Source organism: Erpetoichthys calabaricus, chromosome 9 (assembly GCF_900747795.2).
Source record: "Erpetoichthys calabaricus chromosome 9, fErpCal1.3, whole genome shotgun sequence".
Classification (NCBI taxonomy): domain Eukaryota; kingdom Metazoa; phylum Chordata; class Cladistia; order Polypteriformes; family Polypteridae; genus Erpetoichthys; species Erpetoichthys calabaricus.
Window position 1 is genome coordinate 15,739,356 of NC_041402.2, and position 72,089 is coordinate 15,811,444.

The 72,089-nt window shown below is 41.0% G+C and overlaps 2 protein-coding genes across 2 annotated transcripts; both read left to right on the forward strand.

Moving 5' to 3' along the window:
- Nucleotides 1-15,227: 15,227 nt before the first annotated feature.
- LOC114657168 (P2Y purinoceptor 3-like) lies at nt 15,228-32,889 on the forward strand. The gene is made up of 2 exons (XM_051931946.1): nt 15,228-15,374; nt 30,506-32,889. Exon 2 carries the CDS (start codon nt 30,506-30,508, stop codon nt 31,568-31,570), a length of 1,065 nt encoding a protein of 354 aa, XP_051787906.1. The 5' UTR covers nt 15,228-15,374; the 3' UTR covers nt 31,571-32,889.
- A 2,158-nt stretch (nt 32,890-35,047) lies between these two features.
- LOC114657379 (lysophosphatidic acid receptor 6-like) lies at nt 35,048-47,556 on the forward strand. Its single transcript, XM_028809165.2, has 4 exons — nt 35,048-35,493; nt 37,114-37,322; nt 42,979-43,037; nt 45,470-47,556. The coding sequence occupies exon 4, from the start codon at nt 45,470-45,472 to the stop codon at nt 46,532-46,534; it is 1,065 nt and encodes a 354-aa protein (XP_028664998.1). The 5' UTR covers nt 35,048-35,493; nt 37,114-37,322; nt 42,979-43,037; the 3' UTR covers nt 46,535-47,556.
- Nucleotides 47,557-72,089: the final 24,533 nt, after the last annotated feature.

Below are 72,089 nucleotides of genomic sequence, written 5' to 3' on the forward strand. Positions count from 1 at the left end.
TTGGAACAACCTACCAGCCGAGTTCCTTCAAAAACTGTGTGCAAGTGTACCTAGAAGAATTACTACTGTTTTGAAGGCAAAGGGTGGTCACACCAAATATTGATTTGATTTAGATTTCTCTTTTGTTCATTCACTGCATTTTGTTGATTGCTGAAAATAAATGATTAACACTTCCATTTTGGAAAGCATTCTTTGATTACAGCATTTTTTCACACCTGCCTAAAACTTTTGCACAGTACAGCCGGGACGCCCAGGAGGACTGGAGAAGGGCTTGAGCCTCCTCCAGACTACGAGGGGGTGACTGCCCTGGTGGCTTTGGGGAAAATGGGAACAAAGCTTAGAAGCTCAACCCTATAGGGGCCCGTGGTCACTGCCAGGGGGCACCCCAATGCCTGAGGAGCCCTGGCCCTCAACACTTCCGCCACACCTGGAAGTGCTGGGGGGAAGAAGACCAGGGACACCCGGAGTGCGCGGCCGGTACTTCCGCCACACTGGGGAGCGCTGGCGTAAGATTATCGGGAGGCACCTGGAGCACGTCCGGGTAGGGATTAAGGGGCTGCCTTCCTCCATTCGGAGGCTGGAGTCAGGAGTGCAGAGGACAAAGTCTTGGTGGAGAGGAGTGGAGGCGGCCTGAAGCAAGAAGAGGCATTGTATGAGGGCCTGGACTTTTGGGGAAGAATAAAACCTCTGTGTTCGCGGGATGTAGAGGAGGTTTACTGTCTCCCGTTTGTTAGAATGTGAACTGCATTGCCAACATCGTGATATTCCTCTTCTTAGATAGCAGATGCAGTTTGTTAATATGTTACCCACATTTTTAAGGGGGGGGGGAATGAATATGCAGCATATTGTAAGTCTGTTGAACTATTGAGAGTTCCGCAGTAATAAGGAATTATGGGTATTTGGGAGCCAATAGGAAGCTGATAGTATTACACTTACGGTGTAATGTGTACTCAGCAACAAGAACCTGTTAGTTTATTACTTTAAACCTCCTCCATCTTTCTCCTTTGGTCAGTGCAATATTATTACCTTCAGATATAACATCCCACCTATTAATGGAAGTGGGCACCCCTCCCCGATGAAAAGCATTTACAATAGGACTCTGATTTAACATTGATATTTTGAATTTCCATACATTTAAAATTTTCTCAAGCTGATGTTGTCATAAGTTTCTTGAAGAAACACAAGTTAAGGTTATGTTCACACTGCAGCAAAAAAGTAACTAACCTGTGTGAATAAAGGCGCTATATAAGCGTCCGACCCGGCACAGACTCGCACTGAGACACGTATAAATTAAACAACTCTTTATTTTCTCTTCAGCCGTGGGGCACGTCTTCCTCGTGAACCCCACAGGTATAACACAGTCCCAAAGTACCTCTTTAATAGTGTCAGCAATCCTTCCTTTGGCAACACCACTCCTCTCAGGCACCTCGTCCTCTTCCTCCCGATTCTGGCCCTGAGTGGTGGTTGCTGGCCTTTTTTATGGCCCTTCTGGGAGTGCTCTTGGTGCTTGTTCACCTTTACCCAATTGCATTCCCATATGGGGCCCATGATTAGACCAGCTGGGCTTAACCATCTCTGTCTCGCCCCCTGGTGGCCATCCCAGGTCCCCACAGGGTTGGGAAGAACTCAATCTCCCATGAAACCCTGTGGGAAACTGAGGCATCAACCAGGGAGGCTTCCACCAAGCGTCCCGGGGGAAGGTATTGAGGAGTCCATGGCTGCTCCCCGGAATACAAGTATAAGGGATGTCCGGGCCAGGCATGAACCCTGTCCATGCTCCACACCTGATTTCCTTTCTCCTGTCTTGTATTTTATTTTATTGATTTATTTTGACTCCTCAGATAAAGTTAGTGAATGATCCAAATCTGTATATTCTGAATGTGCCCCACATGCACAAAATGATTAAAGAATTCTGTCAGACGAAAAGATGCTGGTTGCTGCTCGACTTCACATCATTTCAGTGTAGGACGTGAATGAATTTGTCAGCTCAAGATGGCAACGAAGTGGACCAAGAAACAAAGAGCAGAGCTGTGGGTTTGAGTGAATAAAAGATGTGGCCAAAGAACGCTGAGAGTGATGGACGGTTTGGATGCAAAACAGTCGTTAAGAGAATAGAGGAAATACTTCTGAAAAGTTTTTAATTCCATTACACTTTTTGCTAATTATACTTCTCTAGAAATCAGATTGTTGTCACATAAGAGTGAAAAAATGGGAATGGAGCTGCAGTGTGAATGGGGTGTTTTTGGTATCAAACGTAAGGTTGTACACGGTGGTTTAACAATGGTGCAGTTGTCCTTAACAACACAGAGGCATTCATGAAAATAAATCAGAAAAAAAAAATAACAATAATAATTAATCACAAGTTAGGACACTTCAAGCAGAATTATTAATGTAAAAAATAACTGTATTGAACTGAACACAGCAAACCCAGACCTGTACTGACAGGTCCTAAGAAATTCTTGGCAATTTATGACTCACTGAAAAATAATAAATTTCAATAAGAAATAAGCTACTTACTGTAGTTTGAACAAAGCATGTCACTCATCCCTGCTTTTTAATGTGTGTGCTCAGAAGCAATGAATGGCAGAAAATGGACCAGTGAGGGTAAAGAGACAGACGCTGAGCCACTGTGGCCACCACTCTGTGTGCGTCTGTAATCTGAAGAAAGGCCCACATGCCAGTATTGTAATCGTGTCTGTTAGCATCTGTTAGTAAGGAGCACCGGGTGGTAAAGTGGCCCCTTGACTGATGAAGACTCGCCAGACTGCATTCCTGTTTATTTATATTGCTTTAATAACAAGACCGCACTTGCTGCTTTAGACTTTGCTGTAATGTAGAAGAGCAGCCAGAGACATTAGACACACCGAGTCCTGCTGCAGTCTCAGGTTTGGCCTCACAACTGACAACGCCTGCTGAAGTCGAGGGGCCGCAGCGGCATATTGAATAAAGTCACATCGTCAGTTCACGGACATCAGGACATAAACAGGTAAGGAGAATAAAACTAATAAACTGCTCAGAGTAACTTGTGATATTCTGGTCAAGCAGGACACTGGAGAGGCTGCAGGTGACTTTCAGAATCTCGTACTTGATTGTTGGTAACAAAGACGTTAAATTATACTGAGCTGGCAGAGCAGGACGGAGTTGCCTGGCCTGGAGGTCTTAAACAACATCGACATTCATTTCTTTCTGTAGCGCAGTGTCACATCTATTTGTGTGCTTTACAAACAGCAAAAAGAAAAATGAAAGTTATTACACATGTAAAATGTAAAAACCCTTGCTCTGTTTGTTTAGTTGTGTTTAGTGTAAGTGCATGTCGCATGTATACCCATCCATCCATCCATTTTCCAACCCGCTGAATCCGAACACAGGGTCACGGGGGTCTGCTGGAGCCAATCCCAGCCAACACTGGGCACAAGGCAGGGAACCAATCCCGGGCAGGGTGCCAACCCACCGCAGGACACACACAAACACACCCACACACCAAGCACACACTAGGGCCAATTTAGAATCACCAATCCACCTAACCTGCATGTCTTTGGACTGTGGGAGGAAACCCACGCAGACACGGGGAGAACATGCAAACTCCACACAGGGAGGACCCGGGAAGCGAACCCGGGTCTCCTAACTGCGAGGCAGCAGCGCTACCACTGCGCCACCGTGCCGCCCGCACGTACACAGCAGAGTGAAATTCTCATTTTCATGTTTCGTCGCTGCTCTCGGCTGCCATGCTCGCTGTTTCTTTATTTTACTGTTTCTTGTCAGTCCTGATAGCAGTGCATTAACTCTAAAAGCCAATGTGTGATAGAAAATTGAATTCTAAATCTCAACAACTCCAGCGTGTTCTTGACATCTGCATCAAGTCAGACTGAGTTTTATCTCAGGATTTTCACTTTGTTTACTGCTGCCATAAACTTAGATTTTATTTTTTCTTGTTTCATTTAAGGAAATTTCTGCTCTTGTATTCTGTGCTGCTGGTTGTTAGGATTTGATTTTATTTTGATTTTCTCCGACCCATTTTTGTCTTTTTCAGGCCTTTTTTTTGTTTTTTGGTGTGTTGGTCTGTGTATCGCTGAATAACTTCTAACCCTTTTAACTTTTTTTTTAAACATATTTAAAGATGTGCCTTTGAAAAGTGTTCACCTCTTGGCAGTTTCACATTTTCTTGTTATACAACATTGGATCATAGAGGATTTAATTGGGCTTTTTTAGCAAACATTACCATTTTATGTGATTTTCGTAATTGTGACAGCCATATTGGTTACGGTTATGATGTTATTGCTACCATGTGACATCATTTAATGGCCTTCTTTAAGATGGCGGCCCAGTGTGCCCTCTCTCCTAGGTTAGGATACATTGCTAGGTGCTTCTTGTTTGATTTGGCAAAGATTCTGTTAGGGCTTGTTTGATCAGCTGTGTTTTGACACGTGTTTCAGATTTTGACTGAGAATCTTTAATTTTGCTTTGAAATCTGCAAGCAGATCATTGGCCTTCCAGGGGATTGGTGCAGAGGTCACTTGTAGTTTGTCCTCTTGTTGCTGTTCATGTTGGTGATTCACTGGACAGATTGGCCTTTATTGTGTCAAAGTCAGCAGAGAATCTCAAATTGTAACAAATCTACATAAGTAAAAGTGTGGTATTTTATTTTTATTTCTCTGCACCACTTGCTGAATAACTTGTACCCTGATAAATTCTATTGCCTACGTTGCAAGATCCATCTTGCCATGTCAGGGCCACCAGAGAACATCCTGTGATTGAATGGCATGTTTAAAAATAAATATTGTTTTAGTCAAAAAAGGGAAAATGAGAGGCAAGGCTTACAACACAACTGGCATCTTGAATTAATCCTGAGGCAGATTGTCAGATACCATAGGCAGTGGGCTAACTGGAGCAGTTATACAGGTGGGCCTTAGGGACTGTGTATCTGTGGGAAAGATCTAACTTACCTGCATTGACATTGTGTATTTAATTCATTTGGGTTCAATTTGTTTTGCATATTTTTGTTTGTTTTGCATATTTTGATCTTCTGTATTTTCAGGGACTGGATTTCTGATGCAATAAAGAGGAAGGTTGAGGTTCTTGGTATGTGTTACGTGTTCCTGTGGCTTTATGTGTTGTGATTCGTGTGTATGGGGTTTTATAAAGTATGTGCTGTGTATTGTGATACATGATTTTTTAAAACTTCTCTATGGTATTCCATGATTTAGCTGAGTAAACTCTGCTTGAATAAAAGTGTTTTACAATTAATTGTGAGTCAGCTACACGAACACCACGTGTTTCACGGTAACTCAAGGTGGGCCTCAGCAATCTACGATTAGATAGATAGATAGATAGATAGATAGATAGATAGATAGATAGATAGATAGATAGATAGATAGATAGATATTTTTTTTATTTTTAAAAAGACCTTTATTGATCAAATAGCAATAAATCAAATATATAACAGGTAACATATAACCAAATTTTACAGGCTGCTGCATCAAATGAGAATCAATTCCCTTGCAGTCCGTATTTGATATACTATTTCTTATATTAATTTGAAATGACCCAAAAAAACTTTTCCATTCTTCTAATTTACAATTTAAACCCCCTGAGCCCGTATCAAATAAGCACGTAAAAGTCCCAAATCAAAACTTCAACAGAAATATTATGATGTTACACCGTTTGATTAGCTCATCTATTTTACATCATTATAAGAAAACACAAAAAGGAGAACTTCAATAATGTCTTATACATTCATTTTTAGTTCTCCATCAGCAATTGAGCAAAGCACCCCTTTAATCCCCCACACATTTTTAAACAAATCTAATGTATTCATCAATTTATAATACGTATATTCCATTATTATTCTGGAGCGTACATTTATCTTGAAAATCATCACAGCATCAGTAGCCCCTGTCCCAGATTGTTTATTATTTCTACTCTTTAAAATTGCTAATTTTGCTTCACCCAATAAATAGTTTAATAGCTGAACTTTTTGACGATTTTCCTTATTATATTTTGTTCCATAAATGAACATGATATTGTTAAATTTCCCCATTAACCTTCTACATATTTCACTAAAAAAAATGAAAAAAAAACTAAGTCTCATACATTGCAAAAATAAGTGGAATATAGTTTCTTTTTGTCCACAAAATACACAAGTATCATCCTCTTTCTGCTCAAATATTTTTAAAAAGGAATTGGTAGCAACAATCCCATGCAGGACTCTCCATTGTAAGTCTGCTGTTCTTTTCTTATTCGGGGGCTTATATAGCTCCCTCCAAGCAGGTGCACTCCCACCTTCCACCCCCAGATATTCTCTCCATGGTGTGTCACATGCTGTTTTTAGTGCTGCAAAGTGTACAGTTTTTACACAATATTTATAAAGGTCCCCTTTCGACAGAGACTTAAAACTCACGACTTCTCCTTTATGGAATGACACGATCGTATTATCGGTGAGTGAGGACAGATCAACAGCAGGGCAGACCTCCATCTCCGTGTTCACTGCTCTGATCGAGTTGTTCAGCCGATGATAATCTTTGGCCATGAATGATAAAAAACTCTGAAGCATTCTGACTGACTTGACCCCCAGTATTGAAGATAGCACTGCTGGGTCAATAAAGGACTTCTTGCTGTCATCATAAATTTGGGACAGTGTAAGTATTTGATGTGTGATGAGTGTTTTAACAAAACTATCACTTAACAACAGAGGACATGAAAAAACAGAGTTGAAAACTAAAGGCTCATCAGCCAACCAACCAGATGTAGCAAAGTTTCTTTTAAAGACAAAGTGCCACGTTAATAAGACTCCCTTGTAAAAATGGGGTAGGCTGGACAGGTCCATTTTGTGAATGTTCATCACCAGAAGTTGTTTATCAAAACCGAAGCCTCCCACTCGGCGGAAGAAACCCATCGCCATCTCTCTCCAACTCAGAGGGTGAGAAACAAAAAAAACCTTCTGCAGAACCTGAAGTCGAAATTGTGCAACTTTAGAGACAACATCAATGAGCCCATGACCACCCTCTTCCAAAGGTAAAAACAGTACACTTTGTTTAATCCAGTGTAGGCCCACCCAAAAAAAATCAACCAGAAGTTTCTGGATTCTGTGTAAAAGCCCAGGAGGAGGGTCCCCACTCACAAGTTTGTGCCAGAGCAGTGAGGCTATCAAATTGTTAACTATAATCACACGTCCCCTGTAAGACAGCTTAGACACAATCCACTTCCATTTGTTCAGTCTCATAGTTACTTTATCTAAAAATCCTTCCCAATTACTGTTGTCCACCCCCTCAGCACCCATCACCACCCCGAGATATCGAAAACACCTTCTGTCCCACCTCATTTCTAAGGGCAGATCTGGTGGTGAACATGCTGTCCAGGAGCCAATCAAAAAAGCGGTACTTTTGGCCCAGTTGATTCTTGCTGACGATATTTTCTCAAATACTTGTTGACATGAAATTAACATTTTAATGTCATCGTTTGATGTGACAAAGATGACAACATCATCAGCATAGGCCAAATATTTTAAATTAACAGTTGGGCACATAGGAAAAACCACACCCTGCAGTCTGCGACTTATCTGACGTAAAAATGGTTCAATTGACAAAGCATATAGCATTCCAGATAAAGCACAGCCCTGTCGAATTCCTCTCTTTACTGAGAACGGGGCACTCAGCGAACCGTTGACTTTTAAAACTCCAAAAATATTAGTATATAATAGCCTTATCATATTTATAAAACTGTCCCCAAAACCAAAACTTTTCAATGTATTAAACAAATATCGGTGATCTATTTGATCGAAAGCCTTTTCCTGGTCTAGGGACAGAATCCCCAAATCAACCCCACACAGATTACATGCTGAGATAACATCCCGCAATACAAAAATATTATCATGAATTGACCGGTCTGGCACACAGTATGATTGACACGGGTGAATTATAGAGTCCATTACATTCCTCAGGCGGTTGGCCAAGGCCCTTGAAAAGATCTTGTAGTCTGTACACAATAGGCTCACAGGACGCCAGTTTTTGATTTGACACAAGTCCCCTGTTTTTGGTAGCAGAACGATGACAGCTCTTCTGCAGCTCAGTGGTAATTCACCAACCTTAATACTCTCCAGAAACACTGTAATCATGTCTGGTCCCAACAGATGCCAAAACTGCTTATAAAATTCTGTTGGAATCCCGTCAATCCCCGGAGTCTTTCCAACATTTAAATTAGACAGCGAGTCGGAGAGTTCCTGCAGAGTAATCTCGGTGTCCAGATGTAATTTTAACTTTTCCGAAATTGTTGGCACACCATCCAAAAACTCAGACATTGCAGCCTCATCGATGCTTTCCTCCTTGAATAAATTCTTGTAAAATGATACAGCAAAGTTTCTTATCTCCCCTGTAGTACACAGTTCTTGACCGTTGGTGTCACGGAGCATATGGATTGTCTTGCTCTGTGCTTCCTTCTTTTCAAGACTAAAAAAAAACCTTGTGGGTGCATCCAGGTGATTCAGATTCTGGAAGCGAGACCTCACTAAGCTCCCTGAGCCTGCAACTCCAGAAGCTGAGACAGTGAATGTTTTTTTGCTGTTAAAATTTCAAAGGTATCCTTATCAAAAGTTTTTTGAAGAGTAGCCTGTAGTTCAGTGATGTCCTCCTCCAGGCTTTTCATATGGTCCACGTTCCTCTTCGTCACTTGCTTGGTGTATTGTTGGCAAAAAGCTTTGATCTGTACTTTTGAGACATCCCACCATTGTTTGAGGGAAGTGAATTTGGATTTAGTGAGGGTCCATTGCTGCCAGAAAAATTCAAAGCACTGAAGGAAGTTCGAATCATCCAACAGGGAAACATTGAATTGCCAGAAACACTTGAATAAAAGTTTTTTAGAAAAGGTGAGCTTTAATGCTACTAGCGAGTGATCAGAAAGACCGAAAGGACAGATATAAGTAGTGGTGATTGTATTCAGAAGATGCCGTGAACAGTAAAACCTGTCTAACCGTGCCATTGAAATGCGGCCACCCCCCCCTTTTACCCAGGTGTATTGTCTATCTGTAGGAAAATTATTCCGCCATACGTCCACCAGATCTGACTGCTGTAATAAAGTATGTAATACTCTGACAGAAGCTGGATGAGGCTCAGTACCATTTCGATCCAGTTGAGCATTTTCTGTACAATTAAAATCCCCTCCTAGTAGAAGAATTTCCCCATTAATAAACGATTCCACCACCTTTCTCAATGAATCAAAGAAACAGATCTTCTCTCGACCATTTGTTGGTGCATAGGAATTAATGAACACGAGGTCCTGATCACCAACTTTAATCTGCACCACCAGCAGGCGCCCAGCCACCACCTCTCTAATATTAGTAATCTGTAAATTTACAGTTTTGGAAATCAGCACAGCAACCCCAGCACTGATATGGGATCCGTGACTAAGCACAGCCTGACCCCCCCATTCACGTAGCCAGTCCGACTGATTCCTAATATCGGTGTGTGTTTCCTGAAGTAGTGCTATGTGAAGGCCTTTTTGCCCTAAATAATCAAAACAGCAGCCCTTTTTGCGTCTCCCCTACACCCATTTACATTTAGACTCCCAATATGTAAAGAGTCCATTAATACAAAGCACAAGGGAGTGACCAATAAATTACACAACACAAACGAATAAAAGCAACGTAGAACTACCTCCATCATGATTAAAGCAGTGATTTCCTAACCCTACTGATCAGATTCTTTAATCTCACGGACTCTTTCTGGTCCATGCCAAGCTGTACGGCATTGCGCATCACCCTCTGTGCTGACACCAGGAAGAGCTGAACATCTGGGAAGTGCTCCTCCACTTTAACTCCTCTCTTGCCCTCAATAAATTCCAAGAAATACCGAATACTTGCGGTGCTGTATCCGCCTCCGAGTGTATACCTTGATGAGGACTCGCTTCTCACGGAGGCGTCAGTGTCACTGCCCTCATCCTCCCTGTCACCCACATCACAGTCACTGTAACTTTTAAACAAGTGGCTGCGTTCACTGGATGGCTCGCTGGACACGAGGCTTTTCTTTGCAGACTTCGTATTCTCCGATTTATTCTTTCGCTTATGACGGGGCACTTTGAAACTCTCATCCCTCTCGCTCACACTTGCACTCCCACTCTCCACGGCACACACCCCGTCCATCGGCCTCTCACTCAGCTGCCTTTCCACGACTTGCGCCGAGCTCTGCTTCGTCAGCAGTGCGTTCTCAGCGGCCTGGACTTGTGCAGTTTCATCGGTTACCTGAGACTCGTTCACAGCAGTGGCGACTGGCGCAACTCCTTCGGAAAGAGCGTTCAATGTCGTCCCCTCACTGCTACTGGTCTCAGGCTCTGTGCTTACTTTACACTCTGCACTTACTTTACACTCTGCACTGTCGGCTTCAGCCGGCTTTTCATTGGCAACAAGAAGCGCGCTCTTCTCTGGAGCGTCTTCAGACAGAAAACTTGCAGGCCGATCACACACAACACCCGCACCCTCCAACCGATCATTACACACAGACCCATCATCCTCCATATTGTCCACCTCACTTTCATACTCAGACTCGCAGTTTTCATCGTTAACCCCGTCATTGTTCTCCTTAATCGGAGCGGAGCCGCCCGGCAGCACCCCAGGTTCATGTTTGCACTGTGCCGCCTTGTGTCCAGCTCTGCCACAGTTAAAGCATTTCATTGTATCTGAAGTGACAAATACTACATAATCATCGCCCTCTACCTTAAACCTGAGCGCCACGTTTATTTCCTCATTCATGTTATTTAAAATCATATAAACTTGTCTCCGAAAGGAGACCACATGTTTTAATTCCTGCATCTTGCAGCCAAGTGGGATCAATACTATATCAGACATTATCTGCCCATAACGTTTCAATTCCCTTAGTAAAATATCATTTTTTAAGAAAGGTGGAACATTAGAAACAATAACTTTCTTCGCAGGCGCTGATAACGGCAGGACAGGAACTAATGCGCCATTGATAACAACCCCTTCTTCAACGAGTGTATTTACAAGAGACTCGTCGTTTAAAAAAACAACCACAGCCTTGTTCATTCTGGAGGCGGATAGGACATTTTTATAGCCGACAACCTTTCCTACTCCCACCACACATGCTTCGGCAGAAACCTGGGGGTCCACCAGGACCTTTGCGCCATGACGGCGTGAAAGATTTTCAAATGCCTTTGGTAACAATCCAGGAGCCCTGCCTTTGGACACGGCCATGGCGATAACCGCCAAAGCCGCGTCTTAAACAGTAAAAGCTATAAAAAAAAAACAATTCTAAGACAAAACACTAAGAAAAAAACAACTAAGAGAAAGAAAAAAGGAGAAAAAGTAAAAGACTTACACAGAGAGCTCGACGCCCATCGGCTTCCCACGACTCGAACACGCCCACCCCAGACAGCACTAATCGAGCAACACACAGACAGCAAGAGAGATAGATAGATAGATAGATAGATAGATAGATAGATAGATAGATAGATAGATAGATAGATAGATAGATAGATAGATAGATATGAAAGGCACTATATAATAGATAGATAGATAGATATGAAAGGCACTATATAATAGATAGATAGATAGATAGATAGATAGATAGATAGATAGATAGATAGATAGATAGATAGATAGATATGAAAGGCACTATATAATAGATAGACAGATAGATAGATAGATATGAAAGGCACTATATAATAGATAGATAGATAGATAGATAGATAGATAGATAGATAGATAGATAGATAGATAGATAGATAGATAGATAGATAGATATGAAAGGCACTATATAATAGATAGATAGATAGATAGATAGATAGATAGATAGATAGATAGATATGAAAGGCACTATATAATAGATAGATAGATAGATAGATAGATAGATAGATAGATAGATAGATAGATATGAAAGGCACTATATAATAGATAGATAGATAGATAGATAGATAGATAGATAGATAGATAGATAGATAGATATGAAAGGCACTATATAATAGATAGATAGATAGATAGATAGATAGATAGATAGATAGATATGAAAGGCACTATATAATAGATAGATAGATAGATAGATAGATAGATAGATAGATAGATAGATAGATAGATAGATAGATAGATAGATAGGAAAGGCACTATATAATTAATAGATAGATAGATAGATAGATAGATAGATAGATAGATAGATAGATAGATAGATAGATAGATAGATAGATAGATAGAAAAGGGACTATACAATAGATAGATAGATAGATAGATAGATAGATAGATAGATAGATAGATAGATAGATAGATAGATAGATAGATAGATAGATAGATAGATAGATAGATATGAAAGGCACTATATAATAGATAGATAGATAGATAGATAGATAGATAGATAGATAGATAGATAGATAGATAGATAGATAGATAGATAGATAGATAGATAGAAAGGCACTATATAATTAATAGATAGATAGATAGATAGATAGATAGATAGATAGATAGATAGATAGATAGATAGATAGATAGATATGAAAGGCACTATATAATAGATAGATCGATAGATAGATAGATATATAGATAGATAGATAGATAGATAGATAGATATGAAAGGCACTATATAATAGATAGATAGATAGATAGATAGATAGATAGATAGATAGATAGATAGATAGATAGATAGATAGATATGAAAGGCACTATATAATAGATAGATAGATAGATAGATAGATAGATAGATAGATAGATAGATAGATAGATAGATATGAAAGGCACTATATAATAGATAGATAGATAGATAGATAGATAGATAGATAGATAGATAGATAGATAGATAGATAGATAGATAGATAGATAGATAGATAGATATGAAAGGCACTATATAATAGATAGATAGATAGATAGATAGATAGATAGATAGATAGATAGATAGATAGATATGAAAGGCACTATATAATAGATAGATAGATAGATAGATAGATAGATAGATAGATAGATAGATAGATAGATAGATAGATAGATAGATAGATATGAAAGGCACTATATAATAGATAGATAGATAGATAGATAGATAGATAGATAGATAGATAGATAGATAGATAGATAGATAGATAGATAGATAGAAAAGGGACTATACAATATATAGATAGATAGATAGATAGATAGATAGATAGATAGATAGATAGATAGATAGATAGATAGATAGATAGATAGATAGATAGGTATGAAAGGCACTATATAATAGATAGATAGATAGATAGATAGATAGATAGATAGATAGATAGATAGATAGATAGATAGATAGATAGATAGATAGATAGATATGAAAGGCACTATATAATAGATAGATAGATAGATAGATAGATAGATAGATAGATAGATAGATAGATATGAAAGGCACTATATAATAGATAGATAGATAGATAGATAGATAGATAGATAGATAGATAGATAGATAGATAGATAGATAGATAGATAGATAGATAGATAGATCTCGTTTACTGGATTAGAACCCTTTTTTGATTTTAGTTTTGAGTGTGGCACCATGGGGTTTTCTGTGTGTTTTTGGTGTTACCTACTTGTGTGTATTCATGAGAGTTAACTTTATTTTTGAATACAGTTGTTTTTTCACTGTAAATATTCATCACTTAACGACTGCCCTTTTGAGTTGACTTGTTGAATAAAATCAGCTGTTTTCATTGTAATATCAGCCACCATTACTGTGCCACAGTTTTTCTTTCCGCCTCTCACTTTACCTTTGGCCCCGATGGGCTCCACGCTATCTGCAAGATGTCTGTTTCCACAGTTGGCTAGTGACATATTTCTGAGACAGGAGGCCCCCCTGGCTTAGATGTGCTGTAGTGGGGGGAGTCCAGTATGCTCTGGTAATGAGGAGGTCTTAGTGGTGTGGTGTTTTATTGATGTGGGCTTTCAGGAAAATTCAGGAAAATTCTAGCGTCTCTGACTAGTTTTTATTCCACCATGTTTGCTCCTGCTAGTACATTGATTTTACTAATTGTAAAGCTATGGCAGGACCACCACATGGCACACCATGGTAAACTTTGTAAACTATGTGGCCCCTGCTAGTAGACCAGGCTTTTTAGCTTTGGTGGGTAGTTCTAACTAAAAGCAGAAAACTCTGATTCCAAAGCACAAGGAGCGCAACAGGAAAATTCCTCAGATTATTTTCTCCTACTCAAAATAGACGAGTCAGTTCCCCCTTCTGGTGTGGTGGTGGTGGTGGTGTTTGGGGTCTCAAGAATACTGCTAAACTGCTTTTTAGTCAAAGACTAGGCCCATCATTGAGAACTGCAGTTGGCATTAGGAAGGGCATCCAGTCACCAAACATGCCCAGCCAACTTGTAGATTCAAGGAACAATAGAAAGTGATAGATTGAGAGAATCTGTGGTGAAGATAAAGTTGGAGAAATCTGAAAGAAAATACAGGAAAGTAGTTTATGGTCATGTCATGAGAAGAGAGGTTAGCAACGTGGGGAGAAGAATCATGGAAATGGAGGACAAGAAAAAGTGGATGGACTGTGTGAAGGGGGATTAAAGGGAGAAAGGAGAATCAGGTATAAATTGTACCACTGAGAATGGGGCAGGCCCCATTTTATACATAGAGACCTATAGAGACATATATAGAGAGAAATATATAGAGAGAGACCTATAAAGACATACTATTTATAGAGACCCCATATGAAAATGGAAAAATGTGAAGATGAATGAGGAGGTCTTATATTTCTAACAAACAGGAATACCTTTCTATATAGTGACACCAATGGCTGTCCAATGTCATTTCCTCCTCGAAAGCAGGCTGTCAACTAAATGTCACATCAATCTATGTTTTAAGAAATAAAATAATTAAAGCAAAAAAATTCTGTGCACCCATAAAGCACACAGTGGCATTCCAGCCCCATATATTGTTTAAAAATAATGACAACTCTGCTCTGATGCAAGTCCCGAAGAGCTCAGTGAGGCACCATTTAGGTATTTAGGAAGAAACGTCCACAATGACATCTCCAGAGGGTTACAAAGATATGGAAAATATGTACTTAACAATAACACTGCAGTTAACTCCGACGCAAAGACAGTTTAAAAAGACCCCAGAGACGAGGATGACCAGAACAATGTCTGGCAGGTGCGGCGTCTGCCCAGTGAGAGGGTCTGCAAATCGTACAATAGCAGAAGTGGTGTGGATTTAGAGGGGGCGAAGCCACATGGAAGACTGGATAAATAGAGAATTAAAACTGAGAGAAAGTGTTCTTGTCATCCAAGTGGCTGCAAAACTGTCATTCATGGCATCCAGCGTCACTTCTGGAAGTTGTTGAAACTTCCTTCTTAGAAATGAGCCCCGGCCTTCCTCTTTCAAAATCAAACCTTCCTTCTCCAGTCTGCATGTGCCGTTCAACTCAGAAACCACGGTGAGTCTGACTTGAATTAAAGTGATTTTGAAATGCATTGAATTATTAATGATGATTAGAACTGACATTTGACTTGTTTTAGAACTTTAAGATCAAAGGGAGTACTGTAGTATGTGGGATGCTGTTTTGTATGGCTAAAAAAATGGACTTTTTTATTCCTGACATCAAAATAATTTAATACTGTAAGTGATCTTTACAAAATGTATTTTATTATGTATGCATTCAAATAATAAAACTAGAGCTCTAGTATTAAAGTGTGTCATTGAAATGAAACGAATGTACAAAGTAGAGGGACAGATAAACAGTGGGGGTCTGCATGAAGTGTTCAAAACAACAAAGTGTACGGGGGGAAAAAGAAGAGTGCAGAAAGTTAGACCTCCACGGTAGCAGATTTGTTGCAGACTGAGGGCTCCTCTCTCAGTAGTGCCTTTCTCAAATCTAATGTGTTAAAATATAGTGCCTTTCATCTATCTATCTATCTATCTATCTATCTATCTATCTATCTATCTATCTATCTATCTATCTATCTATCTATCTATCTATCTATCTATCTATCTATGGCCTTCTAAATACAAGAAGAAATTACTAATCACAGATGCTTTAGTAAAGTTCAAGGTGCTTATTCATAGGAGATTTAAGGTTAATATTGCATATTATAAATTAACTAATGAAATAGACATAGTTAAAGAAATCCAGGGTGTAAATAATGTGTTATATTCAATGGAAAACAACAAATGCCTAGTGGTGAAATTTGATTAGAAAAGTCTGAAAGCTGAGAGAGTTTTATATATTTTATACACTGGTATCGTATAATATGTCTAATTCTAATTGTAATAAAATCTATCTTTCTTTCAATCTATCTATCTATCTGCTATATAGTGCCTTTCATATCTATCTATCTATCTATCTATCTATCTATCTATCTATCTATCTATCTATCTATCTATCATATAGTGCCTTTCATATCTATCTATCTATCTATCTATCTATCTATCTATCTATCTATCTATCTATCTATCTATCTATCTATCTATCGATGTATTATATAGTGTCCTACATTTCTATCTATCTATCTATCTATCTATCTATCTATCTATCTATCTATCTATCTATCTATCTATCTATCTATCTATCTATCTATCTATCTATCGATGTATTATATAGTGTCCTTCATTTCTATCTATCTATCTATCTATCTATCTATCTATCTATCTATCTATCTATCTATCTATCTATGTATTATATAGTGTCCTTCATTTCTATCTATCTATCTATCTATCTATCTATCTATCTATCTATCTATCTATCTATCTATCTATCTATCTATCTATCTATCTATCTATCTATCTATCTATCTATTATATAGTGCCTTTCATATCTATCTATCTATCTATCTATCTATCTATCTATCTATCTATCTATCTATCTATCTATCTATCTATCGATGTATTATATAGTGTCCTTCATTTCTATCTATCTATCTATCTATCTATCTATCTATCTATCTATCTATCTATCTATCTATCTATCTATCTATCTATCTATCTATCTATGTATTATATAGTGTCCTTCATTTCTATCTATCTATCTATCTATCTATCTATCTATCTATCTATCTATCTATCTATCTATCTATCTATCTATCTATCTATCGATGTATTATATAGTGTCCTTCATTTCTATCTATCTATCTATCTATCTATCTATCTATCTATCTATCTATCTATCTATCTATCTATCTATCTATCTATTTATTATATAGTGTCCTTCATTTCTATCTATCTATCTATCTATCTATCTATCTATCTATCTATCTATCTATCTATCTATCTATCTATCTATCTATCTATCTATTATGCAGTGCCTGTCAAAGATATATCATTTATATAGTGCCTTTCACATCTCTCTTTTACAACAATAAACACATTTGTTTCTCCAGCATGTTTTCATAAAAATCATGTATCTCAAAGAGCTTTACAATATCCTAATGAAAAACAAATTGCAAGTGAAAAGAAAAATAAATAAGAAATAATGAAGTATATAAATGGTAAAATCAATGAACTACCACAAATAACAAATAAGAATAAATTAATATGATGCACTTATGAAATACAGTTAAGCAAGTAACAGATAAAGTTAATTATAGATTAAATTGTTAAATTCATTTTTTAAGGATCTATGCACCTCACTATCATTGCCTGCTCCCAAATGTCTTTCTCTCCGTTTAATTCTAATGAGCAGTCCAGTGCTACAGCGAGGTAGCCAGGAGGGGCCCATCATATCAAACATCAAACCTATAAGGTGCCCATTAGTAACATCTGGAATTTTTACAGGACAATAAATTGCAGAGGCTTTGTTTCTGTTATAGAGCAATAATTGATGGACTCTAGCAAGACCCTTTTATAAAGGGAGTGGGTCACTAGAATGGGGGCTTTTAGGAGTTTGCTGTGGTACATCAACTACTGCTATGTACCCCAAGCAAAGTCTCTTTCTGTTCCTCTTTATAAAGTCCAGCAGCCTGTGGGCCGTGTTCTTCCTCAGTGCACACGTTTCAGAGATCAAAGACCTGCCATAGTTTCTAGTATGCCCTGGGAGATGCCAGCTAATGAACCAATGCGCTTTCTCATGTTGACGCCATTTAGCGCATTGTCTATATGAGTAACCAATAAACTCTGTATGTTCATCTGGTCCTTTTATCTCTTCTAGGAGATTTGTAATATTTATTACCAGAAACCCTTCCATAAATGGTGTGGTGAAAGCCGCAGAGGAGGAACTAGTAGACCGTGAGGAAATTCAGGGAAGTTATGAAACTGACAGAAAAACAAAAGGCATACATTTCAGCTTCTACACTCACACATCAAGCCTCAATACATGGGGATGGAGTTCAGTTTAACATGAATGATGCCATCTCGAAGTCTCTGGTCACAAGAGCTTGATGTCACTTGTTCAAGTGTGAGATCTAAGTGATTTAGAGATATTGGTGACACTTTGGTTTAGGAACTGCATATCAATGCACCAATTACTCATATGCTGTTGTGTAATGGGACCTTCACAAAGTCAGATGGCAGGATATGGAACTTAATAATAACTTTTTACATTTACATAGCACTTTTCTCACTACTCAAAGCACTCTCCACACAGGGAGGACCTGGGAAGCAAACCCACAATCTCCTTACTGCAAAGCAGCAGCACTACCACTGCGCCACCTGTGAGGAACTTGTGCTACCATGGCAGGGGGCGCCTTTAGCAGAGGTTGGTGTATGAAGTAAGACCAAAGGTTGGACAGTTCCCTGTTTAGACTCACAGTGGACATCCACTTAAAAGAAGATGCTTAATAAAACAAAGCACATGAGAATCTAGAAGTTTTGAACTAAAGATATTGTTACTGACTAATCATGGCTCTACAGTTTGGCAATGTGTCGAATTTTGATTAGCATATCCTACCATATCTGTCAAGAGAATTTGTAAATCTCCTATGGATTAGTGACAGGAGCATCACAGCAATAATAGACAACACATACAACATGCGTAGATAGATAGATAGATAGATAGATAGATAGATAGATAGATAGATAGATAGATAGATAGATAGATAGATAGATAGATAGATAGATAGATAGATAGATAGATACAGTGGTGTGAAAAACTATTTGCCCCCTTCCTGATTTCTTATTCTTTTGCAAGTTTATCACACAAAATGTTTCTGATCATCAAACACATTTAACCATTAGTCAAATATAACACAAGTAAACACAAAATGCAGTTTTTAAATGATGGTGTTTATTATTCAGGGAGAAAAAAAATCCAAACCTACATGGCCCTGTGTGAAAAAGTAATTGCCCCCTTGTTAAAAAATACTGTGGTGTATCACACCTGAGTTCAATTTCCGTAGCCACCCCCAGGCCTGATTACTGCCACACCTGTTTCAATCAAGAAATCACTTAAATAGGAGCTGCCTGACACAGAGAAGTAGACCAAAAGCACCTCAAAAGCTAGACATCATGCCAAGACCCAAAGAAATTCAGAAACAAATGAGAACAGAAGTAATTGAGATCTATCAGTCTGGTAAAGGTTATAAAGCCATTTCTAAAGCTTTGGGACTCCAGCGAACCACAGTGAGAGCCATTATCCACAAATGGCAAAAACATGGAACAGTGGTGAACCTTCCCAGGAGTGGCCGGCCGACCAAAATTACCCCAAGAGCGCAGAGACGACTCATCCGAGAGGTCACAAAAGACCCCAGGACAACGTCTAAAGAACTGCAGGCCTCACTTGCCTCAATTAAGGTCAGTGTTCACGACTCCACCATAAGAAAGAGACTGGGCAAAAACGGCCTGCATGGCAGATTTCCAAGACGCAAACCACTGTTAAGCAAAAAGAACATTAGGGCTCGTCTCAATTTTGCTAAGAAACATCTCAATGATTGCCAAGACTTTTGGGAAAATACCTTGTGGACTGATGAGACAAAAGTTGAACTTTTTGGAAGGCAAATGTCCCGTTACATCTGGCGTAAAAGGAACACAGCATTTCAGAAAAAGAACATCATACCAACAGTAAAATATGGTGGTGGTAGTGTGATGGTCTGGGGTTGTTTTGCTGCTTCAGGACCTGGAAGGCTTGCTGTGATAGATGGAACCATGAATTCTACTGTCTACCAAAAAATCCTGAAGGAGAATGTCCGGCCATCTGTTCGTCAACTCAAGCTGAAGCGATCTTGGGTGCTGCAACAGGATAATGGCCCAAAACACACCAGCAAATCCACCTCTGAATGGCTGAAGAAAAACAAAATGAAGACTTTGGAGTGGCCTAGTCAAAGTCCTGACCTGAATCCAATTGAGATGCTATGGCATGACCTTAAAAAGGCGGTTCATGCTAGAAAACCCTCAAATAAAGCTGAATTACAACAATTTTGCAAAGATGAGTGGGCCAAAATTCCTCCAGAGCGCTGTAAAAGACTCATTGCAAGTTATCGCAAACGCTTGATTGCAGTTATTGCTGCTAAGGGTGGCCCAACCAGTTATTAGGTTCAGGGGGCAATTACTTTTTCACACAGGACCATGTAGGTTTGGATTTTTTTTTCTCCCTAAATAATAAAAACCACCATTTACAAACTGCATTTTGTGTTTACTTGTGTTATATTTGACTAATGGTTAAATGTGTTTGATGATCAGAAACATTTTGTGTGACAAACATGCAAAAGAATAAGAAATCAGGAAGGGGGCAAATAGTTTTTCACACCACTGTAGATAGATAGATAGATAGATAGATAGATAGATAGATAGATAGATAGATAGATAGATAGATAGATAGACACTCACCGGCCATTTTATTAGGTACATCTTGCTAGAGCCAAGCTGGACCCCTTTTAGCCTTCAGAATTGCCATCATTCTTCATGGCGTAGATTCAACAAGTTGCTGGAAACTTTCCTCAGGGATGGTGGTCCATACTAACATGACAGCATCAGGCAATTGCTGCAGATTTGTCAGCTACACATCCATGATGCGAATCTCCCATTCCACCACATCCCAAAGGTGCTCTACTGGATTGAGATCTGGTGACTGTGGAGGCCATTTGAACTCATTGTCATGTTCAAGAAACCAGTTTGAGATGATGTGAGCTTTGTGACATGGTGTGTAATTCTGATGGAAGTTGCCGTCAGAAGATGGGCACGTGGTCAACAACAATACTCAGGTAGGCTGTGGCATTTAAATGATGCTCAGTTGGTGCTAAGGAGCCCAAAGTGTGCCAAGAAAATATCCCTCACAACATTTACACCACCACCACTAGCCTGAACCATTGATACAGGACAAGATGGATCCATACTTTCATGTAGTTGATGCTAAATGTTGACCATACCATCCGAATGTGGCAGCAGAAATCAAGACTTGTCAGACCAGTCAGCATTTCTCCAATTTTCTGTTTCCCAATTCTGGTGAGCCTGTGTGGATTGTTGCCTCAGTTGCCTGTTCTTAGCTGACAGGAGTGGCACCCGGTGTGGTCTCCTGCTGCTGTAGCCCACCTGCTTCAAGGTTCGACATGTTGTGCGTTCACAGATGTTCTTCTGCATACCTTGGTTGTAATGAGTGCTTATTTGAGTTCCTATTGCCTTTCTATCAGCTTGAACAGTCTGGCCAATCTCCTCTGACCTCTGGCATCAGCAAAGTATTTTCACCAGATTCTCACTGGATGTTTTCCCTTTTTCAGGCCATTCTCTGTAAACCTTAGAGATGGTTGTGTGTGAAAATACCAGGAGATCAGCAGTTTCTGAAATACTCAGACCAGGCCATCTGGCACCAGCAACCTTGTCACATTCAAAGTCACTGCTATAACCTTTCTCCCCATTCTGATGCTCGATTTGAACTTCAGCAGGTCATTTAGACCAGCGCTTTACAACAGTTTTAATTGCGCCCTCCCCTAACGTTTTTTTGAAAGGAGCTCACTAATACCAATTTGTTCTTTTTTAATCAATGATATATCATAGATACATATTTTATTATACTTACTTAACTTTTGTCGACATTTATCTAACTCTATATTTATTTTTCTAGTATCAGAATGTAGTTAGTTTGTTTTGGTTTCAATAGATGTATTATTCATATTTTCAATTCTTGTTTTCTTTTTTTCACATCTTCATGCCCCCCCTTTTTGTTACTTCGCGCCCCCCTAGGGGGGCCCACCCCACAGTTTGAGAACCAGTGATCTAGACAATGTCTACAGGCGGAAATGCACTGAGCTGCTGCCATGTGATTGATTGGCTTAATAAATATTTGTATTAACCAGCAGTTGAACAGGCGTACCTAATAAAGTAGCCAGTGAGTGTATATACTGTGTTTATATTTACTGTATATATATAAAAAAATATATATAAATATAGGATGAAACTCAACTGGAGGAGTGGAGGGAGTCTTTGTGTGCATTGGAGATTGTGGTGTGGACTTTAAAAAAGAAAGACAAAAAACACATTTGCTTGTACTGTGTTGTCTTGGTGTGATTGTGTCTGCAGTTTAGGGCTTGGTGGCACCCTCTGGAGGTCACAGCAGAAATTTTCTAGTGCGTTTTTTCCTGTGGTGGCACACTTTTTGTAACCAAAAACATCCCAAGGCACACCACTATTTTACTAACCACAACACCTTCTATCTCATATACGTGCTCACCTGTCCAAAGTATTGGGACTACCGGATAAGCCAGTTCAGTGAACACTTGGGTGGCATCTTCCAGCTGCTTTGTCCCTTTGCCGGCCCCTCTCGTATGCCCACTATCTATCAGTGATCTGAGACTTACTGTCAACCACACACAGAGGCAGAAGGGATCGAGCAGTCAGGAGACACGTCCAAAGTACTCTAACACAGCAATTGTGGAGCTGCTTTTATGCCTGCTTCTCTAGGTAGTCCTGTCCTCCTCAGACTGGTCTCATCCACCTGCGGAGCTTGTCCCTCTCAGGTTCAGACTCATATGTGCTGTTCCACTTCACACCCCGATGGCTGCTAAAACACATTGGTTGAAAAACACTAGTCTACTGGTTGGACTCCAAATTCCAAAATTGCCAGTTTAATGCATAAGTCTGAGTGGCCCTGAAAGAAGGTGTTCCAACAAGTTCTTTATCTCAGCAGAGGACTTCTGAAGTGGTTACATACAGTGACCATTGGTTTCTTGGTCAACTCGATGACTAAGGCCCATCTTGCATGGTGTGATGGATGTCTGGCACCTCAACCTGGCCGGGATGCCCTGAGAATGAAAGGATGGGGGAAGGCAGCTACTTTTGGATACTGCCTCCCCCAAGACACTAGATGGCAGCTCTCCTGTAGTATAGTTATGCCATCCTCAGACTTGAAGTTCGCTATCTCATCCCTGCTGGGTGCCATGGGTGCCACCAGGGGGTGCTATGGAAGGACCAGGGGAGTGGTGCTTCCTTTAAAGCCCAGAAGTACTGTCGAGTCATATGGATGGAAATCCAGAAGTACTTCCGGGCTGACGAAAAACGTGAATTCTCCGTCTGACCCGGAAGTGCTGGCAAATCACATGGGAGGAAGAACAGAAGCACTTCCAGGTCAAGAACTATATAAAGGACTATTGAAGACCCAGCAAGCAAGCCAGAGTCGGGTGGAGGTGGACAAAGCTTGCTGGGAGGTATGGAGGAGATATATATATATATATATATATATATATATATATATATATATATATATATACAGTATATATATATATATATATATATATATATATATATATACAGTATATATATATATATATAGAGAGAGAGAAATGTATTAATTATTGTGCTTGGTAATTTACAGTCATATGAAAAAATATGGGAACCCCTCTTATTTTTTTGGATTTTTGTTTCTCATTGGCTGAGCTTCCAAAGTAGCAACTTCCTTTAAATATATGACATGCCTTATGGAAACAGTAGTATTACAGCAGTGACATTAAGTTTATTGGATTAACAGAAAATATGCAATATGCATCATAACATAATTAGACAAGTGCATAAATGTGGGCACCCCAACAGAGATATGACATCAATACTTAGTTGAGCCTCCTTTTCAAATCTAACAGCCTCTAGACGCTGTCCTCCTATAGCCTTTGATGAGTGTCTGATTCTGGATGGAGGTATTTCTGACCATTCTATCATACAAAATCTCTCCAGTTCAGTTCAATTTAATGGCTGCCGCGCATGGACAGCCTGCTTCAAATCATCCCATAGATTTTCGATGATATTCAAGTCAGGGGACTGTGATGGCCATTCCAGAACATTGTACTTCTCCCTCTGCATGAATGTCTTTGTAGATTTCCAACTGTGTTTTGGGTCATTGTCTTGTTGGAATATCCAACCCTGCATAACTTCAACTTTGTGTCAGATGCTTGAACATTATCCTGAAGAATTTGTTGATATTGGGTTGAATTCATCTGACCCTCGACTTTAACAAGGGCCCCAGTCCCTGAACTAGCCACACAGCCCCACAGCATGATGGAACCTCCACCAAATTTGACAGTAGGTAGCAGGTGTTTTTCTTGGAATGCGGTGTTCTTCTTCCACCTTGCAAAGCGCTTTTTGTTATGACCAAATAACTCCATTTTTCTCTCATCAGTCCAAAGCACTTTGTTCCAAAATGAATCTGGCTTGTCTAAATGAGCATTTGCATACAACAAGCGACTCTGTTTGTGGTGTGAGTGCAGAAAGGGCTTCTTTCTCATCACCCTGCCATGCAGATGTTCTTTGTGCAAATTGTGCTGAATTGTAGAATGATGTACAGATATACCATCTGCAGCAAGATGTTCTTGCAGGTCTTTGGAGGTGATCTTTGGGTTGTCTGTCACCATTCTCACAATCCTGTGCATATGCCGCTCCTGTATTTTTCTTGGCCTGCCAGACCTGCTGGGTTTAACAGCAACTGTGCCTGTGGCCTTCCATTTCCTGATTCCATTCCTTACAGTTGAAACTGACAGTTTAAACCTCTGAGATAGCTTTTTGTAGCCTTCCCCTAAACCGTGATATTCAACAATCTTTGTTTTCAGATCTTTTGAGGGTTGCTTTGAGGATCCCATGCTGTCACTCTTCAGAGGAGAGTCAAAGGGAAGCACAACTTACAATTGACCACCTTAAATACCTTTATATCTCATGATTGGACACACCTGTCTATGAAGTTCAAGGCTTAATGAGCTCATCCAACCAATTTGGTGTTACAAGTAATTACAAGGGGACCCACATTTGTGCACAGCCAGTTTTTCACATTTGATTTAATTTCATACAACTAAATACTGCTTCACTAAAAATCTTTGTTCGGAAAACACCGCAGTACTCAGATGTTCCTAGAAAATGAAAGACATACCACTGTTATCTTTTTTGTTAAAAGGAGAATAAATTATTATGCAGGCTGAGAGGGGTTCCCAAACTTTTTCATATGACTGTACTTGCCTGTAATATTGTGGATGTGGTGCTTTGGGCACTAAGGTATTTATAGAAAAAGAAGGATTAAAACGCTTCTTATTGCTTTTACTTTGTGTCCTGGGCGTCTGTCTGTTGGGGTTAATAAAGGGGCAACAGTGAACCCTAGCATCTTTCAATGGTTACTCAGTTTGGTTGGATTGCCAACTCTAGGAAGTGTTCTGGGGCCTCATGTATAACACCGTGCATAGAACTCACACTATAACATGGCATAAGCACAAAAGCGGGAATGTGGTTACGCACAGAAAAATCCAGATGCAGGAATCTGTACGCACGCAAACTTTCACGTTCTTCCACTACATAAATCCCGATCAGTGTGAAAAGTAACGCACGTGCATGCGCCTTCTGTCCCGCCCCAACTCCTCCCAGAATTATGCCTCTTTGAATATGCAAATCAATATAAATAGCCTTCTGTGAAAAGACAATGGCAAAAGCACAGGGGAAAATATAAGAATTTCAGCGAATACCAAGTGGAGGCAAAGGAAAAACGTACTATTTGTTGGTTTAAACAGTGATATAAACAACAAAAGGAAGTTGATCGAGTGACAGAGTGTTGGAAAAACTCGAAAGCTCAAGTTCACAAAGTCGCACAGTACCCGAAATAAAAAAAGAAGTCACATATCAAAGTTGCCGTGAAAAGGCGAGTCGTAGCCCATCATCTGAGTGTCATATGAAAGCTTATTAGGGTACAGACAAAAAAAATTGGCACACAGTGGGAAAAAAGCACGAAATGTCAACTTTAATCTCAAAATTTCCACTTTAATCACATAGTTTATTTTGCCATTAAAGTAGAACATCATAAACTTCATCTTAAAATCGTTTAATTTACTAGTTTCTCAAATCCCATTGTAACTAAAGTAGCACGTTAAATGCTTTGTTCTGTATTTGATCTTCTATGTGCTCTGTGTGTGGCTTTCTGGCTTTCTCTTTCTCCGACAGGACACATAATCCATTACATTCGTGATATTACAGCTCTCTAAATAATTAAAATACTGAGATGTATACGTGATATCATTTTCATGATGATAGGAATGAAAGCATGTTATTAAACATGGGAACACGGTGGCGCAGTGCTTGTTCATATCTCACGCAAGAGGCTTGCTGCGCCATACGCGACCTTCGATAAAATAATTTATTACAGAGGTACTGTCTCTTTCAAACGTACTAACCTCCAATTCCTGTCCTTACTTTTCTTTCTCCAAATACCCAATCTCCATACAATCAGCTCTGTAATAGACGTGAAGCAATTTGTAAGCTTAGAACACCAATTCTTCAAAACTTTTAAGGAACATTGAAATATCTTCGTAGTACATGTTTAATTATTCTATCCGCCTATCCTTCCAGTGTCACGTCAGCACCAGTAAGAATACAACGCAATGCAGGAACAATCCCTGAACTAGCTAGCATTGCGGCACCGTGTCCTCACATGTTTAATTATTAACAATAAAGATTATTTAAATGAAGTTAAAGTTTTATCTGTATAATATAATCAACATATTTTGCTGCATTTCATCTTAAAAATTATATTGTCATCATATGTAAATACGTGCTTTATAAAGTGGCGCAGGTTGTGCAATATTATAACTGTAGTGCAAGTTTACAGTGAGGTGATTGTACTTATAAGTACAAACAGTTCTACAAGCAGCACTTGATGGACTGATTGAGTGCATTTATAGTTCTTGGGATGAAACTTTTTCTAAACCGTGAAGTCCGTACAGGAAAGTCTCTGAAACATTTTGCCGTGGCTCAGGCAGCGTCTGCTTCATGCTGTGTACCGATAATTCTCTTTCTGATCAGTTGCTGCTGTGATTCCCCACTCAGATACAGTGATATAAATACTCCGAGTGGTGCAGTGAGAGTAATATGGATAAAGATGATCTGCTGTGACAACCCTTAACGGGAGCAGCTGAACGAAGAAGAAGATGCAGTGAGAGTAACAACGCTAAAGCAGTTATGGTATTTGAAACACTATGGCTATTCCCTGGACCATTATATTGTTACAGGTTAATTACAATCAGATGCATTACACTAATAAACAACATGCAGTTAGTTTCAGTGTATTTATAAAGCTGCGTCAGGAATGTGGATGTAAGAAAGAAAGGATGATCACACAGGAACAGTAGCACTGCTTTGACGCTGGGTGCTGCCAGTCTGCAAAACCGAGCAGAGAAATTGCGTATGCCAGGGTATGAGTTACCGTGGAAATGTGCGTGGCTTTACGCCAAGTTTAGGTTTTATACATTGCGATTTCAGCGTGGAAACGTTCGTACGCAACATTTCTGTGCATACGCACCATTTATACATGAGGCCCCTGGTGATTCCAAAGTTATTCCATTTCACAATTAATGAGACCATTGTGCTCTTTGGAACACTCAAGGCTTTATAAATGGTTTTATCCCCTTGTCCTGATCTGTGCGTCACCACATTTTGACTAATGATATCTCCTTAGACCTCCAGGCTTGATTTTTGTAAGCATTATGAGACCTTCTGTATGCAGGTCCACATGGGCCTTTCTAAATGATGTCCAGTCAATTCAGTGTGCCACAGGTGGACTCCATTCAGAGTCTTGAAACATCTCCAGAAGAATTAAAGCAAACAGGAGGCAACTGAGCACAATTTGGAGGGCCACAGGAGAAGGTCTGAATACTTCTTGGAATGAGAGATTTTGATTTATAATACATTTGCATACCTTTCTGAAAACATATTTGCACTTTATCATTATGGGTTATTGAGTGTAGGCTGATGGACAAAAAGTTCAATCTGCCACACAGTAAAGTGTGCATGAAGAGAAGGGGTCTGCATACTTTTTAATCCACCGTACACATTTGTATGTGAAACTCCATTTAGAGAATTGAGTCTTCTTACTGGTGCCACAGTAAAGGGATGGATCTGAAAAAGTATCGCCTTGGGAGCAAAAGTATGCTAAAACACATCAGAGCTCTCGGGTTCTGTAAAATGGGAAGTGACACATTTAGAAAAGAAAAAGGAAAGTTTTACAAGTACCAGCTGAATAAGGGTAAGAGTGCTTTACACCATCAATAACAGAAGTGATGGCATTTGATGTTCTGTAATAACAAGAGTGCCGCTGTGATTGCACTTCTGTGTCTGTACTGACCTACCAAACATTAAATCTGAAAGAAGATCTTAAGAATCTCCTGGCCAATGTCTACAGCCAGTAAAACTCACCCCAGACTAATCCCCATGTCCATGGCAGAACTGTTGTGATGCGCCATCTGTTGGAATAACAAGCCAGTCAGATGTCATATTGCTCCTCTTTCAATAACAACAAAACTACATGTCATCTGCACTACTCTGGTAGTTCACCTTGTGTTTTGAGATAACGTGGCCCAATGGAAGCGTGGAAATTGAAAATAACAGGGGGCCCAGAATAAATCCTTGTGGTACGCCGTATACGATATCATGGATCCGTGGACTACAATCGTCAAAGCGAACAAAAAATGTTCTACCTGTTAAATAAGACTGGAACCAATTAAATGAAGTACTTCACTTCACTTATGTTTTGTTCAAATGTTATTTACCCCCATGTGCTTTATAGTGATGGATGAGAAAAAATTTTAATTTTACATTTTCATGCAGAAAGGAAGTAAGAAAGTTTGTGATTCAGCAGTCTATATGTAGCAACAGGGCCAGCTGCCCACATATATGAAGCTGATCACTCGCATCACAGTGATACCAGCTCGGGAGATGTAAAGAGAGATAAAGGATGTAGAGTATAATTTTATCTCGGGGAGTGCGGTGGTTAGCACTGCTGCCTCACAGCCCAGGTCACAGTTTTGGCCACAATGATCAGTCCAGCGTAGTCGGCAGACACTCTCCAAGCTCTCAGGGACACTTCAAAGACCATTACACCATTATGATCCACACAGAACTACTTCAGCCTCTCCTTCACCATTGACTCCAACACATTTCACAGAGTTCACTGACAGTTCCCAAACATTTCTGCTTTTTTGCTGATCTCGAAAGTAAATTCAGCAGGGTTTGCTCATCTCTAGTTTTGATATTATTGGCTGTTGTCCAATGTTGGTCACCTTAGACACATATTATATCAGAAGCTCTTATTTCCGTTCTGCGTGAAAATGTTAATATTCAAATTTTTTTTCAGCCGTGAGAGGAAAGGAACACATAAAAAAATATTATTTTCAGGTGGTGTATTTGTTTATCACTTGTGGCTTACTGGCTCATAAAAAGAACTTGGCGTGAATCCCTGGCTGTACCAGAAAACCACACATATGACCGCAGGTTAATTTGTCACTAAGTGGTTGCAGTTTTCATCCCACATCCCAAAAACATGCAAGTTAGATTGACTGATTGGTGTAAATTGGCCATGTGCTTGTGAATGTCCCCCGGGCTGCACTGGCACACATATATATATATATATATATATATAGTTCTGGCTTGTTTGGCCAGTGCGGAGGGCATAGGCTCTGATCCCTGTTTGCTAATGGGCAATGGGTTTGAATATAAAAAGGTGAGTGAACACTGTGAACATCTGGGCCTTCTACAGTTTGGTTGTCAGACACAGGATGCTCTCGTCTATGTGCTCCATAGAGCATACTCTCTGTGAGGGTCTGGGTCACCTCCACCCTCCCTGGTTGCTTCTGGAAGACTTTTGAACCCGGAATACTGAAGGATGAGCCAGGCAAATGAGGACACACACAGTCAGCAAGGGGCTGGAGCAAAGTGTCCAGTGTTTTAATGGCAATAAAAGACAATACAATAAATGATCTAATAAATGACATGAAATGTGGAGGTTAAAATCAGTAAATAATCCAATAAAAAAGATAAAATCCCAGGCAGATTCATTCTTAAAAACACAAGCCCATGTTTCTGGCATCTCCTCATCTTATCCCATCCGGACCATGAAGCATGAGGAGACACCCACTGACATGAGCAGTCATCTCTTTTTCTGGGGTGCAGGTTCCCACCCCCCAGTCCCTCAGCATCTGTAGGACACCCCCCCTGAACCCCAATACGTAGCTCAATAGCAGCCCCTCTACTCCAGCACCATACGTGAGCACAGGCCGGCCGCTCGCTTCCCTAAGTGCAAACTCCCGTCCACCTGCCTCCTTCCATTCTGCCGTGGGCTCCTTGCCCACCTGCATCTTTCTCACTCCCGTAACCTCCATTAACAATGAATAATCATGTTTCTATACTTCTTTTCAGATGGACTTGATGAGCAATGTTCTTGATGGCCCAGTCTTTAACTACACAACAGTTACGACTCCATTAAATGTCACCCAATGCCTGCCCCAGAAGCTGAATGTTGTTCTCCCCAGCCTTCTCACCATTTTCTTCATAGTCGGTTTCACCCTGAACTGTCTGAGTCTCTGGATATTTTGGTTCCAGATCAAGAAATGGAACTCCGGGATGGTCCTGCAGTTCAACCTGGCCGTGGCTGACGCCATCATCACACCAGCTGCACCCTTCATCGTCCTGTACTCCCTGTCAGACGACTGGGTCTATGGACAGTTTCTCTGCCAAATGAAAGTCTACCTTCTCAGTGTCCACATGTATGGGAGTATAAGCTTCCTCACTGTCATCAGCATTCACAGGTACATGACTGTTGTCCATGGAACCAAGAATCCACGCTTTGCAGATGTGGACTTTGTCAAAAAGCTCTGCTTGTTTGTTTGGGTCTTCCTCATTCTTCAAGGACTTCCGTTTTTTGGCATCTTGAAGACTTCCTATATAAACAACTCCACTAAATGTCTCAGTTTCCACCAGAATGACATGGCCGAACTCTATTTTGTGTACAATGTCACGGTGCTGATTGTCGGCTTGATGGTGCCCTTCTGTGTATGCTTCATATGCTACACCCTGCTCAGCTCATTTATCTCCAAGATAAACACTTGCAACTTAAAAGGAGAGGTGATGAAAGCCAAGTCCACCCAAATGATTGCCGTTTCGCTCTTCATCTTTACCATCTGCTACATCCCGGTTCACATCACCAGGACGATGGGAGTTACCGTGAAGCTCTTCTTTCCTTTTCACTGCACCTTACTGGAAAAGACTGAAATTGCTTATTATATCACATACACCTTATCAGGAGCCAACTGTTGCTTGGATCCTATTCTCTACTGCTTTGCCTCAAAAAAATTCAAAACATCATTTAACAGTTATTTCAGCAACTTAAAAGTGTCCTGCCCTGGATGTGACTCCATGTTACGAAAGAAGGATGAGCTGCCAACACCTTCCTTTAATATGACCGACTCATCCCAGGTGATATAAGCCTCTGCAATGGACACGACTCTCAGACTCTGAATTGACGTGACACATGGTGACTTGGACTTGATAGATGACCACAATGGACTCCACAGACTGAGACCTGAACCTGACAGACTGTGACTTAGACAATAATCTGGGATTGGATGTGACAGCTGGCCACTTGGGCTCAACCCTTTGTGACTTGGGCTGTGTAGATGGTGATTCAGACTTGAAGATTTGTGACTTGGACCAGATTGATCTGACAAATTGTTACTTGAAGTCTTGAAGTTTATGACTCGACCTGTCAAACTGTGATTTACACTCAACAAACTCAAACAATGCACTCCTGTTCAGAAATATACAGTATGACTAGGATTGTGTCTTAAATATAACAAACTGCGATTTGGACTTGACTGTCACTAAGGCTCCATAGACTGAGACTTGACTCGACAGAATGGGACTCAAGTCATCAGTTAATGATGTTAACTGGCATCTGATGTGTCAGGTAGTGACGTGGACTTGATACTGTAGATTGTGGACCAGACTGTCACTATTCTCTGGGTTGTTTAGTATTAATCTCACTTGTTCTATGTATTGTTTACTTATTTATACTATTTTTTTTGTTGTTTTTGTGATGTCATTTTCACAATCATTGCCATTTTGTCATTTTTTTGCTGCAGCAGTTGCATGGCTTCTGAGATCTTGACACCACTGGTATGAAACATTGGATCTTTGGAAATTACCAGGAATGTTTATTAAATTCATCTTCTCTCGCCCTTGAAGATTAACACACACACACACAAATACACACACATACACACAGCAATCCCAGCCAGACAAAGTCTTGAGTGGTGCCAAGTGCCAGTCACTCTGCAGTATTCTGTGTTAAATTCTCTGTATAGGGGCTCACCATCACCAGAGCTAACAAACATGCTGGTGTCATTGTGACTCATATAGAAGCACAATTCTTTTGTTTCTATGCCTCTTACTAACCAAACCAGGTCTTGAGTTTACCGCAGTTGTTCTAATTATTGAGGAGCGACCTCAGTAGCCTTGATAAACCCTGTGAAGGAAAAATTAGCCACTAACTCACACTTGGTACCTTTTATTATCTCAATTACTCTTTATAAAAGGCAAAGCATAGAAAATACAAAAACAATTTGGCATTTATTAATATATAATAATACCAAATAGAAGAAAATAAAACAGAAAATAAATTAGATAGCAAATTCTGGAAATTAACAGCCTCTGAAAATCAGAAGTGTCAAGGGGTTGATGTCCTGAGCAGCTTTTGGTTTAACAATCGGCGTTGCTCATAGTGACATTTTCTTATTTCCAGATCAGATGGTCTCACGTCTCTTGATCTCTGATGTTGCCCCTCTGTTGCTGTTTTTTACCTCTTCATTTTTGGTCCATCAGTCAAGCCATATTTAGGTTAAAATGCACACGTGGGGTTTTGGGACATGTCACGTTGTACACATTTGATTGGCTACCTTGTCCTGATAATGAATGACTCTGATCAGAGTGGTTGATCTTTAAAGTATCTCCACACTCCTTCTTTTCTCAAGCGGTAAACTAATTTTGTAATGCCTGCTCCTATGGCATCCATCCATTCGCAGGTCATAAATAAATTAAATCAGGTTCTGAGGCATTTGTGCTTATTTCCCATTCCCAGCATATAAACTAATTGAAAAAGAAACCGACTGGAACAAACACATAAACTACTAATACCATTGGAAAGGAGGCTTGCAATGCCTGTCATTAGAGTCCTATTAATTCAGTTCAACCTGACCTATTTCAGCACAATAATTAAAATCTAATATAAAACAATTTGCTGTTAAAAAATTGAACATTTTTCCACACCAGAACAACCATGATGGTGTAGTTCAGTCAATGTTCAAGTATCTATATATATAATTCACTAAAGCAGCCGACCATGGGCAGGCAAGACGCAAGACAGAGCCCCGCCCGCCAACTCACAGAGCCCCGCCCACCAACAGTTCACTAAGCAGCCGTGTGCTTCGATGATTTCCGCACGTCTTTAGTCTCTCCCTGTGCATTCCCTGTGCAGCGAGTGAGCAAGCGAGCGAGAGAGAGAGCGACACACACAGGTGCGCGAGAGAGATACACACACATAGGCGTGAGAGAGAGAGACACACACACACAGGCGCGCGAGAGACACACGAACGAGAGAGAGGGCTGGACGCATACGGCAGAGAAGGCAGTTAAAGAACGCGCCAGGCTTGATTTTGTTTTCACTTCTGTTTACAGCGATCGGTTTGTAGCGTGCATTGTTGCAATGTTTACAGATTTTTCAAATGTTAATTTTTTTCCCTGTGCTTAAAACTCATTAAAAAAGTGTTTTTAGCGAGTGGTTTGTGGCGCTATAGCGCAAACTCTTGCAGTGTTAAGTTTTCTCTGTTGTTCAAGGTTTTCTCAGTGTTATTCAATGTTTTTACATTTAGTTTACTATTACGCTGTGCATTCTATGGTATACTCTTCTATCTATATATATAATTCACTAAGGTGGCCGACCATGGCAGGCACGACAGAGCCAGTTTTCAGTCAAGGGCAATTGTATGTTGCTCTCTCCAGAGTTCCATCTTTTCATTCACTCACAGTCATATCCTCAAACCCACCCCATTTGGACAACTGTATCTTTCAGGAAGTGTTCACACATCAATAAATAATTATGCGGCGTATGCTACGCTGCGGGTTGGCTAGTTTGGATTAATTCTCAAATGATACCTGGTAATTCTCTTCTGTTGTACATTTTTGATTTTTTATACTTTGGATTTTTCGCTGATTCAGATTTTTCAGGTCTGGTTTCGGTTATGACATGGTGACATTTTTTCCATGAACCTTTGCCTGTTTTCTGACTTCTTTTTTTGGATTTTCCATTGATATTTTTTAACAGTCCCTTTCAGGACAAATCTGTCAACTTTCTTCCATCCAAGGAGAATACAGACTCAATGTATTGTAACTGGAGAGTTTGTGACATGGAGTGGACAGAGTATAAGTTAAATTTGACCAACTGTTACTCTGACTTTACCTTAACTTGACAACAGAGGCTTACAAACAAAATAATCAAGTTTGAAAACTGGAGCGGCATAGGACAAAGTGGGCATTGACCACTCTGCATGGCATTAGTGGCACACCAGGCCTGTAAGGCAGCAAATTTAGCAAACGTCCAACTTTGCCTTCCCTCATTTGCATTCCAAACCTGTACCAGGATCTGCCTGGACATCATCTGAAAACTAAGGTGTAAATCAGAATTAACCTGACATCCCTCCAGAGGCCCCTCTGCAGACCTCTTGAGCCAGAAGGCACAACATGGACTCAAACAAGAACAAAGAGCTAAAAATCAATGAATGTCAACTTTGATGGAGAGAAGAACTCACCTATGAGGACACTCTGATTTAACTGGAAGTGACATTTTATCCAATTGGGAGAAGTTACACATTCCATTAAAACTTGTTACGCTCCATTTCATCTGTGAAAATTCTCTTTCATGGAGACTCCCTGGGGGCAGAGAAAATTCTGCAAAATGACCTTCTGAAACCTCTCTCTGAAACTAAAAGCTGATGAGCTGCTCTCTCTTTGGGGAGCAGAGGACTGACAACCTCTTTCAATGAGACGTCGATAATCTCTCTGCCAAGCCAATCTTTGGGACAGTAGTCTGAAAAGGGTGCGAAACAGCCATCACTTCAAGAAGAGAACTTCAGCTTCTAAACTCTTGGGCCAGAAAGAGTAACACATTTACCTATGAAGATGAAGATGACACAACAAAGGGCCTGACTGAGGAAATCCATTCACACCACAAACAAAGGAGCAGGCAGCAAAGAGAAAGAGTGCACTCCAACGCAAGAACAAAATCAACACTAGAATTTGGAGCAGCGACAAAGCAACAACACCACACAACATCGGGCATCAATTTTGGAGACTTGGTAAAGTAAAACTTTTTATTTGTGCTAAGATAAATGAAAACTCTTAAATAACCAGTAAATGGCTGGCCTCTTCTGTGTTTTATGTTTGCATATCTAGTTTGAGACCCCCTCCTACAACAGGGAGAGACAGGTAAGGAAAATAAAGTGGGAGACTTGCCGAAGTGTTTGATCAGTTACTGGCATTGCTGAAGTCAATGTAAAATTTTTGGTTTCCTTTGGGGAAAAATATTTCTATCTATCTATCTATCTATCTATCTATCTATCTATCTATCTATCTATCTATCTATCTATCTATCTATCTATCTATCTATCTATCTATCTATCTATCTATCTATCTATCTATCTATCTATTATATAGTGCCTTTCCTATCTATCTATCTATCTATCTATCTATCTATCTATCTATCTATCTATCTATCTATCTATCTATCTATCTATCTATCTATCTATCTAAGAAAGAGACTGTTTATCATTTATTTTTATATTGTACGAGACTGAAAACTCTGTTGGTGTATTTTCAGAAAATATGTGAAAAATTTACTGTTTCTTTTGATGTTCAGAGATTTATTTGGGGCATGAAATATAACAAAACATCAAAATCTAAATTTCAACTTTTAAATTATTTGCTTGGGCAAGCAAAGTTAGCCATTTTAAAAAGCCGTAATAATAAACAGTGTGGTACATTACCAGATGAGGTACTGTTTATTTTCAAATTTTATGTAATTTCAAGAATCAAGCTAGAATTTACATATTATAAAACAATGTGTAATATCGAAGAATTTGAAAAAGTGTGGGGAGTGAAGGGGGTGCTGTGTTCTATTGAGGAGGGGCAACTAAAAATAAATTTGGATTAACATTAATAAAAAAAATATCTAAAAAAAATTAACAAAAATAAATTTGGAATAACATAGAAGACCTGGTGTGAAATTGTAATGTTAAATGTTAGAAGGATTAGCTGGAGTACTGAATACTAAATAAAGACGTGTATCTATCTATCTATCTATCTATCTATCTATCTATCTATCTATCTATCTATCTATCTATCTATCTATCTATCTATCTATCTATCTATCTATCTATCTATCTATCTATTCTGCCAACTATGCCAAAATTATGATTATCTATCTAACTATCTATCCTATATAGTGCCTTTCTGTCTATCAATCTCACCAAGTTGGATGTTGGCGTTGTCCCCATGCAGGTGCTTTGCCCTTAAAGACCTTGTCATAAAGGGAGTAACACATTAGAATGGGGGCTTTAAGGGTTTGTTGTAGTGCATCTACTATTGTTCTGTAATAAAAACAAAGCTTCTGTCACCATCTTGTTGCTTATGTATGTTTGTTATTTGACATGTTCCGCAGTTGGTGGTCCCTTTTCTTCCTTAGCGCACAGGAGAAAGCTGACGTTTGGCAGGTTGATCAGACAAGTGCAGGGGGTTAAAGTGTCACGCAGTTTCTGGCAGTTTATTCTCATGTCTATGTACTAACAGCACTATCAGATGCCAGCTAATGAACCAAAGTGTTTTCTTTAGTTGGCATCAGTTGTTCAAGTGTCCACTGGAGTAACCTGTAAAGTCTGTATGGTGGCTTCTAAATTTATACTTTTTTTTTCTTCAAGCAGATTTTTAAAAATCTTCTTAAAGACAAATGACAGGAAGTAGCAGAATATGAACCAATTCAGGAAGTTCTCAGACTGCCATAAAAAGGCACGCATCTTAGTTCTCACACTCACACATTGAGCCTCAACGCCTGGAGACGGACTTCAGTTCAACACGCAGAACTGTGGCTTGAAGGTTCTAATCAGGGGAGCCTGGGGCTGCTTGTTTAAGGGTAAGTCCTAGTAGATTTGTTCACATTTCTTAATTCTAACATTAGCCTTGAATTGGTGAATGTCAGTGTTTTCAGAGTACACTCTTAGAAATGCTGGTTCTTTAATGCCAGTTTATGGTTCTTTACTGGAAATTCTTTGCTTGAGCTCCTCCTGTCAGGCAGACGCTTTAGGTCAATCCGTGTACGCACAAGCAGACTAAAAAATAACTTTTTCCCATCTGCCATAAACTTTCTGAACTCTGAATCTCCTCAGTCTGAGATCATTTTTAATTGAACATGTGCAATAAGCTCTATTGGTAATGTACAATATACTAATGTAATACAATATACAATATGTAATGTACTATTCATTAACAGGTGCAATAACAATTTATGCTGCTGTACTTTGAGCAATAATAATTTGCTCTGGTTACTTGATCACTTAACACTTTATACGACATATTTGGAATTATTTGACTTTTCTTTAAAGGCACCTTGGGGCTGTCACAAAAAGTCATTTGGTTGTGTTACACAATGACAATAAAGTGCTTGAACTTGAACTTGTGTGGCTCCTTGTAGAACTGCTACTTGACAAAGCGCTGTTACACTCTGAGGCGAGTTCTGTGCATGTGCCATTGGTTCTTTCTACTTTGAAAAACTTCATAATACGTGGAAGAACAAACTGAAATCTTTCATGTATGGCAGGCTAACTAGCAGGACTCTGACAGATTAAGAAAACCTGAACTGAGACTGTGTGATTGAGCACGGCAAAAGTCCCTTTAAAATCAGGACCCATTTATGGTTATTTACTGTATGGAGCCTGTTATGAATCTAAATAAATAAAAGGTCTTTCTGGAACCTTTTCATGTGGATGGGTCTTTTGGGGACCAAAAATGGATCCCCTAGTGCAGCATTTCTCAACTTTTAAGTATTTGTGACCCGAGTTTTCATAACAGTTTTAATCGCGCCCCCTTAATGTTTTTTTGAAAGGATCCCACTAACACCAATTTGTTCTTTTTTAATTAATGATATATCATAGATGCATATTTTATTATACCTACTTAACTTTTATCGACATTTATCTAACTCTATATTTATTTTTCTAGTATCAGAATGTAGTTTAAGTTAAATTGTTTTGGTTTCAATAGATGTATATTTTCGATTCGTGTTTTCTTTTTTTCACATCTTCGCGCCCCCTTTTTGTTACTTCATGCCCCCCTAGGGTGGCCCACCCCACAGTTTGAGAACCACTGCCCTATGGCATCGCTCTGAAGAGCCAGTCTGGCACCTTCATTTTAAGAGTGTATATAAAATACCAAGAGTAGTGTTGTTCTGGTATTTTATTGTGCTCTTCCATTCAGCAGCAGAAACTCCTTTCTTTCATTTGTATTGCATTATTTGATTTCTTTAATGGTATTAAATGCTATCAATAAACTTTGGGTGAGAGTGTGTTTGACAGACACTACCTACCGTACAAGATAATAAAATAAAGTGTTAAAAGGTGAGCCACGGGTGTGGTGCGGTGGTTGGCACTGCTGCCTCTGGCACTGTGGGTTCAGATCCTGCACTGGACTGGCTCCTGTGTGGAGTTTGCTTGTTTGCCCCGTGTCTGAGTCGCATTCCTGCCACATCCCAGATGTGCATGTTAGGTTAGTTGGCATCTGTAATTTGGTCCTGTGTGCATTAGATGATCTCGTTGTGAGAATGTTAATTTACGTATCAGGTAGCTCTGCTGCCCATCTAAGTAATCCACGTAGACCTCAGCTGTCAGGAAGTCGTGTTTTGAAGATTGAATTTTAAATTTTTAAACCCTAAGTTATCCATGATTTTCATTTGGTTTTGAAAGTTACTTACAGTTTGCATTTTAATGTGTGATTTGCTACGTTGTATTGCAGTCATTCTGACGGCACTATTGCTGATTCCTCATCTGACTACCCAGGTTCCAAAACTCTTCTAAATTTTAAAAAAGTTTTCTTTGCTTTGTTTCTCAGGTTTTGAACTGTATGCACTCATTCTGACTTAAAATTTTGGTTATTGATAGTTGTTCTCTGTGGTGGGTTGGCACCCTGCCCGGGATTGGTTCCTGCCTTGTGCCCTATGTTGGCTGGGATTGGCTCCAGCAGACCCCCGTGACCCTGTGTTCGGATTCAGCGGGTTGGACAATGGATGGATGGATGGATAGTTGTTCTCCCAGTTCTGACTTTGTCCTCGTCTTCACATTCCCTTCTTAAATCTCGTGCCTCGTGGCATAACATCAGCGTATTCAGCATATTCTGTGTTAACGTCTGCAGTGCACCAGCTATTGGAATGCATTTTGAAATGAATGTAATGCATTAAAGTTTTCATTCCAACAGATGGCCCATCACAAACATTAGCACTGCTTTTAAGAATCCCATACCAATTCATTACATTTTTAATTCCAACACATTGCACCTCACAAAAATTAGTAGTTTTTACAAATTCCATACCAAATATTTGTAATGTTTGTAGCAATATAATGAATTGCATTTGTTATTCTAACAGATGATGCCTCATAAACATTAGCAATGCTTTTATGAATCGTATACTTAAATTCTGTAAGATGTGTAGTAATAAATTGCATTTTTCATTCCAACAAATGGCACATCAGAAAGATTAGCAGTGCTTTTATAAAATCCATCCCAAATTTTTGTAATGCATATACTGTAGTAATAAAATACATTACATTTTTCATTCCAAAATATGGTGCCTTCCAAAAATTAGCACTGTTTTTGTGAATCCCATACCAAATTTTTGTAACGCATGTACTAATAAAATGCACTGAGTTTTTCTTTCCAACAAATGGCACATCACAAACATTAGCACTGCTTCTTTAAATCCCATGCCAATTTTTTTGTAATGCATGCAGTAACAAAGTGTATTACATTTTTCATTCCAACAAATGGCGCCTTACAGAAATTGGCACTGTTTTTGCGAATCCCATACCAAATTTGTGTAATGCATGCAGTAATAAAATACATTGTATTTGTCATTCCAACACATGGCACACCACAAACATTAGCACTGTTATTATGAATCCTATTCAAATTTTTGCAATGCTTGTAGTAAAATGCATTGCATTTTTCATTTCAACAGATGTTGTCTCACAAAAATTAGCTCAGTTTTTCCAAATCACATAGCATGGTTTTTGTAATGTGTCTAGTAATAAAATGCATTACGTTTTTCATTCCAGCAAATGGTGCCTTACATAAATTAGCACTGTTCTTGCGAATCCCATACCAAATTTGTGTAACGCGTGCAGTAATAAAATGCATTGTATTTGTCATTCCAACAGATGGCACACCACAAACATTAGCACTGTTATTATGAATCCTATTCCAAATTTTGCAATGCTTGTAGTAAAATGCATTGCATTTTTCATTTCAACAGATGTTGCCTCATGAAAATTAGCTCAGTTTTTCCAAATCACATCGCATAGTTTGTGTAATGCGTCTAGTAATAAAATGCATTACGTTTTTCATTCCAGCAAATGTTGCCTTACAGAAATTAGCACTGTTTTTGTGAATCCTATAGCAAATTTTTGTATTATGTGTGGTAATAAAAAGCATTGCATTTGTCATTCCAACAGACAATTAGCATTGCTTTATGTGTGACTTAACCAAATGGCATATAACGGAGACATAGCAACCGGACAGATACACACACACACACACACATAGATATTTGTCCTTTTATTAAGGTGTGCTAGCCACGCTTACCTGTAAAGGACTGACACACTGTCCGGGGTTTGCTCCTGCCTTGTGCCCAATGCTAGCTGGATAGGCTCCAGCAACCCCCGTGACCCTGGTTTGGATTTTGCATGTTAAAAAATGACATAACAAGACACACCATAATAAACCAATTGACAAAGAGAAAAGTTTAATGTTTTTATTTTCAATTTAAATAACAATTACAGCACAATGTAACGGTATTTCATAAAACAGGCCTATTCCAAATTTTCTTCTTATCTTCAGATTTTTGGAGCTAATGTACCCACTGAGTTGGTGAAATTTACCCTCTGGGGGGGAGCAATGTACCCCCAGGTTGGGCAAATTAACCTCATCTCACCTCAATTCACCTCTCCTGCATGTCTTTGTACAGTGGGACCTGCGATGTGAACCCACTGCGTCACTGTACCACCCAGTATCTGCAATGTATTGATAAAAATAAATACAACATGAGTTTACCTAAGTGTCAGTTTTTGCCTTTGCTTTGACATCACACCGCTTCCTTCTTCTTTCTTATGAACTCACTTGTTTCAGAGCTCCAGGAAGACTGGGTTAGATTAACGAGATTAGATTGGAGTATTAATAAAGTACATCTAGAGATAATTTTAAATGCACCGAACATCTAAACACACACACTAAAAAAAGAAAAAGCCATAATTACACCATGGAGGAATGAGCCTGCTTGTCCAAAAAAGCGCCCCCTGGAATGGATGGGCAAAATCACTGATGATGGAATCCAGTTTTGAGATGGGTCAAAACTGCAGCCTTCAACGCCTATGACGTAGGTCATGTGAAGGCTACAACGTCTTTTGGTCTGAGAACCCTCACACAACCCCATCATAGTGTAAGTGGGCATGTGATGGACGTTATGTGACTGACATTGGGGGTATTTCAGGATGTTGGGCCATTACGTGACTGACCTGCATTTACACTCTGTTGCCAGTTTTGCCACCATCCTCTCTTCAAGAGTGTCTAGAGTCAGTCTGGTCATGATGAAGCTGTTCAGGCATTTTGCATCACCTGAGCTCAAGTTGCTAGAGAAAATCTATGGCAGCAGCAACAGGAAAAGATGTAATACAGGTGATGAATTTCTAGCCAGAAAGACTGCAGCAAGGAATTTTGGGGTGCCAACCGGGTCATACAAAACAAAAGAAAGAACTAAAAAGATAGGGCTCGTCAGTATGGGTCCCTCTTATGGAGATTCAATAAGAGGACTGTTGTTTCTGCTGCTTTAGTTGAGTTGCACCTGACGGGTTACTCTGGCCAAAAGTGACCCCTCCTTCCAGGGCGTCCAGGGTTTTATGGCGGCTGGACCAGAAGGGGAGGGGCTAAATGCTTTCAGTGGGTGGCTTCTCTCCACTGTGGATAAAGAAGGAGAAGACACTGTTAGTGGCAGTGCCCCCTCTCTCTTCTGGATGGGTTATTACACAGCTCTGCTGGGTCTGCGAAGAGCTCCTCCAATGCACATGTCTGACACCTTAATATTTATTTTTCATTAGGCCTTACTGTTTTAGGTATTGTATGTCAACTCAGCAGCCACATAAGACAGACTAATTTCAAAACCGCTCGTTGGCTAAGCCTGAGGTAATTGCTAATAGTGAAGTGACAATTTAAAATAATGATTTTAAAGGTGTTATGAGACAAAAAAAAGTGAAAATATGGCATGTGTATGTGTTCAATGACAAAGAAATCCTGCTTGCTGAGATGGATGCTTAAAATCCTAACACAAGCAATAGTTGGTCAAAGATCTCAATTGTAGATTTACCAACGATGTTATTCATTAATTGCATCTTTTTTAATACCTGGTCTTTGGCACTAACCTTTTTGAAGGTGGCTACATGCTTTCCATTGGTAGTGGAGCCTATTCTTTTCTATTTTACTTGTATTATTGTTTTTTTCTTTTTGTTTAACTAATTTTTTCTGTCTTCCAGAGTTTGCTGTGGACCCCCACCCACATTAATTGGAGGTTATTTTAATTACCAGTTTTACAGTAAGTGCCTCTCCACCCATATCGTTTCTTTTGCCCAGTGCTATGGGAATAGGCTGTGGTGCCTTGGTGCTTTAACAAGCTGTGTTAACAAACAGTCACCAATTACTTCTGTTCTTGTGTTCCACCATTTGCAAAGTTATTCCAGGCTAATGTTCAGGTAGTTGAAGTCCCCCATAACTATAATATCCTTCTGTAAACTTGACTTTTTAATAATACCAAAAAAGATGTGAATTGAAATTATTGCCTGCATTGGGCGGTCTATAATACACTCCTACAATAAAGCTTTTTTTCCCTAATGTTTTCCTGACGAATCCAGACGTCCTCACTAAGATGGAGTTCATCATCCAATTGAAGAGGACTTGCATTTAAAATTTTCTTAACATAAACCGCAACCCCCCACTTCTCTGTTCTGTTTGTACTGTGTATCCCTCTATGTTATACTCATCCCTTTCTTTGTTATTTTGACAGTTTTCTGTTATTCCTATTATTCCTGTAGTATCATAATCATGTTCCACTACATACAACTCCAACTTCCTTGTTTTATTTTTGATTCTTGTAGCATTAAGGCAAGCTCCTGTTCCTGGTAATGGATTAATTGGTCTGAAAATGAATTCTGCCCCCACATTTTGAGTACATGGCAGTGAACAAAATGAACTCTCAACCCCTTAATCGGATTCATGTTACAACAACAACAACATTTATTACTATAGCACATTTTCATACAAATGATGTAGCTCAAAGTGCTTTACAGGATGAAGAAAGAAAAAAAAGAAAAAATATAAAAATAAAATTAGGCAATACTAATTAACATAGAATAAAACTAAGGTCCAATGGCTAGGGAGGACGGAAAAACAAAAAAAATCAGCTGAAGAAAAAAAAAGTGGGGCCACAGCCTTACCTGACACAATGGGTATAAGGCAGAAAACAGCTCTGGACAGGCCACAAGTTCATCACAGGCTTCACTCTGTGCTATAGCGGGTCCGCAGCTCCGAACGAATGGCCAGTTTTTAATAGATAATTTGTTTGCCTTTGTCAGTCTATGTGGGCGTACTCGTGGAATCGCGGGGAGCTGATGAGGTAACTGGGACGAGATGCACCAACACGTGAACGTGCTATCATTCTCAGTTGCTTCATCGGCTTCCTGCAGTGAGTTATTGAGACATTGCACCCACGAAGCCGTATAAGTACGGGCCAGCACAGGAGAAAAAGGATAGAAAGAGAAGAACAAGAAGCAGATGGATGGTGGTGAAGGAGAGAAGAAGGTAGGAGGCCATAAAAGCTGGAACCGGAGTGAACGAAAGAGAGCAGGTTCGCTGGATAGAAGGCAGGCAGCTTGGAGGAGAGCTGTAAGAGGTGGCCACTCCAGCTGAGTGGTTCTGATGAGCTAGAGTGACCGAGAGTATGGACGTCTTGCCACATAAGGCCGAGAAAACAGCAGGAGTTGAGGAGGCTTGGGATGGAGAGGTTCAGTGTGACCGCACTGGTCGCTGGGAACCCAAGTCTCAACCTGGCGAGGGAGCTGTATGTAGCCAGGGTATGGAAGGCAACAGGACCAGTTGAAAGTCAGCTGCACTTGTGGATAGGGCGACTCAACTGTTACAATGCCCGTTTGGGATAAGCAGGAGATCACCAGCTAAAAGGAGAGACCACGGGTTAATGAAAAGAATAGCCTGCAGCCATAGTTTTAACCTCGTTTTAAAGGATGTATTTTTTGGCTTTTAACCGCCACTTTTTGCACAGGTTTAATGAATTATTTATTAACTTTTTGGAAGCACTGCACTATTTATTTGGTCACTGTTTTGATTTTTGTTATTAATAGAAGCATTTGCACTTTTACACCATCCTCTTGCTCACAGTATGATTTGTCCTCATCTCAGTTACATTATCGATGGTGTTGGGTTCAATAGGCTCCCAAATGGAAAGAGGGAGTCTGGAGCGGACCCACACCATCACACACTCACACACACACGCACACACACACACGTACACACACACACATCTATGGTCACACTGCCATGGGGGCCATTTTGGAATCACCACTTAACCTGAACTGCACATAAAAAAGTAGGATATTTAACAAACAAGAGGAGAGCATTCAAGTTCTTCAAGCTTGTGTGTTGAAGTTGTCCCAATATCTCCTCCAGATTCTTCTTAAAGGTGGTCAAGGTTTCTGCTTCAACTCCATATCTTGGTCATTTGTACCAGACTCCCACAGCTCTTTGTGTAATGAAGGGTTTCCTGGCTTCAGTCCTTATTGTACTTCCCCTTAATTTCCAAGGGTATCCTTGAGTACGGGATTCGCCCCAAAGATTAAATTCTCTTTGGAGAAATGGGAGGAAATTCAAATTACACAGTGGGAAATGCACACTGGCCAAAATTTAAATATCCTTGCAAAACAGAACGAATAATCCTGTTTCTGTACTTCTTTTCAGATGGACTTGATGAACAACATTCTTGATGGCCCAGTATTTAACTACACAACAGTTACAACTCCATTAATTGTCACCCAATGCCAGCCCCAGAAGCTGAATGTTGTTCTCCCCAGCCTTCTTGCCATTTTCTTCATAGTCGGTTTCATCCTGAACTGTCTGAGTCTCTGGATATTTTGGTTCCAGATCAAGAAATGGAACTCCGGGATGGTCCTGCAGTTCAACCTGGCCGTGGCTGACGCCATCATCACACCAGCTGCGCCCTTCATCGTCCTGTACTCCCTGTCAGACGACTGGGTCTATGGACAGTTTCTCTGCCAAATGAAAGTCTACCTTCTCAGTGTCCACATGTATGGGAGTATAAGCTTCCTCACTGTCATCAGCATTCACAGGTACATGACTGTCGTCCATGGAACCAAAAATCCACGCTTTGCAGATGTGGACTTTGTCAAAAAGCTCTGCTTGTTTGTTTGGGTCTTCCTCATTCTTCAAGGACTTCCATTTTTTGGCATCTTGAAGACTTCCTATATAAACAACTCCACTAAATGCCTCAGCATTCACCAGAATGGCATGGCCGAACTCTATTTTGTGTACAATGTCACGGTGCTGATTGTCGGCTTGATGGTGCCCTTCTGTGTATGCTTCATATGCTACAGCCTGCTCAGCTCATTTATCTCCAAGATAAACACTTGCAACGTAAAAGGAGAGGTGATGAAAGCCAAGTCCACCCAAATGATTGCCGTTTCGCTCTTCATCTTTACCATCTGCTACATCCCGATTCACATCACCAGGACGATGGGAGTTACCGTGAAGCTCTTCTTTCCTTCTCACTGCACCTTACTGGAAAAGACTGAAATTGCTTATTATATCACATACACCTTATCAGGAGCGAACTGTTGCTTGGATCCTATTCTCTACTGCTTTGCCTCAAAAAAATTCAAAACATCATTTAACAGTTATTTCAGCAACTTAAAAGTGTCCTGCCCTGGATGTGACTCCATGTTACGAAAGAAGGATGAGCTGCCAACACCTTCCTTTAATATGACCGACTCATCCCAGGTGATATAAGCCTCTGCAATGGACACGACTCTCAGACTCTGAATTGACGTGACACATGGTGACTTGGACTTGATAGATGACCACAATGGACTCCACAGACTGAGACCTGAACCTGACAGACTGTGACTTAGATTTAATAATCTGGGATTGGATGTGACAGCTGGCCACTTGGGCTCAACCCTTTGTGACTTGGACTGTGTAGATGGTGATTCAGAGAGCATTAGGAGTGCATTACAGTAATCTAGTCGACTAAAAACAAAAGCAAGAACTAAGTTTTTTCAGGATCTTGCAGAGTTATAAGGGAACTAACTTTTGCTATATTCTTTAAGTGACAAAATGCTGTCCTGGTAATCTGATTAACATGTGATTCAAAAATTGGGACAGAGTCAGTAATTACCCCTAAATTCATTACTTCCGCCTTGACTTTTAAGCCTAATGGAAGTTTATTTCTAATACCCTCGCTAATATCCATTTTTGCCAGCAACTAAGATTTCTGTTTTCTCCTTATTTATTTTGAGAAAATTACTACTCCTCCATTCAGAAATACAAGTATGACATTGGGTCAGTGAACTAAGAGAGTTGGGGTCATCAGGCGCTTTTACCGACAAAAATTTGCCAGGCTAATACGTTGGAGCACTTTAAAAAACTGCTAAAAAGCCATTATTTTAACATGGCTTTCTCATAACTTCATTTAGTGTAACCCTGATATTCTGCATATACATTGAATTATTGTTTTTATCTTGGCTCCACAATCCATACTAACCCCTCCTTTCTCTGCTGTTCTTTTTCCGTTTTTTCTATGGTGGTGATCTGCGCCACCACCACGTGATCAGGTCACCATGCAGTCCGTACAATGAAGGCCAGATGTCCACATGACCCTCTAATTCTTCCATGTGAAGCCTGAAAACCATGAGGACTGATTGAGATCATTTATGTTAGTGAGGGCTGGGTGGTCTCGTAGCCATGGAACCCCTGCAGATTTTGTTTTTGTTTTTTTTTTTTCTCCAGCCCTCTGGAGTTTTTTTGTTTTGTTTTTTCTGTCCTCCTGTCCATCACACCTTACTTTATCCTTTGTTACTTAGTATTGGATAATTCTATTTTTCTATTTTTTCTTTTTTCTTTCTTTATCTTGTAAAGCACTTTGAGCTCCATCATTTGTATGAAAATGTGCTATAGAAATAAATGTTGTTTTTGTATTAATAGATACAGTTGACAGTCACCAGCATAGCTGTGGTAGCTCATGTTATGCCTTGATATAAAATGACCTAATGGAAGCATGGAGATCGAAAAGAGCAGGAGACCCTGGAGAGATCCTTGTGGAACACCATATCGAATATCATGTTTCTTCGAAGTATAAATTTCTACCTGTTAAGTAAGACTCAAACCAATTTTAGACACTGCCAGAGAGACCCACACACTGACTAAGGTGATTTATAAGAGTCCTGTGATCAGTGGTATCAAATACGGCACTCAGATCTAACAGATAAACGCACAAGTCATTCATTACCTTAATGACTGCAGCTTCTGCACTGTTATTTGTTCTAAAATCTGACTGAATGTTTATTCAAGTGACCATTTAGCTGCTGTGATATAAGGTGCTATATTGCACCCGACCCAGCACAGACTTTTATTTTTCTTCACCTGTGGGGCACGTCTTCCCCATGAACCCCACAGGCACAACACAGTCCAAATAAGCACAACACAGTCCTTTCCTCCTGGAACCACCACTCCTCCCGTCTAGCTTCGTCCTCCACCTCCTGACTCTGGCTCCTGACTGGTGGTTGCTGGCCCTTTTTATAGCCCACCCGGAAGTGCTCCAGGTGCTTGATCACCTGTTTCTGATTGCACCTCTGGGTGGGGCTATAGAGTCATCCAGGATGGCTCCAGGAACCATGCAGCACCCCCCCTAGCGGCCACCCCAGATCCCAACAGGGCTGTGGAGAACTCCATCTCCCATGGAGCCCTGCGGGAAACAGGCACCATCGTCAGCCAGGGAGACTGCCACCAAGTGTCCCGGGGGAGGTACTGAGAGGCCCATGATTGCTCCCCCGGCCTCTACACTGCATAATGACTACCTTTTCTACACCTGCACTTAAGAAAGGCATGTTAGAAAACTGTCAAAAACAGAAGTTTCGAGATAATACATGGACTTACAGGTTCAACAAATGAGAGAGCTGTTGATGGGCTCACATATTACTATGTAACTTGAGCTGGAAATATGATTTTTGATTGAAATTGCATTTTTGAAAAATGATCTCTTCATGCATGAAATACAACAGATTTGTGTTTCAAATTGTTTACAACCTATTGAATGTTCTCAAATAGTCTTGTGCGTAACAGCTTGGAACACTGCATTTTAAGTTGTTTTGAAAATATTTAAAAAAGCTGTTGCTGTCATTAGTAGTTTGCTTGTAATAAAATCCATATTATTATATAATTGTTGGAGATAAAAAATCTTTAATTGTATTGACTGTTTAGGATGTGCATGTGCATAATTATTTGGGACATGATGTAAGCGTCTTGAGCATGGTAAAGGTGCTATATAAATCTTCTTCTTCTTTCGGCTGCTCCCATTAGGAGTTGCCACAGCGGATCATCTTCTTCCATATCTTTCTGTCCTCATCATCTTGCTCTGTTACACCCATCACCTGCATGTCCTCTCTCACCATATCCATGAACCTTCTCTTAGGCCTTCCTCTTTTCCTCTTCCCTGGCAGCTCTATCCTTAGCATCCTTCTCCAAATATACCCAACATCTCTCCTCTGCACATGTCCAAACCAACACAATCTCGCCTCTCTGACTTTGTGTCCCAACCGTCCCACCTGAGCTGACCCTCTAATGTCCTCATTTCTAATCCTGTCCATCCTCGTCACACCCAATGCAAATCTTAGCATCTTTAACTCTGCCACCTCCAGCTCTGTCTCCTGCTTTCTGGTCAGTGCCACCGTCTCCAACCCATATAACATAGCTGGTCTCACTACCATCCTGTAGACCTTCCCTTTCACTCTTGCTGGTCCCCGTCTGTCACAAATCACCTCTGACACTCTTCTCCACCCATTCCACCCTGCCTGCACTCTCTTCTTCACCTCTCTTCCACAATCCCCATTACTCTGTACTGTTGATCCCAAGTATTTAAACTCATCCACCTTTGCCAACTCTACTCCCTGCATCATCACCATTCTACTGACCTCCCTCTCATTCACACACATGTATTCTGTTTTGTTCCTACTGACTTCCATTCCTCTCCTCTCCAGAGCATATCTCCACCTCTCCAGGGTCTCCTCAACCTGCTCCCTACTCTCACTACAGATCACAATGTCATCAGCAAACATCATAGTCCATGGGGACTCCTGTCTAATCTCGTCTGTCAGCCTGTTTGTCACCATTGCAAATAAGAAAGGGCTCAGAGCCAATCCCTGATGTAATCTCACCTCCATCACTCCTACCGCAGACCTCACCACAGTCACACTTCCCTCGTATATATTCTGTACAACACTTACTTACTTCTCTGCCACTCCCGATTTGGAAAGGCACTATAAAATGTATTATTATTAGTAGTAGTAGTAGTACTAGTATAAAAAAATGCAAAAAAATTGAGGAAATGGTCTTTAGAGACAAGAGTCTGAAACAGAACTGAACACGTTAGTTATCATGGCAGATATGTAGTTGAAAAACAGGAAGAGGAGGAATCTTGGGACCGGAACTGGAAATGAGGCAATTGGGCGGCAGCTTCTTGGGATGTGGAATTTATGTCATTAGAAAGTCTGCTGGTTTGGAAGTGCCGTCTTCTGGGACGAAACCAGAAATGATGTCATGGGAGTCAGGCAGAATTTCCCGCATTTGGTCTGCGGGGAGATAAGTGAAAGGATTAGTGCACTCTGCCACCCCCTGGTCTGACTGGGAATTACCTCCTTTTGAGCCATTTAAGTGCCACCCATATGCATGTGTGTGACAGCATGTGGACACGCTCAATGTCTGAAGCACTCACTGCAGCTGTGAGTAACTGCAAATGATCAAGTCAATGTACTCTGGTCTTGTTTGTCTGATTTTGTCCCCCTACCTTTCACCTCTCTGCTCTTTTAAAAATTGCCAAAGACTTCTCTGTCTGTGTGTGTCTCTCTCTCTTGCTGTATCCTTGCTTTGCTTGGGAACACGTAACCTGCCAGAAAAATAGAGACCCCTGGGAACAGAATGATCATCAGCATCTTACTACTGCTGCTTGGACTGAATGAAAATTTAAAGCATCCAGGTTGTAGGATTCTGTGTATCTCCATATGCCTGCTGTTATTGGTTACATTGCAAATAAATATACAGTAATTTACAAGTAATAGCTTTAAAGTCAATGCTTTTGTCCACTTTTTGCTAACATGGCCGAAGGTGAGATTTTCCATTTCTTGTCTTGAGGCTTGGGTGCGAATTTCTCTGATGGTGCTAAATCTGCGTTAAAGTAAAAGTCTGAAAGTGAAGGCCATCCCAGTCAGAAAGCAGCCTGCCATTAGAGTGCAATAAGAACAGTGAGACTGGTAAGGGGTTAAAGGTAACAGCTGAGTCTACCTGTTCCTCCATTTCTTCCTATCCTTAATTAATGAAAAGTACATAAGAGGTCAGTTGGTGTCTTTTGAGTTAGGCAATCTGATTGGAAAGAAAACACTGGCACTTATAATATATTTGTCAGAATAATCCCTGTATAATGTTCTCACTATCTACAGTGCATCCGGATAGTATTCCCAGCGCATCACTTTTTCCACCTTTTGTTATGTTACAGCCTTATTCCAAAATGGATTAAATTCATTTTTTCCCTCAGAATTCTACACACAACACCCCATAATGACAACGTCAAAAAAGTTTACTTGAGATTTTTGCAAATTTATTAAAAATAAAAAAATTGAGAAATCCCATGTACATAAGTATTCACAGCCTTTGCTCAATACTTTGTCGATGCACCTTTGGCAGCAATTCCAGCCTCAAGTCTTGTTGAATATGATGCCACAAGCTTGGCACACCTATCCTTGGCCAGTTTCGCCCATTCCTCTTTGCAGCACCTCTCAAGCTCCATCAGGTTGGATGAGAAGCGTCGGTGCACAGCCATTTTAAGATCTCTCCAGAGATGTTCAATCAGATTCAAGTCTGGGCTCTGGCTGGGCCACTCAAGGACATTCACAGAGTTGTCCTGAAGCCACTCCTTTGATATCTTGGCTGTGTGCTTAGGGTCGTTGTCCTGCTGAAAGATGAACCGTCACCCCAGTCTGAGGTGAAGAGAGCTCTGAGGCAGGTTTTCATCCAGGATGTCTCTGTACATTGCTGCAGTCATCTTTCCCTTTATCCTGACTAGTCTCCCAGTTCCAGGGACCTTGCCCCACCAGGACACCACGAGAAGGGAAGGGGACCGGGAGAAGGGCATTGTCTTCCCTGGAGTGTAAGAGGGCAGCCACCCTGGATTGTATGGGGGCCACAGAACCGGGGAGCTCAACCCTTTGGAGCGACGTGGCCACCGCCAGGAGACACCTGGGCAGCTCCGGAACTGGGGTATGCAGCACTTCCGCCACACCTGGAAGTGCTACTGGATGTTAATTGGGGAGCACCTGGAGCACTTCCGGTTGCTGTATAAAAGAGGCTGCCTCACTCCACTCGGGTGGGAGCCGGAGTCGGGTGGAAGAGGACGGAGCTTGTGAGGGAGAAAGTTGGAGGAGGCAGAAAAGAGAGCGAAAAGGAGCTTTATTATTATTATTATTTTGTGCACTGTGGTATGGCCTGTACATAACCATGTGTGTTTTGGGACATTCTGTGTCTGCCTGTTTGTGTCCGGGTCTGAACATTCCACTATATATCTATATATATAGATATATAGTGAAAGCTAGGGGGCAGCAGTGAGCCCCAAACACGAAAACACCAAACAGTCCCAGGTTCAAATAAAGGGGTGTTTATTATAGAAATACCTCACAAAAACACCAAAGCACAAGTTAATTCTCCTCCAATCACCTCTCCTCTCTACACCACACTGCTCGTCCTCCTCTCATCTCCAACTCGCCTGAGCAATTGAGTGTGGTCCCTTTTATTGAGGACCAGGGACTACTGGATGTACTTCTAGGTCATACAGGCATGCCACATAAGAAGGAGTACACCTCCCTTCAGTGCCCTCTTCAGGCACCCATGGAACCCAGCGGGGGTCAATTCCCAGCATTCCCAGCTGGTTCCCGAATGGGCACCGATATCGAGGGTCACTGCCATCTAGTGGCTGGGGGGAATAAACAACCCCCAAAGGTAGTCCTTCCTTGTCCACATGTCAGGTTGGGACGCCTGTCCATTTGTCCGAGGCTTCCTGCCCGGGTAAGGAATCATCTTCTTTTCTGGCTGGGATGTCTGTCCATCCATTTGGGGGAGCCTTGTCCGGGTGCCACATCCTTCCCTCTCTCAGCTGGGATGCCTCTCTGTCCACTTGGGCCTCCTGTCTGGGTAAGGTATCGTCCCGTCTCTTTGCCTTTCCATCCTGTGGGCCACTAACAAAATATATATCATCCATCCATCCATCCATTGTCTCCCGCTTATCCGAGGTCGGGTCGCGGGGGCAGCAGCTTGAGCAGAGATGCCCAGACTTCCCTCTCCCCGGCCACTTCTTCTAGCTCTTCCGGGAGAATCCCAAGGCGTTCCCAGGCCAGTCGAGAGACATAGTCCCTCCAGTGTGTCCTGGGTCTTCCCCGGGGCCTCCTCTCGGTTAGACGTGCCCGGAACACCTCACCAGGGAGGCGTCCAGGAGGCATCCTGATCAGATGCCCGAGCCACCTCATCTGACTCCTCTCGATGCGGAGGAGCAGTGGCTCTACTCTGAGCCCCTCCCGGATGACTGAGCTTCTCACCCTATCTTTAAGGGAAAGCCCAGACACCCTGCGGAGGAAACTCATTTCAGCCGCTTGTATTCGCGATCTCGTTCTTTTGGTCACTACCCATAGCTCATGACCATAGGTGAGGGTAGGAACATAGATCGACTGGTAAATTGAGAGCTTCGCCTTGCAGCTCAGCTCCTTTTTCACCACGACAGACCGATGCAGAGCCCGCATTACTGCGGATGCCGCACCGATCCGCCTGTCGATCTCACGCTCCATTCTTCCCTCACTCGTTAACAAGATCCCGAGATACTTGAACTCCTCCACTTGAGGCAGGATCTCGCTACCAACCCTGAGAGGGCACTCCACCCTTTTCCGGCTGAGGACCATGGTCTCGGATTTGGAGGTGCTGATTCTCATTCCAGCCGCTTCACACTCGGCTGCGAACCGATCCAGAGAGAGCTGAAGATCACGGCCTGATGAAGCAAACAGGACAACATCATCTGCAAAAAGCAGTGACCCAATCCTGAGCCCACCAAACCGGACCCCCTCAACGCCCTGGCTGCGCCTAGAAATTCTGTCCATAAAAGTTATGAACAGAATCGGTGACAAAGGGCAGCCCTGGCGGAGTCCAACTCTCACTGGAAATGGGTTCGACTTACTGCCAGCAATGCGGACCAAGCTCTGGCACCGATCGTACAGGGACTGAACAGCCCTTATCAGGGGGGCCGGTACCCCATACTCTCAGAGTACCCCCCACAGGATTCCCCGAGGGACACGGTCGAATGCCTTTTCCAAGTCCACAAAACACATGTAGACTGGTTGGGCAAACTCCCATGCACCCTCCAGGACCCTGCTAAAGGTATAGAGCTGGTCCACTGTTCCGCGACCAGGACGAAAACCACACTGTTCCTCCTGAATCCGAGGCTCGACTATCCGACGGACCCTCCTCTCCAGGACCCCTGAATAGACTTTTCCAGGGAGGCTGAGGAGTGTGATCCCTCTGTAGTTGGAACACACCCTTCGGTCACCCTTCTTAAAGAGGGGGACCACCACCCCGGTCTGCCAATCCAGAGGCACTGTCCCTGATGTCCATACGATGTTGTAGAGGCGTGTCAGCCAAGACAGTCCTACAACATCCAGAGCCTTGAGGAACTCCGGGTGTATCTCATCCACCCCCGGGGCCCTGCCACCAAGGAATTTTTTGACCACCTCGGTGACCTCAGTCCCAGAGATGGGGGAGCCCACCTCTGAGTCCCCAGGCTCTGCTTCCTCATTGGAAGGCATGTTAATGGGATTGAGGAGGTCTTTGAAGTACTCCCCCCACCGACCCACAACGTCCCGAGTCGAGGTCAGCAGCGCACCATCCCCACCATATACAGTGTTGACACTGCACTGCTTCCCCTTCCTGAGACGCCGGATGGCGGACCAGAATCTCCTCGAAGCCGTCTGAAAGTCGTTCTCCATGGCCTCCCCAAACTCCTCCCATGCCCGAGTTTTTGCCTCAGCAACCACCAAAGCCGCATTCCACTTGGCCTGCCGGTACCTATCAGCTGCCTCCAGGGTCCCACAGAACAAAAGGGTCCTGTAGGACTCCTTCTTCAGCTTGACGGCATCCTTCACCGCCGGTGTCCACCAACGGGTTCGGGGATTGCCGCCACGACAGGCACCGACCACCTTATGGCCACAGCTCCGGTCAGCTGCCTCAACAATAGAGGCACGGAACATGGCCCATTCGGACTCAATGTCCCCCACCTCCCTCGGGATGTGGTCGAAGTTCTGCCGGAGGTGGGAGTTGAAGCTACTTCTGACAGGGGGCTCTGCCAGACGTTCCCAGCAGACCCTCACAACACGTTTGGGCCTACCACGCCTGACCGGCATCCTCCCCCACCATCGAAGCCAACTCACCACCAGGTGGTGATCAGTTGACAGCTCCGCCCCTCTCTTCACCCGAGTGTCCAAGACATGTGGCCGCAAGTCCGACGACACGACCACAAAGTCAATCATCGAACTGAGGCCTAGGGTGTCCTGGTGCCAAGTGCACATATGAACACCCCTATGCTTGAACATGGTGTTCGTTATGGACAATCCGTGACGAGCACAGAAGTCCAATAACAAAACACCGCTCGGGTTCAGATCGGGGGGGCCATTCCTCCCAATCACGCCCTTCCAGGTCTCACTGTCATTGCCCACGTGAGCATTGAAGTCTCCCAGCAGAACGAGGGAGTCCCCAGGAGGTATGCCCTCTAGCACACCCTCCAGGGACTCCAAAAAGGGTGGGTACTCCGAACTGCTGTTCGGTGCATACGCACAAACAACAGTTAGGAACCGTCCCCCCACCCGAAGGCGAAGGGAGGCTACCCTCTCGTCCACCGGGGTAAACCCCAATGTACAGGCTCCAAGTTGGGGGGCAATAAGTATACCCACACCTGCTCGGCGCCTCTCACCGGGGGCAACTCCAGAGTGGTACAGAGTCCAGCCCCTCTCAAGGAGATTGGTTCCAGAGTCCAAGCTGTGCATCGAGGTGAGTCCGACTATATCTAGCCGGAACCTCTCAACTTCGCGCACTAGCTCAGGCTCCTTCCCCTTCAGAGAGGTGACATTCCACGTCCCAAGAGCCAGCTTCTGTAGCCGAGGATCGGACCGCCAAGGTCCCCGCCTTCGGCCACCACCCAACTCACACTGCACCCGACCTCCTTGGCCCCTCCCATAGGTGGTGAGCCCATGGGAAGGGGGACCCACGTTGCCTCTTCGGGCTGTGCCCGGCCGAGCCCCATGGGTGCAGGCCCGGCCACCAGGCGCTCGCCATCGAGCCCCACCTCCAGGCCTGGCTCCAGAGTGGGGCCCCGGTGACCCGCGTCCGGGCAAGGGAAAACGCCGTCCAAAATTGTTTTCCATCATAGGAGGTTTGTTTAACCGCTCTTTGTCTCATCCCTCACCTAGGACCAGTTTGCCTTGGGTGGCCCTACCAGGGGCATAAAGCCCCAGACAACAGAGCTCCTAGGATCATTGGGACACGCAAACCCCTCCACCACGATAAGGTGGCGGCTAAAGGAGGGGAAATATATATCATAATAAATATATATATATATAATCATATAAATGATATAGGTTATAACGATATCATAAACATATCATGCAACTGTTTAATTGCAAGTCATAACCTTTTTGTTTCCCTTTGTGCTCTCGTATCAACTATAGAGTAAACTATGACATACCTGAGATAGGAGTGGTACAGTGGTGAGTGCTGCTGCATCATGAATCTGTGACCTGGGTTCAAAGCCCCCACTCTGTCATTCACTGCATTTACATGCACCTGAAGAACCTGCTGTAACACAAGACAATGTCAGTGTGTTGGGGCACCATGTGGCTGAAAGAGACCCTCTAATGAGGCACCATTGCTCATATAACAAGGCGGCTTGTCATGGTGCTGAGTGATTTCAGACACAACCACATGGGTTAACCTTTAATGATGACTTTTTATACCCTTTGCTGATCGTTCACACTTCTAGGTCACTTGTGCTATTTCAGACAATTCAAAAATCACAAAGAGGAAGAAGAATGCAACTTTTTTACTTGCACTGCCCTGACAGTTTCCGGCAGTGAAGCCATTTGGTGCTCTTCGCCTAAAATAACCATCGTATTGAAACTTGAAAGATATCACTTTTTTTTTGCTTTACTCAAAACGGGGAAGTGGAGTGTGATGATAACATTTTCAGAAATCAGTTTTTGCAATGAAGTTCACTTGTGGCAATCTGACCTTCAACTCATTTGGCATCTCTGGGGCTACATTTGTTATAATTATCTATCTATCTATCTATCTATCTATCTATCTATCTATCTATCTATCTATCTATCTATCTATCTATCTATCTATCTATCTATCTATCTATCTATCTATCTATCTATCTATCTATCTATCTATCTATCTATCTATCTATCTATCTATCTATCTATCTGTTTTGGTGAAGTAAAAGGACTGCAAGACCAAGGAATAAATGGTGGTGTGCCAACCCAGTCAAAAATAAGGAAAAATGCCTGTTAAGAGTGTAACAGTAACAGAAAACTCCAAAACAAAAAGAAAAACCATTGGCTAGGTATTTGGTCGACGTTTGGATCACCTGCTAGGAGCTCCATCTTGTATTGTGTACAGTATAACAAAGAACACCTCCTTCCAATAAAAGAAGAAGATTAGCACCAGCATCCCCCTCAACCACCATGCGATTGAACCCTGCAAAGCACTGGCAGATGGGTACGTGTACTTCTTGCCTTACAGGTATTTTTACTTCAATAAGATATGCTTTAGGTTACTCATTATTTTAAATAGTATTCAGAGTAAGTAACATGGGTTACTTTTAACATGTTACCCTACTGCTCTTGAGGTTGCGTTGCAGAGGTTCTTTCACACTGTACATTCAGCTCATTACCATACATTTACTGAAGCTATTTCTGAAATATTGAGACAGATTATTTCAGTGAAGAGTATGAGCAATGTCATCACCTGAACATTTGCCTCTTGTAGATCATTTTTCTGAGTGCCACTTTGACGTGACATCATTCATTCTTTGCTTAGAGTCAGTGTGGGACCAAAGCTTCTTCTAGGAGAGCTGGTGAGCTGTCCTAACTCAGTAAGAGCTGCCAGAAGATGACGTTCAGGCGGAGATTAGCACACACATCCTCCGGGAAAGGCAGAATGTTTTAGAACAAAATGCTGGACAATAATGAACTCATAAAAAGATTTTGATTTGACACAGATGGAATAATACTTGTCAGAAATCTTGTACACCATGTCTACACGAAGAAGCCACCCGCTGTTAGCCAAAATGAAAGTGTTGGTAACGTAATGTTTTTATAGCCTCAAGGAAAATGTAGCTTTGTAATTGCAATGATTTGCATATGGCACAACTGACCGGGGTCTCATGTATAACGGCATGCATAGAACTCACACTATAACATGGCGTAAGCACAAAAGCAGGAATGTGTGTAAGCACAGAAAAATCCAGATGCATAAATCTGTGTGTACGCAAACTTCCACGTTCTTCCGCTACATAAATCCCGGTCAGCATGAAAAGTAACGCACGTGCACGCGCCTGCTGTCCCACCCCAACTCCTCCCAGAATTACGCCTCTTTGAATATGCAAATCAATATAAATAGCCCTTAAGCTCAGCCTCAAGTGAAAAGACAATGGGAAAAGCACGGGGGAAAATGGAAGAATTTCAGCAAATACCAAGTGGAGGCAAAGGAAAAATGTACTATTTGTTGGTTTAAACAATGATATAATCAACAAAAGGAAGTTGATCGAGTGACATAGAGTGTCGGAGAAACTCAAAAGCTCAAGTTCACAAAGTCGCCCAGTGTCCGAAATAAAAAAGAAGTTGCCAGATATCAAAGTCGCCGTGAAAAGGTGAGTCGTAGCCCACCGTCTGAGTGTCATATGAAAGCTTATTAGGGTACAGAGAAAAAAAAATAGGCACACAGTGGGAAAAAAGCACAAAATGTCAACTTTAATCTCGAAATTTCCACTTTAATCACATAGTTTATTTTGTCATTAAAGTAGTACATTATAAACTTCATCTTAAAATCGCTTAATTTACTGTTGCTCAAATCCCATCATAACTAAACTAGCATGTTAAATACTTTGTTTTGTATTTGATCTTCTATGTGCTCTATGTGTGTGAATCACTACATGCTTCTTAAACAGACTTTCTCTTCCTCCAACAGGACACAGAATCCATTACGTTCGTGATATTACAGCTCTCTGAATATTTAAAATACTGAGATGTATACGTGATATCATTTTCATGATGGTAGGAGTTAAATCATGTTATTAAACATGGGAACACGGTGGCGCAATGATTGTTCATGTCTCACGCAAGATGCTTCCTGCGCCATGCACGACCTTCGATGAAATACTTTATTGTAGCAGTGCTGTCTCTTTCAAACTTACTAACCCCTAATTCCTGCCCTTACTTTTCTTTCTCCAAATACCCAATCGCCATACAATCAGCTCTGTAATAGACGTTAAGCCATCTGTAAGCTTAGAACGCCGATTCTTCAAAACTTTTAAGGAACATTGAAATATCTTCGTAGTATGTGTTTAATTATTCTATCCAACTATCCTTCCAGTGTCGTGCCAGCACAAGCAAGAATACAGCGTGAGGCAGGAACAATCTGTGAACGGAGCGCAAGCTCCTAGCTAATGCTGTGGCATCGTGTCCTGGCATGTTTAATTATTAACAATATAGATTATTTAAATGAAGTTAAATTTTTATCTGTATAATATAATCAACATATTTTGCTGCATTTCATCTTAAAAATGATATCGTCATCATATGTAAATACGCGCTTTATAATCTGGCAGGCTGTGCAATATTATAACTGTATTGCAAGTTTACAGTGAGGTGATTGTACTTATAAGTACAAACAGTTCTACAAGGAGCAAATGATGGACTGATTGAGTGCGTTTAGAGTTCTTGGGATGAAACTGTTTCTGAACCGCGAGGTCTGTACATTGATTCCCCAGTCAGTACAGTGATATAAATACTCTGAGTGGTGCAGTGAGAGTAATATGGAAAAAGATGATCCGCTGTGGCAACCCCTAATGGGAGCAGCTGAAAGAATAATAATAATTCTTTGCATTTATATAGCACTTCTCAAAGCGCTTAGCAATTGCAGCTTAAGAGCCTTGCTCAAGGGCCCAACAGAGCAGAGTCCCTTGTGGCATCTTACGGGATTCGAACCAGCAACCTTCCGATTGCCAGTGCAGATCCCTAGCCTCAGAGCCACCACTCTGCCTACAGAAGAAGAAGAAGAAGAAGAAGAAGAAGAAGAAGAAGAAGAAGAAGAAGAAGAAGAAGAAGAAGAAGAAGAAGAAGAAGAAGAAGAAGAAGAAGAAGAAGAAGAAGAAGAAGAAGAAGGTGCAGTGAGAGTAACAACGCTAAAGTAGCTATTGTATTTAGAATAGTTTGACCATTCTGTGGACAATTATATTGTTACAGGTTAATTACAATCAGATGCATTAAACTAATAAACAATATGCGGTTAATTTCAGTGTATTTATAAGGAAGCATCAGGGATGTGGATATGAAAAAGAAAGGATAACCACACAGGAACAATAGCACTGCTTTGACACTGGGTGCCGCCAGTCTACAAAACCGAGCGGAGAACTTGCGTACGCCGCGGTATCAGGTACTGTGGAAATGTGCGTGGCTTTACGCCAAGTTTAGGTTTTATACATCGCGATTTGAGCATGGAAACGTTCGTACGCAACATTTCTGTGCGTATGCACCGTTTATACGTGATCCCCCAGGTCTTGAGTTTAGCACCAAAATTTGAACACCCTTACAACAGTGGGATAGCATGGAGATTTATACATTCCCCACCACTCCATGTGAGTGTAGTAACAAGTTTGAAGTGCACCACTGTAATCGAAGTTTATTCTAAAGTTGAAGCCACACACACCAGCTGACAGGGTGAAACTGGCCAGAAAGATGGACAGAAACATGCGAAAGAGAACCTAGGCCGGCTATTTTAAAACGCTGACGTTTGCTGAATCAATACATGGCCAGAGTGACCAACAGCTGCTGTCTGCAGAAGCCATGAGAACTGGGGTAGATGTTATTTATTTATTGTTCTTTATTTCACCATATACAATTTCTTGTATTAGGAATTAGTTAGCATTGTACAGTGCCCCCGGAGCAATTGCAGGGTAAAGGCATTGCTCAAGGGCCTAGCAGAGTAGGATCTCTTTTGGCAGTAACAGGGATTTGAACCAACAACCTTCCAGATGCCAGTGCAGATCCTTAGCCTCAGAGCCACCATTCCGGGCATAGTCCAAAAATAACATAGACGGCTCTGATAAAAGTTGTCCATACATGGCAAATATGTAAACATGTGAGTGTTTATAATGATAAGGATCCATCACAAAGCCAGAAGTTGACCAAATGTTGCTCCCTGCCTTGCCGGACCAGGGACATACAGCTGTTATCACCCCCCACTGAAGACTTAATGACGATTGTATGTTCAATTGGCTTCTCTCCAGCCTGGATATGTACCGTATATACTCTCCCGCGGATAAATCGGGGCTTGATTTTACTGTATAATTTCCAGTATTTTATAATATTGGTTATATAAGTTGAATGTGGAAAACTCATGCTATTGGTCCAAGAGATTATGATATGCTAACGCCCACCTGAGAGAGTAACTTTTATTCTATGTATTGTGCCTATGTGACCACACGGTAATACCCAAAATATTCTGAAGCGACATTTGCACTGATTTGTGTTTTTTGTATCTCACACCCTCATACACCTTTATCGTAACAGCATCCATTATCTATGATGGAGCGTTCAATCAGACGAAAATATGAAGTTGGTTTTAAATTTAAAGTAATTGAAGTGGTGAAAGAAGTTGGTATGTGCGCCGCTGCAACAAAATTTGATGTGTCTGAGAAAATGGTACAAGATTGGAGGAAGCAAGAAGATGGTAAAAAAAAAATTAAGTGGTGTATTTTTGAACAAGCGTATAAGTCATGACCTGATTTTATGATCGGTTTTTTGGGTTTCAAGATCTGACTTATATGTGAGTATATTCAGTATGTATAAATTAATTTTTACATTGTATTTTTTGGAGTGGAAATTACATTTCAAAGCAAGCTCTATGCATATATTGCTCTCAAATCATTATTTCTGGAATGGTTACTAAAGGAATATGTATGGCTCATCTCATCAATAAAGAACACAATCCCAGGGAACAAGCGCCCCCTGCTGGACACAGTATGGTAGTGTTAAAACAGGTTGCATTCATGAAAGTCACTGGTCTTCCTGGAGTTGTTGGTGTGATTGCTGATTAACACATAGATTATTGCCCTAAGTTTGGATATACACACATTTGTGAATTGCAAGGGATATCACAGCATTAACACACAGGTGGTCATGGATGCAGACTGAATTGTGGTAGCCATCATATTACCCTGAACGTAAGTAGGGCTGGATGGGTGATTGACCGGAAAATGTCACACAGGTACACTGAGTTCTGTATTCAGTGAGCACCTGGAACATTTCACAGTACACTTTACAAGCATTGAGTTTCAGCCTGGCATGTCATTTTTATGTTAATGTTGTTCATATTCTATGTTAACAGTGTTGGGTATTTAATTTTATTTTATGTCCAAGTATCTTTTTCTTACTGCTATGTATTTCGAGGCAGGTCTAGCTGTTCATCATTGTCAAGAGACTGTCGTCAAATTTATAAATGCAAGGACAATCCACAGTCCCCTGCGGTTCATTTTACATGTGCTTGTGGTGGTGCGGTGTCACCCTGTTTAGACTACAGTATGTTTTGATTTTTTGTGAATTGCTGGATTTTTTACCTTATGATTTGTTTTTGACTTTGTTTTCTGGATTTGTGATTGGGACATGTTTGCCTTGGATTGCCTTTGCCTTCTTGCCTGTTGTACCTTTTGTGCTCTTGGGAGCTCCAGTGTTTAACAAAAAATTTGAAAATTAATCTTTTATTTCTAAAGATTCTATGTTGCCCTTTGCATGACTAGCTGGGTTTTTGATTACATTTCCCCCTCTAGTGGGCATTTTGTGCATTTTTTTAACTTTCATGCTTGGGACCTCTTAAGTTCATAACAAAAATCTCAGACCCCTGAGATGTTGGATAAAAAGTGTCCCACAGAAGATAAGTGGAGATCATAGAGATAGGCAATGTAACAAAAAATACAGACAAGCATTAAGGTTTGGGGCACCAGTAGGCAAACCCCATATAATTGAAAATAAACACAAGTTGTAAACATGTTGAAAAAAGGCAAAAAGATAACTTTATAGATGTGAGACTCAAAGTGGGTGTTTCAAGATGGCGACACTTCTGGTTAAGTATAGGCCAGGCAGGAAGAGGTAGGTGGATCCAGGGGGACAGACACCGAAAAAAGTAACATCAGAGATGGTAGGGCTGTAGAGGAAGGAAGAGAAGAGGCATTAGTAAACAGTGCCATCTTGTGGATTGGAGTGGAATTACCACCACCAGAACCTTTAAGCTGTCTCCAAGGTGCAAGCGTGTGACAACAGACACATCATGCAACTCAGGAAAATGATCAGGAGCACTGGAAGAGAGAATGTGACTTCAGAAACAAGAATAGCTGCGGCTAGTTTCAATAACTTACTTCGTAAGGTATTTGCTGTGGCCATAACAGTGAGAAGATTATTCTTCTGAAAGTATGGCTGTGGATTGTTCATTCTTAAATAAACGTGCCTGTTATCAGGCATTAATCTCATTCAGTGTGTGTGTATGTGTGTGTGTGTGTGTGTGTATGTGTGTGTGTTTTTCAGTCTTTCAATCTTGATGCTTATTGGGCTGTTACTTATATTCTTCATGCTGTTGCAAAGTAGCCACAATTACATATGTATTAATGCAATGTCCTCAGGGCCGGATTTTCCTATAGGCCATCTAGGCTTCAGCCTAGGGCCTCAAGATCAAGAGGGGCCTACATTCAAATTGTTAGCAAAATTTTTTTATCTCTCATGTAATTTACAAACTTAAAAATGGAAGGTGAAAGGGCCTCATAAGTGGAATAGCCTAGGGCCTCTTTTCATATAAATCCAGCCCTGAATGTCCTGCTTTATAATGTTTTCCTTGTTGTTCTACTTCTTTTTGATCTTCATCTTCTCCTACTATTTTGAACGTTATGATCATTATTAGCTGCATATGGTCTTCGAGACAATAAACAACCCAAAGACCCCCTACCAGTTTTATTTGTGAACTTGGAGAGGCGTCAGCTAACTCTTAAGAATTACCCAGGGCAGAGGACGTTGGACCCACCTGTGCTTTCTGCCCCACTGGCATTCATAAGATGACACCAGTGATACCATATCTTAGCCGTACCGCTGGCATATGAGTCCAATTAATCTTTTTCTCAAGAAAATAACACCAGATAGAAAATGTTTTTAGTGAAAACTTCAAGCCTTGCCCTCTGTTGCTGAGGTGTTTCACTTACACGTTGTTGAGCCACGTTGTTGTTTTCTCTTCATCTGTGTCATTATCACAATGTCGTTGCTGTACAGCAGCGTTTGCTGCACACAGGCCTTTCATAGTGAGAAGTGAGGTGCATGCAAACAGTGACACTTTAAAAGTGTATGCATGTGTCATCTAGTGGCTGTAGTTGAGCGTGAGCAGAGTGGACTGCTCCACACACACACACACACACACACACAGGTCTTTCATTTATATACAGTAAAACCTTGGATTGCGAGTAACTTGGTCAGCGAGTGTTTTACAAGATGAGCAAAAATTTGTAATAAATTTTAACTAGATAAACGAGTGAGGTCTTGCAATATGAGTAGTATGTATACGCGTTGTCTGCAGAGTGTCGCGTGATCACAACTAAGCCAATGGTTTTTCTCTCTCTCTCGCTGTGGGATTGTGGGTAATCATCTCCCATGCTCGGTCTCAGTTGGCGTGCCTTGCTCATATAGTCAACATCCGTACAAGTGTATACTGTTTACTATAGCATTGTGACCACGTGTGTGTGCGTGTGTGTGTGTGTGTGTGTGTGTGTGTGCGTGTGTGTGTGTGCGTGTGTGTGTGTGTGTGTGTGCGTAAAGCATTTTTTTATTTTGTGTCCAATCAGGCTGTAGCAGTGCGAGCGATGAATCTGTTTAACGACAATGCAATGTCACATTTACGCGAAATCCTCAAAAGGAGGCAAAAGCAACTGTCATTGGATAGGTTTCCTTGTTAAGGTCGCAAAAAGAGAAAGAGATTCCAGTGAGCCAACAGATAGCAGGGATTCCGTTAGTTATAGAGAAATTCGTCCTACACAATAACCCTCCTCCTTCCTCCTCTCTCTCGTCTCCCTCACATCAGCCACAATTTTTTTCAAAAGTAAAGTGCAGGTTAATTTGTTTTATGTATTTTTATTTTATATTTTGTATTAATCATTTTTATATGAATATTTTTGGGTTGTGGAATGAATGATCTGAATTTCCATTATTTCTTATGGGGAAATTCCCTATGATATACAAGTGCTTTGGATTACATGCACATTTCCAGAACGAATTATGCTTGCAAGCCAAGGCATCACTGTACTGTATGTCTAATTATTATTATTATTATCATCATCTTGTGGTGAATCCCTAGCGTTGGTATCAGAAATCTAGAAAGCATCTTCTTGAGTTCCATGGAAACTACAAAACGCCTTCCTGAATGCCATTTTGATGTGACATCATTCATTCTCAAATGTGACTCCTACTCTTTGCTGGAAATCGATGTAGGATACTTCATAACAACTTCTCATGACCTACACTGAGGTGGGACAAATTCTTATCCTAGTTATTCTTTAGCACAGTTCCTAGGAGTAATTCTGAGATGCTTGATAAATATGCGCACACGTCGAATAAAGATTCAGTGTACACTCATTAATATCTTTATATATAATACACTACTGTGGCTGTTCGTTTGTCTGTCCAGGATTTCAAATCACGTGTAGCTCACAAACCGTTTGACCTATTGACCTGAAATTTGGTACACATATACTACATGATGTCTACTATTCGCTTTCAGGGTGATGATTGACCTCCAAGGTTATTCTTCTTTTTATTTTATTTTATTGTTGAATCTACTCTTGGCAGTGGCTAGCAGGGTGGCCGTGAGGCGCATGCGTACGGGCGCTGTTCTCATTCCCTACCACTTTCGCCGTCAATTCCCCTACCTCTTCATGTCTTAAATCATTCTTGAGGCAGATTGAAGACTTAAGTACCAGCTTAAGTGAAAAAATAAAGAAAACGTACTAAGTAATTGCAACACAAACTCTGACTTAATCAGCGTTAACACGAAAAGATGCCGAAGAAAGACAAAGAGAAGCTGGCCGCTAGGGTGGAGAAAAGAAAAGAAGAGCTGCTCAGGAAGCAGCTAGCACATCAACCTCTGAACAAACGAAAGGTTAAACGTACAGAGAAAGAGGATGAAAACTAGGAATTCTCAAGTCAAGTGAATTCACTGCACGTTATTGTGCAATGCACCATTACTGGTAATTAAATATTGCCTTCATTTTTCATAACCGCTATTGAAACATCAAGCGTTTTTGAGCATTAAGCTGGCAGAAGGGTAAAGGGGAAGAGAAGCCATATGGGTTAATTAGCATGTTGCCGGGAGTCTGACAGATTTTATAGGGTGATAGTGGGTGAACCAAGATGGGTGGATTTAGGCATCTTAATTCCTACAAATTAAGCACATAACTCTCCTTTACCCCAGGGGTCATCAGACACGCCAGCTCACATCACTGTGAAGCCAAGCATGAAAGTTCAAGTCTAGTGTCTTCCTGTTAGAGCCCACAAACAAAATCGGAAGCAATTAAATGGCTTCGGTGCTGCCTTTTGTAGAAAGGGAGGCCACTTGAGTTCTGTCTTGAAATATTCAAAGTTTTGATATGCGTTGCATTTCACTATTGAAACTGAGCAGTTCTGCTTTTTAGCAAATATGACAGAAAGGAAGACACATTTGACAAACGAGGGGACTAAGGGTTATGTGCCTATAAAAAGCATTCACCTCCTTTGTAAGTTTCCACATTTTATCACAGTGGGTTTAATCTGACTTATTGACAATGATGAACAGAAAAAAAAGACTCTATAATTCAAAAGATCTCTTCATGGTGCTCTAAATGAATTACAATATAAAATACAAAATCATTCATCACATACACTGATCAGCCACAACATTAAAACCACAAGGATCAACTCGTCCCAATGACACCTGTCAAGTGGTGGGATATATTAGGCGGCAAGTGAAGAGTCAGTTCTTGAAGGTGATGTGTTGGATGCAAGAGAAATGGGCAAGAGAAAGAATCTGAGAGACTTTGCCAAAGGGACAAATTGTGATGGCTAGACAACTGGGTCAGAGCTTCTCCAAAATGACAGGGGTAGGGTGTTTCCAATAGACAGTGGTCATTACCTACCAAAAGTGGTCCAAGGAAGGAAAACTGGTGAACCAGCGACAGGGTCATGGGAGCCCAAGGTTCATGGATGTGCGTGGGGTGAGAGGGTTAGCCTGTCTGGTCCAATCCCACAGAATAGCTAGTATAGCACAAATTGAAGAAAAACTTAATTCTAGCCATGAGAAAATATGTGTTATAACACACAGTGCATTAGAGCTTGTTGAGTATAGGGCTGCAGAGCCACAGGCTGGTCAGAGTCCCCATGCTGACCCCTGTCTACAGACGAAAGAGCATCAGAACTGGACAATGGAGCAATGGAAGAAGGTGGCCTGGTCTGGGGAAATATGTTCACTTTTAGATGATATGGGCAGCAAAGTTTGTGTGCATCATTTACCTGGGGGAAATTAAATCTACCGTAATTCAATGTTACATAAGATAAAAAATGTAGTGAATACTCTTTATACTCACTGTATATCTATATATAGAAGATTTGACATTCTGTGCCTGGCAGTGTGGCCAAGTAGTTAAGTTAATGGGCTGTAAATGATTGCTTAATGTACTGGAGCAAGACGTGAAACAAGATAAAGGTTGAGAAGCTAAAGATCAGTAACAGTCAGTGAAATCTGAAACACAAACCCACAAGAATTTCAAAGTCAGAAGACAAAGCAAAGGTCAAAAAGAATTAAAAACTGAATGGTAAATGTGAAAGATGAACCCTCACAGACAGACTATTGTATTTAATGTTTCTGTCTTTTTCTTTTTCACTAATTATTTGCCCTTTTACTGTATTTTATAATTGTTAGTATGGATTACCCAGTCCACAATGAATTGTCAATTTTACAACAGGCATCAAGGCTGCACAGATCAGGGAAGGGATTAGCTTGGGCCAACAGACTTACAAAAACTCACAGTGGCAATCAATGTACATGCCAGTGTAGACAGAGGCAGGGCTGTGGAGTCGGCACACAAAAACTTTGACTCCAACTCGGACGTGTGACTGAGCCTGCTCAGCTTATGGTACCACTGACTCTGACTTCTCTGATTTTAAATAACTAATATAATTCATATATTTACTTTGTTCATTGAAGCACACAAAATACAAGATACAAGGCATTTAATCCTGCTAAGTACAGCTTCTAACATTTCTGGAAGAAAGAGCTGCAAATGTCTTTTTAAATTGGATGCTCTTAAAGGCAGATATTTTTTGGAAACAGTAAAACTACTAATTTTTGTGTCACATACTTTTTCACCATCATCTTCTACAATGCATTGACACAGATAACACTTCCCATCTGTTGTGACTGAAAAGTGTTCAAAACCTGTCCACTTTATTAAAACTCTTTTTGCAATTGTGAATTTGTGCATGGGATTTAAACTACCATAAATATATAATATTTTGAAATTTGCAAAAATATAACTGAATTTTTTTCCTGAAAAGAAAAAATAGGTTAATTAGATAGATAGATAGATAGATAGATAGATAGATAGATAGATAGATAGATAGATAGATAGATAGATAGATAGATAGATATGGATAGGCACAATATGATAGATAGATAGATAGATAGATAGATAGATAGATAGATAGATAGATAGATAGATAGATAGATAGATATGGATAGGCACAATATGATAGATAGATAGATAGATATGAAAGGCACTATATAAAAGATAGATAGATAGATATGAAATGCACTATATAAAAGATAGATAGATAGATAGATATGAAAGGCACTATATAAAAGATAGATAGATAGATATGAAATGCACTATATAAAAGATAGATAGATAGATAGATAGATAGATAGATAGATAGATAGATAGATAGATAGATAGATAGATAGATAGATAGATAGATAGATAGATAGATAGATAGATAGATAGATAGATGGGTCGTTCTGAAGAGCTCAGTGGCTTCAAGCGAGGTACTGTGATAGGATGCCACCTCTGCAATAAGACGGTTCGTGAAATTTCATCTCTGCTGGATATTCCATGGTCAACATTAAGTGGTCTTATTGGAAAATGGAAGCGTTTAGGAACAACAGCAACTCAGCCACAAAGCAGAAGACCACATAAAGTCACAGAGCCCGGTCAATGACTGCTAAGGTGCATAAAAGTCTCCAACGTTCTGGTGATTCCATAGCTGATAAGTTCCAAACTTCCACTGGCATTAATGTAAGCACAAAAACAATGGAATGGGTTTCCATGGCCGAGCAGCTGCATGCAAGCCTCCCATCACCAAGTCCAATTCCAAGTGTCAGATGGAGTGATGTAAAGCCCACCACCACAGGACTGTGGAGCAGTGTAACGTGTGCTATGGAGTGATGAATCACACTTCTCTGTTTGGCAGTCAGAGGGGCGACTTATGGCAGATGCCGGGAGAATGTTACCTGCCTGAGTGCATTGTGCCAGCTGTGAAGTTTGGTGGAGGAGAGATAATGGTGTGAGGCTGTTTTTCAGGTGTGGGCTTGGCCTCTTGCTTCCAGTGAAGGGCAATCTTAATGCTTCAGCATACCAGGACATTTTGGACAATGCTATGCTTCCAACTTTGTGGAAACAGTTTGGGGAAGGCCCTTTTCTACTCCAGTATGACTGTGCCCCAGAGCACAAAGCAAGGTCCATAAAGACATGGTGGAATGAGTTCAGCATTGGATGAACTGGAATCGAGATTGTGAGCCAGGCCTTCTCATCCAACATCAGTGCCTGACCTCCTAAATGATCTACAGAATAAATGGGTGCAAATTCCCACAGAAACACTCCAAAATATTGTGGAAAGGAGAGAGGCTTGGCATATTGGGAGAAGGATTCTAGGGATAAAGCTGCCAGTCAAGACGAAAAGAGGAAGGCCTAAGAGAATGTTTATGGATTTGGTGAGAGAGGATATGCAGGTGATGGGTGTGACAGAGCAAGATGACGAGGACAGAAAGATATGGAAGAAGATGATTATATATGTATATATATATATGATGTGTATATATATATATGTATATGTGTTGCAGCGAGTGGCTGCTGCCTGGAAGGACCGGAAGAGGGACTACGCCTCCTCTGGACCACGAGAGGGCAGCCACCCTGGTTGGTATGGGAACCACGGGAACAGAGCATGGAAGCTCAACCCTATAGGGGCCCGTGGTCACCGCCAGGGGGCGCCCAAATGCCTATGAAGCCCTGGACATCAGCACTTCCGCCACACCAGGAGGTGCTGGCAGAAGGAAAATCAGGGACACGCAGAGTGCTTCCGGGTGCTCAGCCGGCACTTCAGCCACAACAAGAAGTGCCAGCGGAAGTTCATCAAGGGGCACCTGAAGCATATGCAGGGCAACATAAAAGGGGCCACATCCCTCAATTCGTCAGCTGGAGTCGGGTGGAAGATGACAGAGCTCGGAGGAGAGGAGTGGAGGAGGTGAAGAGAGAGGCATTGAAAGAGGCCCGGACTTGAGGGTGTGTGGTGCAGGGGCACTGGGTTGTGTGCTGTACTTTTGTAAATAGTAGAAATGTATAATAAACATGTGTTGGTGACTAAACCATCAGTGTCTGCCTGTCTGTGTCCGGCCCGTCCCCACAATATATATATATATATATATATATATATATATATATATATATATATATATATATATATATATATATATATATATATATATATGTATATATATAGAGTTGGGGCACCATGGTGATCCCCGTATATTGTGATGGTTCAAAAGCAAGTGATCAACTGATAAATAAGAATTAGTCATTTTGTTCCGATGGGATCCTTCTTCAAAATAGCTTCAAAATGCCATTGATGCCGGATATGATGTCTGTAAGCCAAAAGGGGCGGCTTCTGGATGGAAACTGGAACTTATACCTTTCTTTTAGATCAAATGAAGTTTCTCCAATGTTGTCTTTAATTAGTTGTGTTAGTGAATTAAAGGAGTGGATGGATGAGATCTACTTGTCTTTAAACCCAGATAAAACAGAGATGTTAATTGTTGGAGGGAATGACGCTGATCACAACAATATTTTGTCATCATTTAACTCAGTTGGAATCGCCATTAATTTTACTGAATCAGCCCACAATCTAGGAGTTAACTTTGACTCTAGCATGTCATTTAAAGCGCATACTGTATTACAAAGTTGTCCAAATCATGTTTCTTCCATCTTAAAATTGTTGGGAAATTAAGGCGCTTTCTAAATAACAGGATTCTGAGAAATTAATTCATGCATTTATTTCTAGTAGGATTGACTACTGCAATGCGGTGTTCACTGGGTGTTCAATCTGTTCTTTATACAGCGTCCAGTTAATCCAAAATGCTGCTGCAAAAATACAAGAACAAGAAAATACGAACACATAACTCCAGTTCTTAAATCCTTACACTAGCTCCCAGTTAAGTTTAGGGCAGATTTCAAAATCCTCCTTTCAACATATAAAGCATTAAATGGCCAAGCTCCGGCTTACTTGTCTGAACTTATCATGACATACAAACCAGAGCGCACATAAAGATCTCAAGATGCCGGTCTGCTTATGATTCCAAGGATTAATAAAATAACAGTGGGAGGTCGAGCTTTCAGTTACAGGGCCCCTAAACTGTGGAGTGGTCTGCATGCTACTATAAGAGATGCTCCTTCGGTCTTTAAATCCCGGCTGAAGACTCACAACTTCAGTTTAGCACACCCTGACTAGAGCTGCTGATTAACTGTACAGACTGCATCTCTGTTGTTAGTCATTAGCACTAAAACATAAGTAACATGATAATTGGTTACTAACCCTCACCTATTCCGTTTCTATTCTCGGTACTCAAATGTGGCACTTGGTGCCACGGCCCACCTGCCAAG

Bases quoted from the DNA above. Each gene is read 5' to 3' on its own strand.
- LOC114657168 (XM_051931946.1), top strand. From the start codon at position 30,506: ATGGACTTGATGAGCAATGTTCTTGATGGCCCAGTCTTTAACTACACA.
- LOC114657379 (XM_028809165.2), top strand. From the start codon at position 45,470: ATGGACTTGATGAACAACATTCTTGATGGCCCAGTATTTAACTACACA.